The sequence below is a fragment of the Lupinus angustifolius genome, chromosome LG08 (assembly GCF_001865875.1).
Source record: "Lupinus angustifolius cultivar Tanjil chromosome LG08, LupAngTanjil_v1.0, whole genome shotgun sequence".
Lineage (NCBI taxonomy): Eukaryota > Viridiplantae > Streptophyta > Magnoliopsida > Fabales > Fabaceae > Lupinus > Lupinus angustifolius.
In genome coordinates this window covers 13,242,906-13,314,994 of record NC_032016.1, presented here as the reverse complement: position 1 = coordinate 13,314,994, position 72,089 = coordinate 13,242,906, and the positions used below count along the sequence as shown (strand labels likewise).

Here is a 72,089-nt window from a genome sequence, read left to right as displayed (position 1 = left end):
TAATATTTTTAATTTAAATATATTTTTTAACCAATCACAATTCATTATACATGGAATAACACATTATGCGTTAGAAGATATGCTCCAGACAATAAGCTCTATGACCTTTTCCACTCATTCATTAACTACACTTCAATTAAAAGCTTAAATGTGTTTTTATCCCAACAAATGTATCAAATTTTAATTTTAGTCCATGAACTTTTTTTGGTTTCTAGTTCTTACAAATCTTGAATATTTTACATTTGGTCATTATTGTTAGTTTTGGATGGACAATGTTGATATGACTAATGGATGTCTATGTGTCTGGTCATATCATTCATTTATCTTTGAGTAAATTGTACTAACATTCTCTGAGTTTTAGTGAAATTACACAAATTTTATTTTCATTTTTACACCTACAAAAAACCTCTGATTTTTATACGTACATCATACTGAGTACCCATGTATGAGAAATATTGATTTTGTAAATAAAAAAGGACGATAAGTGTAATTAAGTTAAACAAAATATGTATAATGTGAAAACAATTACCGAGTCAATACATTTTAATTATTTTTTTGTTATAATATATTACAAGGGTATTTAAACAATACATCATCAGAATTATTGATGCATTTTGTAATGAACCAAAATAATGAAAATGTATTGACTCATATACTATTTGTACTTACCTCCACAATATATCATATTTTATTTAACTTCACAACACTTAATATATTTTTATATGTTTTGTTTTTAATTCCTATAAATTAATATAGGTGTTTTTGTTACTAAAGTTTTAGCTAAACTCGAAGATTGGACAATTACCTTTAATCTATTTTTCCAAAACGAATTAAGATACATGTCTGATTTTTTTGTTCCATAATCAATTGCTGACTACATAAATGATTGAATGATTATGTATGTTGTTTAATCGATTAACTGATATAAAACTTCATAATTTTGTTTTTTTAGTTCCCTTTCCAATTCTTGATTTGTCTCATATTTCAATGAGTATTCATGAGGGATTATAGAGTTATTATAATCCATTACTAGTTTTACTTTCTGGGGTTCCTCGTTTCCTTATAAGAAATTAAGTAGAGTCTTAAGTACAACATGGTTACAAGTCTTAAACTATAGTATTAATTTGAGACATTCATTTTTAAAACTCAAGCTTAATACTTTAATGGGACCCATAGGAATTGGTTATCTACTCTGAGACATGTCAGTAGTGTATTTTTTCATTTTATTAAACTTTATACAATTTTATTAATTATGGAAGACTAAAAAGTAAACTTTATACAATTTTATTAATTATGGAAGATTGTTTGGAATAAAGTATAATGTCTTGAAAGTCTTAGTGAGTAGAAAATGATGTGGCAAAGTCATTATAGGTCTAAGAATGTGAATGACCTATAGAAAATTGAAGTATTCTTTTTTTTTTACTTCTACCAACTAACAAGTATTTTTTTGTTGGTTGAAATAGTTCTATATATTTTGTCATCTTAATTTTATAAAAAAGCAAGTGCTCTTCTGTTTGCATATTTACTCTTTTCATTAAAAAAAATGTGATAGAAATTTTGTTTGATTTTAGATATTATCATTTTTTAGTTTTAGAAAATTAAGGACATTGTATCTGGGAATTTTGAAGATGAAAATTTTAGCCTTTTATAAAATGCACACTTTGAACTTTGAAATTAAAGCGATGTTCTATTTTTTTTTATTTTACTTATTTTTTTAAAGTTGCCTTTGATTTGAGAAGGGTATAGAATAATGTTGTAAGGACCGGACTATTCAACCGGTCCAATTGCTGATCGGACTTAAAAACAAATTTACTTTTTAGTCTTAATCAAATGAGAGGAATGGTTGTACCACTTTCAACCAGGAAAATTCAGGCCTGGTCATGTTAAATCTGATTAAATTAGAATAAATTAGGAAGTGAAAGTTCACTTAAAATTTTAAAAAGTGAAACATTACTTTAATATTTGATTTTACTCCAGTCCAAAAAATGTGGAGATATATTACTTCAATAAAATTTTATTTAATTATATAAAAATTTGAATTTATATATAATGATTAGTTATATATGATATATCTTATTCAACTAGATAGTTTAACTAGTTAAATTTGATATAAGACATTTTCTAATTTAATGTCCGACTCGAGTTTCAAAAATATTTGCGGAAATAAATAAAGGAATTTTATAGTTGCACATGGTTCAAAAACTGAGGGGGTAAGGTAAAACAATCAGGTAAGATCTACCCTCTCCAGATTTTTACTTTTCTTCTAATAGTGGGGTTTTATACCAGTGAGAGTTGTTAGATTTTTAAACTTTTCTTCACCTAATGAAGTAGATCAAGATCGTGATCTCCAGTATTAGAAAGGATGATACATAGAAAATAAAGGCAAAAAAATAATATGATGTGACACTTTGTCATTTAAATATATTACAATGACACTTTTACCCTTAAGTGTAAAAAGGAAATGAAAAACTTGTTTATCTAGTACTAGAGATAAGTCTTTTCCGATGAAGCACATGTAAGAGAGAATATATGTTAGTGTGAAGAAAATCTTTCTCTAGACTTTGACATGATTTTGATGAAGACACCAACATCACATAAAGAAGAAAAAGAAGAATACTTATGAAGACAATGAAGATAAAATTTCAAGGAATTTAAAGTCTAAGTCTATAGCTACTTCTATCCTTATACTCAATAATAAACTTTATACAATTTTATTAATTATGGAAGACTAAAAAGTAAACTTTATACAATTTTATTAATTATGGAAGATTGTTTGGAATAAAGTATAATGTCTTGAAAGTCTTAGTGAGTAGAAAATGATGTGGCAAAGTCATTATAGGTCTAAGAATGTGAATGACCTATAGAAAATTGAAGTATTCTTTTTTTTTTACTTCTACCAACTAACAAGTATTTTTTTGTTGGTTGAAATAGTTCTATATATTTTGTCATCTTAATTTTATAAAAAAGCAAGTGCTCTTCTGTTTGCATATTTACTCTTTTCATTAAAAAAAATGTGATAGAAATTTTGTTTGATTTTAGATATTATCATTTTTTAGTTTTAGAAAATTAAGGACATTGTATCTGGGAATTTTGAAGATGAAAATTTTAGCCTTTTATAAAATGCACACTTTGAACTTTGAAATTAAAGCGATGTTCTATTTTTTTTTATTTTACTTATTTTTTTAAAGTTGCCTTTGATTTGAGAAGGGTATAGAATAATGTTGTAAGGACCGGACTATTCAACCGGTCCAATTGCTGATCGGACTTAAAAACAAATTTACTTTTTAGTCTTAATCAAATGAGAGGAATGGTTGTACCACTTTCAACCAGGAAAATTCAGGCCTGGTCATGTTAAATCTGATTAAATTAGAATAAATTAGGAAGTGAAAGTTCACTTAAAATTTTAAAAAGTGAAACATTACTTTAATATTTGATTTTACTCCAGTCCAAAAAATGTGGAGATATATTACTTCAATAAAATTTTATTTAATTATATAAAAATTTGAATTTATATATAATGATTAGTTATATATGATATATCTTATTCAACTAGATAGTTTAACTAGTTAAATTTGATATAAGACATTTTCTAATTTAATGTCCGACTCGAGTTTCAAAAATATTTGCGGAAATAAATAAAGGAATTTTATAGTTGCACATGGTTCAAAAACTGAGGGGGTAAGGTAAAACAATCAGGTAAGATCTACCCTCTCCAGATTTTTACTTTTCTTCTAATAGTGGGGTTTTATACCAGTGAGAGTTGTTAGATTTTTAAACTTTTCTTCACCTAATGAAGTAGATCAAGATCGTGATCTCCAGTATTAGAAAGGATGATACATAGAAAATAAAGGCAAAAAAATAATATGATGTGACACTTTGTCATTTAAATATATTACAATGACACTTTTACCCTTAAGTGTAAAAAGGAAATGAAAAACTTGTTTATCTAGTACTAGAGATAAGTCTTTTCCGATGAAGCACATGTAAGAGAGAATATATGTTAGTGTGAAGAAAATCTTTCTCTAGACTTTGACATGATTTTGATGAAGACACCAACATCACATAAAGAAGAAAAAGAAGAATACTTATGAAGACAATGAAGATAAAATTTCAAGGAATTTAAAGTCTAAGTCTATAGCTACTTCTATCCTTATACTCAATAATATACAATTAGTAGTAATGCTTAAAAATATTTTAAAAGAAAATTGAAAACTACAAGTATAAATGAAAACAATTTTCAAAATATTGTGTAACAAGTTACTGGATCTAAGTAACAAGTTATCAGAACTAAGTAACAGGTTAAATGAGTGAGAAACGAGTTACCCAACAAAAACTGAACATTGTAATCGATTACTCCCTTTGAGTAACCGATTACACGGTTATAGTATATGAGAGTAACCGGTTACACAATGTGGTAATCGATTACTCAGTTGGACATAATGTTTGGGTAACCTATTACGTTGATGTTATAATTGATTACTGAGAACTGTTACACCAGATTTTCATATTCAAACTAAACAACTTTCACCCCAAATGTAATAGTTTCATTCGAATCAACTCCTACCTTTTCATAGAGGTGTTATGACTGATCGGAAAGCCCATTTAAAGGCATTGAAACTCATAATTCAATGACACAACTCACATATACAATCTGAATTTTTCTGAAACACTTTTTCTGCACTTTCTACAACTTGTTCTTAACTTCCAGATTAAATTTTCTAAAGTTTCTTTAAGTGTGGTTGCAAAGATTTTCAAACCTTCTGAGCATTATAGCTAAGTGTATAAAAGAGTTAGCAGATTGCAAGAGAGCATAATATTCAATCTTGTAAAGGCAATCCTTGCCATTGTTAAAATTTTCTTCATTAAATTTGGTGAAATACTTTCTATCACAATGGTGTGATAAGAAATGGGATATAGTCACTTGGAAAGGTTGTCTTCCAAAGAGTAACATATGTATTAGAGAGTGAGTAAGGTACAAGGAAGTCTCGGGGTGAGAATTTGTAATTACTACTCTTAATATCTAGTGAGGAAATCTCTTGTGCTACAAGAGTACTAGATGTAACATTCAGTGGACAAAAATGTGAACCAATATAAAACTCTCTGAATACTCTCTTCTCCTTCATCTTCTTAAATTTACTTGATATTTTTTGTGCATAACTTTTCCGCTGCTACTAACTCTGAAATTTGCAGAAAAATCTATCATAGATTTAAGACAACTAATTCACTCACCTCTTAGTTATCATATCAATTTTATAGTTAGTTGTTAGAGTAATATATCCTTCTACAATATCTCCTACCTCAAAATTAAAATGCATACGTCATCATCAATAAATCAAATTACACTTTATAACACATGTTAGGAAAATTTATAAAATAATATATCATTTTTCTATATCTTATACCTCCAATTTCCATCAACATTCATCCCAACACCAACATCATAATCGTTCATCTCCAACAAAATCACCATTCATCCAAAAAAATGAATGTTATTTGGGAGTTTAGAGCATCTTAACCCTACAAATATATTATTGTCCTTGAAAATCTCCACAACTAATTTTGTAATTATTTATACTTTCTAGATAATTAAGCAATATTTTACTTTTTATTCTAATAGTATAACTCATAATTTGTCCTTAAAATTGTTAGAAATACTTTGTAATCCAAGTTATGTGTGAGTAATTGATAGATTGAGTTGTGTTTAACTAACACTTTCTATTTCTAGTAGGTTTTTAAATTTCTGTTAGTTAGTTAGTTGGAATACTTACTATAAATGACATGTAATCTTCTTCTTCAATAAGATGTATATTCATTGATCAAACACATTGCTTACTCTCTTCTCTTCATAATCTTTCATTATTTTCTTCTAAATCTAACATTTGGTATCAAGACCACGTTGCTATCATGGAATCACGTTTCCTCTTCACCTTGATCTAAACATCCTTCTTCTATTACGAGTGAGTAACTCGAGCATTCACTGCGTGTGAATCATCTCTGGAGAAATTGAAGCTGCTGATCTTGGAGTGAAAGGTGTGCAAAAGGGTGAGGAAGTGCGATTTGATCTGTGTCAAAGACATTTGAAAGACAATGGTTGGGAATAACAACAATCTTCCATCAATGAGCCTACCCGTTCTTACAGAGAAGAATTGGGATCGTTGGAACACACAAATGAAGGTGTTGTTCAACTTTCAAGAGGTGAACAAGGCTGTTGAGAATGGACTTGTTGCACCAGGTCCCGAAGCCACAGAGATTCAAAGAACCATGTTCAAAGAAGCAAAGAAAAAGAATAACAAGGCATTATTCTTGTTGCATCAGTGTGTTGATGACACACACTTTGAGAAGATTCAGAATGCCATAACAACTAAAGAAGCTTGGGATATCTTGATTCGAAGCCATTCTGGTGGAGACAAGATAAAGAAAGCGAAACTACAAACACTAAGAAGGAAATATGATCTAATACAAATGGAGGAGAATGATAAGGTTGGAGATTACTTCACAAAAGTGATTACAATCACTAATCAGATGAAAGGATGTGGAGAGGCAGCCACAGATCTCATGATCATAGAGAAAGTCATGAGATCCTTACCAAAAAAATTTGACTACATTGTAGTGGCAATAAAGGAGTCAAAACATGTTTCAATGATGAAGATTGAGGAACTTCAAAGCTCACTAGAAGCACATGAAATGAGGCTCATAGACAGAAATCCAATAAAAGTAGTGAATAGGCTTTAAAAGCAATTCACTTCAAGGAGAAAAGCAAAAAATGGAAGGGAAAGAAGAACATACCAGATTATGACTGGCCAGATCCTCCAGAAAAGAAAGAAGGGCAAAGAAAAATCCAGAAACAAAATAAGTATGATAAGAGGAATGTTGAGTGCTACAATTTCCACAACACATGACACTACTCCTATGAGTGCCCTACTGAGAAAGGAAAACAGAAGAATCTGGATGACAAAGAGGCATTCACAACACATGAAGATCTTGAAGTAGAACCATTGACTTTGATGGTTACAAATCCAGCAGAAGATGCTCACCTTGAGTCATGGTATCTTAACTCAGGGTGCTCAAATCATATGACAAGTCATAAAGAGTGGCTCATAGACTTTGACTCAAGCAGAAATAGCAAAGTCAAGTTTGTAGATGATAGCACCTTGAAGTAGAAGGAGCAGGTGATGTAGTGATTATGAGGAACAATGGATCCAAAGCTCTAATTTCTGATGTACTGTTTGTTCCTGGAATGAGGTACAACCTACTCAGCATTGGGCAACTTGTACAAAAGGGATTTACAACAGTGATGGGAAATGGCCAAGTCGAGGTGTTTGATGTTAAGAAAAGACTGATTCTTAGAAGTAAGCTAACCAAGAACAGAACTTTTCAAGTGAACATCAAGGCTGCTAATGCTCAATGCCTTACTACAATAGAAGCCAATGAAGAAAGTTGGATATGGCACTTAAGGTATGGTCATCTGAATTTCAAAAGCTTGTATCAACTTGGTTCCACTAATATGATTCATGGCATTCCTATAATAACACTTCCTAAAGATATATGTGAAGTCTGCTTGGCTGGTAAGCAAACTAGAAAGCCATTCCAATCTTACTCAAGCATGAGATCTAGAGGAGTATTGGAAGTAGTACACTCAGATGTGTGTGGACCATTTGAGTAACCAACATTGGCTAGAAACAGGTACTTCATTACCTTTGTTGATGAGTTTAGTAGGATGATATGGTTGTATGTGATGAAGTAGAAAAGTGAAGCCTTCGAATACTTTCTCAGATTCAAAGCATTAGTTGAGAGGGAAAGTGGAAAGAAGCTAAAAATTCTTAGAACAGATAGAGGAGGAGAATTTACATCTAACGCTTTTGAGCAACATTGTCAACACAATGGTATTAGACATGAAGTCACTGCTCCATACACCCCTCAACATAATGGACTTGCTGAAAGGAGAAATAGAACAATAATGGATATGGCAAGAAGCTTGATCAAGGAAAAAGGCTTACCACAAATATTCTGGGGTGAAGTTGTATCAACCTCAGTCTATATTCTAAACAGAAGTCCAACTAAGAAGCTAGAAGGAAAAGTTCATATGGAAGCCTGAAATGGAAAGAAACCAGGAGTAGGCCATCTGAAGGTGTTTGGGTCACTTGCATACAAGCATGTATCAGATCAAAGGAGAACTAAGCTTCAAGACAAAAGTTAAGAAATGGTATTCACTGGCTATCATTCTACAAGTGCCTACAAGCTCTATGATCCCATAAGAGACAAAGTACAAATCAGCAGAGATGTTATTGTGCTAGAACACGAAAACTGGAATTGGAAGGAGATGACAACCAATTTAAGAAAATCCATACTAGAGATCATTGATTTAGTGGAGAACTCAGAAGAAATTAGTGAATAAAAAAATGATGAACTAGTAGACCAAAGATCAAGAAGAGCAAGATCAATGCCTACCAGATTCAATGACTATGAAATGCACTATGATTATCAAATCAATGATGAAGGTGACTTAGTACATTTAGCACTAATGGTTAGAGCAAAACAAATCAATGAGATTAAAGCCCTTGAACACTCTGTATGGAAGGAAGCAATGGTTGAAGAACTCAAATCCATTGAGAAAAACAAGACCTAGAGCTTAGTTGATCTTCCAAAAGGAAAATACTAGATTGGAGTAAAATGGGTTTTCAAGCAGAAACTCAATCCCGATGGAACCATATCAAAGCATAAAGAAAGATTATTGGCAAATAGTTTTCTACAGAGAAAAGGTCTTGACTACTCAGAGGTGTTTTCTCTAGTGGCCAGGATTGAAACTATAAGGTTGGTAGTAGGAGTTGCCTGTGCAAAGAATTGGCCATTGTTCCAGCTAGATGTAAAGTCTGCGTTTCTTCATGGCCCCTTAGAAGAAGAGGTTTATGTACAACAACCTCCTGGAGTCATTGTGAGAGGAAAGAAGGATCAAGTCTATAAGCTAAAGAAGGCACTATATGGTTTGAAACAAGCTCCAAGGGCATGGAACAAAAGGATTGATTCATTCCTGTTTAAACTCAAATTTAAAAAATGTGAAGTAGAGTATGGAGTATATGTGAAGGACAATGGTGATGGAGACCTATTGATACTATGCTTATATGTTGATGATCTCCTTATCACTGGATCCAATCTGAAGAGAATTGAGGAGTTTAAAAGGATTATGGAATCAGAATTCGAAATGACAGATTTGGGCAAGTTAAGCTACTTCCTTGGGATGGAATTCTCCTACACTCATACTGGTCTATTAATGCACCAGAAAAGGTATGCTAGTGACTTGCTACAAAGGTTCAACATGGATGCTTGCAACTCAGTGACAAGTCCATTTGAAACAAATGTAAAGTTAACAAATGATGAAGATGATGAAGAAGTAGATGAGACCTTGTTCAAACAGATTGTTGGATCCCTGAGGTATTTGTGCAACAGCAGACCAGACATATCCTATGGTGTTGGACTTGTGAGTATGTTCATGTGCAGGCCAAGGAAATCTCATATGCTAGCTACTAAGACGATTCTGAGATATGTCAAAGGAAATAACATTTATGGCATTTTTAAACAACTGCAAGAGATGCTATTCTCAAAGTCCATAACCACACTCCATTTGTCCATAGAATTACCACAGATCATGTAACCTTCCTCCCCCAACTCTCCTTTTTTCTCAAATTAAAAACAAGTATTTCAAGGGAAATTAAAAAGTATTTGAAGATAATTATTGAGTGAGTAATGAGAAAAGGGAAGAATGGGTGATGGTGCTTCAAACAAATGCCACCATGGATAAACATGTTTTCAAAGTAAATAAGATACCGACTACACATGTTTTCAAACAAATACCACCATGAAAATGACTATTAAACATACAAATTTTGTTAGATGGTACATAATTTTCAGCTTTTATTTGGACTTAAGAACAGCCTAAATATATCATCAAACACATATGAAAAATTAAACTAATGATTTATTAATAAATATAATTTATAATAAAGTATTACAGCGTTATAATCCATACAGCCAACCTTACATAGTGAAATTAAGATTTGAATTTTAAACATATAAAATGGAAAAGTGAAAAGTGAACATTTTCGCAAAGAAAACACAAGAAAATCATTGTCACTGAAAGTAGGAAACTCTTTCATTTTCTTGATAAGACAAGCACAATTATTCTGAAACCATTATTAAGTGAAGTGATGATAGAGCACCATTTACTTTCTTAAGCTATAAGGAATGGCAGAACAGTCAGCATAAATGTCTCAACTGAGATCTTTTTACCTTCCGATAAAGGACACATTACTTTAAATTGTATTAGAATGAATTATAAAGAAATTAATCAACCTATTGTATAGGAAATACAAAGTCTTACTATAACTTTTAACTAACTAACTAAATTATTTTACGCATGTTTTAAGCATGAAAATTAAATTTAAAATGATCGTTTATTATGCAAGTTAAGTAAGTTTAAAGTTTAAACTAACTACTAGCCTAATACCATATTATTCCAAAAATACCAAAATATATTTCTACAAATTGCATTCCACAACTGTAATTGCAACCGCAACATTGTGATTTTCAGAGTCTTCGAGACAACATCACGACTGCAATTGAGGCCATAGGTACATTTTTCCACAATTACACTAACATAACTGCAACCCTAACGACAATCCCAATTTAAAACATTACATCTACCAAAAATGTTTCATTAAAGCTGAACCAATGGTTCATAAGGAGGAGTAAAACTAGGTTGATTATGTTTCATGAATCATCTAAATAAAAAAATAAATTTCACAAAAAGGAGCATGTTTCTCTCTTAAGTCTTAATAATCATATAGACACAAAGACATTGTATCTTGGAATTAAACAAACTTATCCATAACCTACGAAACACTATGTAACATGGTATGATACAGTCTCAAACTCTGTAACAGATAAGACTAGGAAGATAAGATATAATTTTAATTCAGATGCTGATAAAATCATAACTCAGTGATTTGTTAACTCACCTTAACAATAACACAACACCTGCATAAGCAAAACAAGGAAAAATGAATCAGTTTAAGAAACCATTTGGTACAGTATAAAAAATAGATAGTTACAAAAAAATGAAAGAGCAAACACTTATTCATTCCCACATGTTTTGACCTCATTACTTTGGTTCCTACAAAAAAAGGATCCAAAAAATGTATGTTAAATTAGTTATTTTTGGAGTCAAATTAATCTCTATAAGATATTGTAAAATATGTTAAAAATAACTAATTTCACTCGCATTTAAAAAATTTGAGATCATTTTAGGGTTTTCAAATTTTGAAAGACCAATATGATAAGGTCGAAAAAACATGAGGATGAAAATGAATATTTACACAAACCGAAAAACCATACTCAATGAAATAATCATATCCTATAGCCTTGCATCTTCCACCAGTTTTATCATATTTGGAGACAAGCAAATCCAACACAATAGGAGAAACAACATAACCCAAACTCATAAAAGCTTCTCTCAACTCATTTGAGTCAATTTTGCCATTCAAATCCTTATCAAATCTCTCAAAGGTTCCCTACAGAAATAATTGATATGTTAGAAGAATGTGTAGTTTGCCAAATTGAGAATTGAGAATAGAAAAAGGAACGAAACTAAGAAATAAAAAAGTACCCTCCAACTCTGAACATTATAATATAAAGATGTGAATTCCTTGGGTCCTGCATTAACAAATACAGAATTCAATTAGCAAAGATAAGAAAAACTCAATGAGAACTGCTAGTTAAAAGGGGAGCACATTTTTGTTCCATAAATTGTGTCCCTCCATGTACCACTTGTATATATATTTTTAATCAATTATAATAAGTGGCACATATAATCACACATTTTTTGGAAACAATTCGAGAAAAACCATTAATACTTCCTTGCATTTCAAATTTCAACCATGATTAGATACATTTTGTTCCAATTTTTGAAATAGCAACTTGAATGTTTTACTAAATATCTATAGCACAAACTGAATTAGTAATAAGTGGTTGTTGATTCTATTAAATGTATTTTAGTAATTAGTAAATGGTAGTCTTGTCTTTTGTATTTTCCTAGCTTCCTATATCTATTGGCCCTTTGGCCTTATCTCTATTATCAATTCCATATTGTATTCCTCTCCCTTCTCTCTTCCTATGCAGCTGATCTAACATGGTATCAAGAGCAAGGTTTGCTAAGGCCACAGCTCTCTCTTCTCTGTTCATGCCTCTAGGTTCCATCATCTTTTCTTCTTCATTGCAGTGGTAGATCAGCCTCCGCAGTTCGCAGATCGGAGATCACAGTTTCAGATTCGCAGTTCAGATTCGCAATTCAGATTCGCAGATCGCAGTTTTCGCTGAGCGAATTTGTCAGGTTTTATGTTTCTCTTTCTCTTTGAATTTCGATTTCCATGTTGTTGTGCTTGTTAGTTATGGTAACTGAAAGAGGTGATACTTTGCAATCCATTAGTGTGCAACTAAATGGATCATCCAATTATGCATATTGGAGTTATGTGATGAGAAATTTTCTGATTGGTAAACGTATGTGGGGATATGTTTCTGGAACTTTTGTTAAACCTACAAATAGTGCTACTGAAAATTATGCAAAGGAGTTAGAAAATTGGGAAGTGAACAACTCGAAAATTATTACTTGGATTAATAATTCTGTTTCGCAATCTATTGGTGTTCAACTTGCAAAATATGATTCAGCATCTCAGGTTTGGGAGCACCTTAAACGATTGTATATGCAGTCCAATTTTGCAAAACAATATCAGTTAGAGATTGATATTCGAGCTCTCCAACAACATAGCATGAGCATCCAAGAGTTTTATTCTGCTATGACTAATCTTTGGGACCAATTGGCACTCACTGAATCTGCAGAATTGCAAGCATTCACACCATACACTGATCGCCGGGAACAACAACGTTTAGTACAGTTTTTGATGGCTCTTCGGAATGATTTTGAAGGCCTCCGTGGTTCCATTTTGCATCTCACTCCTATGCCATTTGTTGATTATGTTGTTAATGAACTTTTAGCTGAAGAAGTTCGTTTGAAGTCCCACTCTGAAAAGGGAATTGTTGACAAAGGGATTCTGCCAAGCCCCTCTGTGTTTGCTGCTCCTGTTGTGAAAGGAAAATCTCAAGGCAGAGTCAATTATGATGAATGTAGCTTCTGTAAGGAAAAGGGTCATTGGAAGGCTCAATGTCCAAAATTATTGAAGAAGGAGCAACCTTATCAACCACCTCAGTGGCGTCCGCCTCAGTCGAAATACAGGAACTTTCAGCACACATCTCAATCTTCCAATGTTGCTGCTGCTACTGCTGTTTCTCCATCTGCCACCCCTGGGATGGTTCACTCTGGGTCTAACATGTCTGACCTGGTAGAACAATTTCAGAAGTTTCTTGCATCTCAGCCCAATGCTATGTCAGTCTCTCCTAATGTAGGTCTGTCTTCTGCTGGTTCATCAGGTATATCATCCTCCATATGGATCCTTGACTCTGGAGCGTCCCATCATATGTCATCTGACTTTAAATCTTTTACATCTGTACATAAGCCGTCCTGTGTATCTGTTATGACTGCTGATGGAACTCCTATGTTATTGGAAGGAGTTGGTTCTGTTTCTACACCTAAACTATCTCTCTCTGATGTTTATTATATACCTAACCTCACTTTAAGTCTTGCTTCTGTTAGTCAACTGTGTGATTCTGGTTTCTCAATCTTATTTTCCTCAACTCATTGTTATGTGCAGGATCCTCAATCGAAGAGGCTGATTGGGACAGGCCATAGACAGGGGGGGCTTTATATTTTGGATGAACTGAAGCTTCCACATGTTGCAGCTCCTACTGTTGATTTATCATCTTTCCGTTTGAATTTGTCTTCTTCTAAGTTTTATTTATGGCATTCTCGTCTGGGTCATGTATCTTCTCCTCGTTTGAAATACTTAACATCAACGGGAGTCTTAGGATCATTACAACCAAATAACATTTCTGACTGTTGTGGTTGTAAACTTGCCAAGTTTTCTGCTTTACCTTTTCCTAAGAGTGTTTCAATTTCTAAGGCACCTTTTGATTTGGTTCATTCTGATGTATGGGGTCCATCCCCAATTGCTACTAAAAGTGGATCAAAATATTATGTCTCTTTCATTGATGATTACACCCGTTATTGTTGGATTTTCCTTATGAAACATCATTCTGAACTCTTTGGTATTTATTGTCATTTTCGTGCTTTGGTTAATAATCAATATAACTCTGTTATTAAGTGCTTCCGTTGTGATTTAGGTGGTGAATACACCTCTAAGAAATTCTCTGAGTTACTTTCCTCTGATGGAACAGTTCACCAAGCCTCTTGTACTGACACCCCTGAACAAAATGGAGTTGCTGAAAGAAAGCATCGTCACATTCTTGAAACAGCTCGTTCTATGCTTCTGTCAGCATCGGCTCCTTCTGAGTTCTGGGGTGAGGCTGTCAAAACTGCGGTTCATGTCATTAACAGAATTCCTTCTTCTGTTACTTCAGGTTTGTCTCCTTTTGAAAGGTTGTATGGTCATCCTCCTGATTATTCATCATTGAGGGTTTTTGGTTCCACTTGTTTTGTTCTTCTTCCTCATGTTGAACGGAGTAAATTGACTCCTCGATCTGCCATATGTGTCTTTCTTGGTCATGGGGATGGTCAGAAAGGTTATCATTGTTATAATCCTTCTACTCGTAAATTGTATATTTCTCGTCATGTTGTTTTTCTTGAGCATTTGCCTTTTTATTCTATTCCATCTGACTCTCAAAACATTACCAGGTCTGATATCATTCATATTGATCCATTTGTTGCGGATATTGATGGTCCAAATGACTTTAATTTTGAGAATTTCAGGGATGAAGCTCCTCATACCCCCCCGCCTGCCCATGACCCTCTGCAGATTGGTGATCCTCAACCTCAACCACCTCATCTTCCTCGTCGTTATCCTCAACGTATCCATAAGTCCACTCAGCTCCCTGACTTTGTTTACAACATTTATTCTACTTCTTTTGCTTCTGCTTTGACCTCTCTCCACAGGTTATCTGAGCCATCCTCCTATCAAGAGGCTGTTCTTGATCCTCTTTGGCAGCAGGCTATGAACGATGAACTTTCTGCTTTGCACAAAACAGGTACTTGGACTATGGTGTCTCTACCACCAGACAAACGTGCTATAGGTTCTCGTTGGGTCTTTAAGATCAAGATCAAGTCTGATGGTTCTATTGAGCGTTACAAAGCTCGTCTTGTTGCCAAGGGATATGCTCAACAATATGGCATGGATTATGAAGAAACTTTTGCTCATGTTGCCAAGATGACAACCATTCGCACTCTTATTGATATTGCATCTGTTCGTCAATGGCATATCTCTCAGATGGATGTCAAAAATGCTTTTCTAAATGCTGATCTTCATGAAGAAATATATATGGTTCCTCCTCCTGGAGTTTCTCATAATCCGGGGGAAGTATGCAAGCTGCAAAAATCTCTCTATGGGCTCAAACAAGATCCTCGCGCTTGGTTTGAGAAATTCTCTATTGTGATAACTTCTCTTGGCTTCTCTTCAAGTCCACATGATTATGCTTTATTTGTCAGAAATACTCCTCATGGTTGCATTATCATCTCTTTATATGTCGATGATATGATCATTACTGGTGATGATGTTGATGGGATTACAAAGTTGAAGACGCAACTAGCAAAACAATTTGAGATGAAGGATTTAGGTACTCTTACATATTTCTTGGGAATTGAAGTAGCCTCATCTCCTAGGGGTTATCTTCTTTCCCAATCGAAATATATTGCTGATATTCTTGACCTGGTTAGTCTCTCTGACACTAAAGCTGTTGACAGTCCTCTTGAGACTAATGCTAGATATACATCTTCTGATGGTGTTCCTCTCTCTGAACCTACTCTATATCGCACTCTTGTTGGTAGTTTGGTGTATCTGACCATTACCAGACCCGATATTGCTTATGCAGTGCACATTGTTAGCCAGTTTGTGAGTTCTCCTACTACTGTTCATTGGGCAGCTGTTCTTCGGATCCTTCGTTATCTTCGAGGCACTCAGTTTCAGAGTCTTCTTTTCTCTTCAACTTCTTCCTTGACATTGTCTGCTTATTCAGATGCTGATTGGGCTGGGGATCCTACTGATCGCAAGTCTACTACAGGTTTCTGTATTAGTAAATGGTAGTCTTGTCTTTTGTATTTTCCTAGCTTCCTACATGTATTAGCCCTTTGGCCTTATCTCTATTATCAATTCCATATTGCATTCCTCTCCCTTCTCTCTTCTTCTTCTCATCTCCCTTTTCTCTTCCTATACAGCTGATCTAACAGGTTCAATAGCTCACCTATTACAATTCTCTGAGATATGATTATAAGCACTGAATATTGATACCAGCTATGTTTGGGTACTTTGTCAAATCAATTTTCATTGGTTTTATATGCAACTACACATGATAAAGATTTATATATAGTAATTGCATATTCCATTATTTATTTGCATTATTTTTATTTATAATAGCAATTAAAAATAAATGAGGGATAATATAATGACATTATAAAAATCTTTTGCATTATTAATATATACATTTTTTTCTCTTTTTTAATTGCTTAGAACTTATTCTAATCTAGATGTAGGGCAAATAACTTTCCAAAATAAATTAACATTACAACCAATTCAAATAAGTGAGTGAGACCCAATGATTTTTAAGAAACATCACTGGATAAATTGAATTTTAAATATAAAATATACATCATCCCAATTTGTATAAAAAAAGTCAATTCTAAATTAAAGTTATAGTAATAAATGTTCAATCAAACATTCAACATACTAACTCTTGAATATCTAAACTGATTTACAATTTCTAGTCTTTCCAATCACAAGATTAAGCTGAAATTTGGAACTCTAATAATGATATTGAGGAATTTAAATAAGTCTTGAGGATTATGTAATGATACAAGATTGAATATCACTAAAATGTGAGGTTATATTTATCTAGATCAGTGTTCAGTTATGATCAGTTGTATAATACATGATAAGGATGATCAACAATAGATTTGCATGTAAAAAACTTCATATTTTCCAAATTAGTATAGCAAATATTCAAACTTTAAACTTTGAAATTGTTTGTAACATGTTTAGCCATGATTATACATTTGCAATAACTGATTTCTATATTCAAAAAAAAAAATCTTTATTAATTTCTTATATTTGTTATAGTATAATTTAATTGATATAGTATCGATCTTGACATTTTATAGTGGCAGTACGAGAAAAACGTTTGGCTCCTATATGGAACTTTAATATCAAAGTTGGAACAAAATTTAGTATTTAAAATAAATTATGTGATAAAATAAAAATGAGTAAATATTGTATATCAAATATTTTAATTATGTAATATTTTATAATAAATCTCGAAGAAAAGACGTAGCATACTAATTGTGAGAATGCAAGATATATTTTCTTTTTGAACTAGATTATTGTATCTTATTAAGAACTCTAGTCCAATATAATTTTAAGATGTCATCTTTTTAATAAGTATTAAACAAACTAATATTTTTGTCTGTCAGACCCTTATTTCAATTATATATAAATTATAAGATTTTTTTGGTATTACCAAAAGTATTTCCTCACCTTTTGGTCAGGAATTTATCCTTTTCGGGGAGTGTAGTTGTCCCTCCTAACAAGTGTAAGAATTGAACATTTGATCTTTTGGTCGTTCTGAAGATCTAACAGATTTTATACCACTAAAACAACATCTTGTTGATATATAAGATAATATAAACAAATGACCATTCTAAGAATTGAGCAAATTTATGCATAGACTAATAATAATTGACACCATAAAAATATAAAAGAAATAAAAATAATAACATTCTTCTCCTATAAAGATAAATTTAGTTGTATATGTAAAAAAAATATTTGTGCTGCACACCCTTCCCCATTGACACTGAATCAATATATAGTTTAATTACTTAACTATGATGATCATTAATATTATTTTTTTAATTTTGATCATGGACTACAATTTCAATCTTCTTATATCTTTTAAAAATGTCGAATGAAAATAAGCTATTTGTTTTATTATAACAAGGGTTTGATTTTGATATTTTGAACACTCAATTTTATCCAATTCATATTTATTAAATAAAAATATATATTTAAAAATTATAAAAATAAGCATTTTTTAGATTGATTTAGAACTTAACTAGCAATTTTATAACGAGTCAATTATATAGATAAAAATCATAAAATAGAAAAGCTATTCATATTTTTACTATTTAGTTGGTGAAATATTTATAACTATTAAGGTTATTAAATAAAAAAACAACATTAAAAAAAGCATGTGAAAGGGTTGCAAAGAATACAACTTTGGAAAAAAGGAAAAGAGCACCAATTGATTGAGGCAAAAGGGGTTGAGACCAAACTTTTACTTTTCAACACCTTCCTATCACTCCATTGTCAATGAGACAACTAATATATAATAACAAACAAAACATAATATATAATATCATTTTTATCATTTTATTGTTATAAAATTAAATTTTTATTATTAAAAACATTAAGAGAAACAATCATTTACTTCTCTATTATGGAGATGTATATATATATATACACACTCCCTATTCCTTTCTTCTCATTTCTCACAAAGGAATACTGGAATGTGTCAGGAGGAGTATGTTGGATTGTTGGGGAATCTGAACAGGTAGCGCTAGTGGAAATTTCACCTAGCAAATGAATTATCTGTTTGGTATATATGTATTGTACACAATGTGTATCTTCGTTTTTCACTTACCCTTATCTCTATTATATCAAAAATTTGATCAAGAGGTGACCTATGCAATTATGGTTTGTGAATTGGAAAAGTGTGTTAAACTGTGAGGGAAGCTTGGAAGTTAGAACCTTTGACTTAGATTTGAGCAAGTGGATATGGCACAAATCCCTTGCAATACTTGACTTGTATATTACAAATAATATTTACTAATTTATTATAATTCAATTGATATATAGTTTAATTATTTAAGTAGGATAATTATTAATAACCATCGTTTTAATTTTAATTTTAGGTTACAATTTAAATGGCTTTACATGCTTCGAAAAATCCTTTCTTCTCACATGATTTTCAATAATGGCATGTTTTCATGTTCAATAAAAAGTTAACAAAACATTTTCAAAATTGCCAAATGAAAAAAATAAAATAAAATAAAACGTTTTCAAAACTTATCTGCCAACACAGTTTAACAAGGTCCCAGTCAAAGAATAAAGAGAAAAAACTCAAGGTTTCTCTCTAGTTTCATGTTCCATTTCACTTGGCAGTTTATTTTCTCAATTTTTACATAGCAGTTGTAACTGCCACTTAATCTTCCTCTTGTATGTAAATATTGTGAATGATTTATCTCTAAAGATGTCCTTTGGTTTAGTGGTTGCACCTTTAGGCATTGAACTTATGGTTATTGAAAGATATTGTGTTTGTGCAAAACATATCAGGGTTTCGAAAGTATCCTGGAGTGGATTCGCTGTTCATTCCATTTGCATCCAATATACTTAAATTAGTGGGGGCAAATCGAACCTAAAGGTTAGTGTGGTAACACACGCTTTGAAGATTTTTACGTGCATATCCATCAACTATTTGTTTGTTCAAGTGTTGCAGCATCTTTCCAATAATTCAGTTTTTTCACATTCAATCCTACAGCTCCATTGTTTTTGAATTTATGGGCAATGTAATCAAATCATTTGCTTAGGGTTTTGGAGAGGCTGTTGGCAAACTATTTAATTCTCCAGTTGAATTTCTTTCTGGAAAGTCTTGCAGGTAATAATTATTATTCTTATTAACTCATTACTCTTATTATGATTCTCCATAAGTTTTATTTAAATAGTGATATAACCGGACGACCTAGTGAGACTAAGGCTCGTTTGTTGTTGTGATATAACCATAATTACAGCACAATATTGTGATTTTCATGACCATAATTTTCTGTTAGTATTTTCTCGCAATTATCTACAATTATGAGATACACATGGTGTAATCACAAGCACATTGTTATTAGTATACTACCTAGTCTTTTAGATGTTTCTGATGTTGTAGTTGAATAATGCTATTTACACAACCATTAAAGTCTCTTCTCAATTATATACAGTTTTGACCGTGGTTATGAGTTTAAAATTATCAATTTTAATGTAGCTGTATAGGCATTATCATTTTGCTTATGCTTAAAGCTACGTTTTCCTTTTCCAACTTCCTGGTTTATATAAATGTTGTTTATGTTTCAGCTCAGTATGTGGACCAACATGGGATCTTGTGTGCTATATCGAAAATTTTTGTGTTGCCAATCTCTTCAAACTTGCCTTAGTACTTGTTCTAGTGTACATTGGTGAGTTCAACTCTTATGTAATTTGGTCACAATGCATTAGTTATTCCAGTTATATCTAGATTGCACTATTTTCTTAATGTATGTTCTGTTTTGTTGCAGTTCTGTTATTCTTGTATCTGTTACATAAATTAGGAATATTTGGATGTTTTGGCCGAACTGTTTGCAAATTGATATGGTCATGCTTCTCTTGTTGTTTCCACTCGTGTGAGTATTCATGCACTTTCTTGTGTGTCAAGTTACAAAGGGTTAAGAGGAAGAGAAGAAGGATCAGAATTCAAAAGCTTTACTCTACAACTGATGAGGATTACAGTGATGAAAGCCTTTCATACCATGTTCCAATATCTTCAGAAGAAATAAGCAGATCTTTTTCACGTAGGAGGGGTTACAAAAGTGCACACTTGAGGAAATCTTTGAGGCCTAGAAATTATCATGCTCGAGTTGAAATTAGTAGAAATCTTAGTCATAAAAATAAAAGGAATCATAGTCATAGTATTAGAGATACTAGTGACACTAGTGATGCCATTAAGTATGGCAATCATAGAAGCACAGTTCATGATATCAAGGTAGCTAGGACATCCAAGTTTGCAAGAAAAGGTGTTAATATTAGGACTAAAGTTCTCCAAAGACGGACATGGTAGAATATTTAAGAGGGTATGTATAAGAAACACTTTGTATTAATATTAATGCATGTTTGTGATTTATTAAGAGGAAAGAGAGAAACATATCTCTTATTTCCTTCTTATGATGTTTTGGGTATTTGTACGTCAAAATTTTTGTTTGTACGGTTTTGGTTTCTAAAAATTCGAAAGCCCCAAAATAATCTTAAAAATATTAAATGGGATCAAATTATTCAATTTTAATATTTGTATGATATCTAAAAGGAACTATTTTGACTCGCATTAGTGAACTTGAAATGCAAGAATTTCATCTCCAAAGAATTCTCTTAAACTATGGTTATACTCATCCCCTTAAATAGTAAATTGACCACTTTATTCTGTTCTCAATCCACCAATTGTATTGGAGAAACTTTTTTGTAACTATGATTTTATTCTAGAAATTAGCTTGCAAGAAGAAGAGGGAACATTGAAAACTCTAGCAACAATTGAAAGTGGAAGTGAAACTGATGAATATGTAAGTGAGTCCTCTTTTGATGATGCAAATGATGGTTTTTCAGAAAGCAATTATGATGTAATGGAAGAAGATGAGATTGACCCAGATGAATTATGTTATGAAGAGTTACTTGAGTTAGGAGAGTTTATAGGTAAATAGAATAAAGGTTTAACAAGAAATGAAATTTCTTCATGCTTATTATACCCTTATACTTTTCAATCTGCTGCAAGAAAAAGTGGAATAGAAAGGTGTGTGATTTGTGAGGTTGAGTATGAAGAAGGTGAAGCCCTTGTGGCACTTCAATTGAGCACCCTTACCATACAGATTGCATAATCAAGTGGCTTCAAATTAACAAGGTTTGTCCAATATGTAGCAATGAAGTTTCAGCTCCTAAGATGGCTTATAACAAGAATTCCTGATTATGCAGTTTGGATTGTAGAGTTGTTGTGTATGTACAAATTTACTGCAATCTGAATCTGATTGAAACTTTACAACTAATGTGACAGAACATCAAGTACACAACTGTTACCAATTACATGAAGAAGGAAGGTTCGTTGCTGTTTCTTTGGAGGCTGTTATGGTGCAACTTGCAAAAAGGTTATATCACAAACACTGTTAATTATTTAGTCTATATTAAAAACTAAATTGAGTGGTATAAGAGTGTTAAATATTCCACCAATGAAAAAGTTGATTGTTCCTTACTTTATTGGTGGAGCAGAAAAAGCTCTAATCATAACAAAGACAAAAACGGATTAAATCTGTAACTTGAAAAAGATAACTTGCATGCAATAGACGGCTGAAAATTTGAGAGTAATTAAAAAGTTGTTCTCCACAAAAAAGTTTTCATATGAAAATATGGTAAAACATTTTTATTCTTCTATATATAATGAAATAATATTTTTTTTTCATTTAAAATATAAATAAAGATAAATATTTGTCAAATTGAAACCTCTCTATTAATGGAGAGACAAGTACTAAAAAACAAGAGGAAAAAGTAACATAGTAAATCATTTTTATCCTTTGTAGTACAAATTTGTAATATAACTTAATTTTTTTAAATTCACGTTATTCCAATTTTTTCCATGATTTAGAAATTTAATGTAAGTTTATACCTTAGTTTTTAATGTCATAAGCTGAACTTTAATTCTTAATACTTGAACAATCACCCGAATTGCAATAATATTTCTTTAATGCAATTGCCCACATGCATCAATTATATAGTAAACATCTACATGGAGCTTAATTGGAACTCTTATCTCCATGAGGGAGCTCAATTGGAACTCTTAAAATTTTGCAATGGTACAATTTCCCCTCTCCCTCTCCTCATCAAAAATATCATCAGCATAAAGTTTTATAAAAACCATTTGGCAGACAAGATTAAATCTTTTTAAGAAAAAAAGCACTATCATTTTTTGAATTTGCCAAATCAACCACCCAAGTGTTCTGCATGTGGCTTTCCGAAATTACTTTAATATAACATAATTAGAATATGCTTTACCCACTCAAAAACACACTACAAATTACGAAAGTTCACCTATTCAACATGACATTTCTAATAAATCGTGCAACTACATTGTCAAACAATGTTTTTGGAACATACGTTGTCACAATGACGAATATGAGACTATGGGCGAGATATGCAACATACATTAAAAATTATAATAAATATCATTATATTTAAAGATAAAAACTTTAATGTCAAAATCATAAAATTTAAATATATTTAATTAAATAAATTACATATGTTATAATTGATCTTTAGTTGATTTATAATTTGAAATATTGAATAATCAATTGTAATATTTTTTTTATTTTTCACTTAATATAAATCATTTTATTCATTCATGCATCTCTCATTCTATTACATAATTTATTTTTCATTGAACATAAAATATCATGATAATCGGGCTCTTTTTACACTTCACCAATATGCACAACAAGTTGCATGGTTTGATCATATCTTACATGTCAACATGCAGGAGTGTTATTTTTCTTCACACTTTATATTAGTTCTTAATCTAATTCATGTGAAGGTTAGTTGTGAAAATTGCAACTAAAACCAGTGCGTGGAGTAGGATAAGAAATTATTGAAGCTTAATTTTATGACGGCAACTATCTTTCTTTCTATGTATATCCTTTAAAAATTGGTTCTGTTGTTTTGTCAACTTAATAAAACTGACGGCAAAAACGTCCTAATCTTGCCGCCCCTAGCGTGATCTTCTCTGTAGAAACAAATAAACAGAACTGTGTTCAATTCACGTAGACAATATTGACATTTAAATAAACTCAAAATAAGTGTGAGAAAACTTGAATTCTTGGGAAGATGCTGAGAACACTTGAATAAACAAATGGTTAATGGATATGCACGAAAAAACCTCCAAAACGTGTGTTATCATACTAACCTTTAGGTTCGATTCGCCCCCACCAATTTAAGTATATTGGATGCAAATGGAACGAACAGCGAATCCCTTGAGGATACTTTGGAAAACCTTGATATGTTTTGTACAAACACAACAAACGTATCTTTCAATAATAGTTTACAAACTTATGTTTTCTACACTTCTCTCATGCATTAGAGAAATAGAGGATGATTTTCTGGATGAGAAAATTCGGATCTTGATTATGTTTTCAAGTGTCTCTATTTATAGATAAGTTCATATCACTTGAGAGAAAGAAGTGCCTTTAGAGTTCTGTACGCGTTAACAAAATGTTATGTAGTGTAACGGTTCAATAAATAATTAAATAGGCATGATATCCTAGTGGCAACTACAATACTTGCTAAGATTTGTGCCCTTGGTTCAAATCCTAACAGGTTTTGTATAAGTATATGTTTACATGATTGAACCCATTTTTTTTTGCATTTCTACATAATCTTACTTTGGTTCAACCAAGATATAGTGAAGCTAATTACTAGATTTACTGTTCTTCACTCTTGGAACATAATGTGGTTTTAAGACGTTGGCCACTAATTGTAGAGTAGTTGAGAAAGTATGTCCTACAAAATAGAAAATAACTTTGTCATGTGACTTATGAAACATTAAAAATGTGTTATTAATATTGTACCATTTGTTAAAGTTGGGAACATGCAAACAATCAAATAGTAAAGAATAGAGACAAGAGAATAATACGAGATTTGATAACGAGGTTTGGCCAATTGTGCGTTAAGCGACTACCACTATATATTATCATAGAATAAGGATTAGTGTTTGACTATTCTTCTCTCCTTGTTACATTAGGTTTCATAACATAAATATATATAGCCTTCTATCACAACCTTTTTATATCAATCCAAGCTCATAACTTGTATTGTTGTTATCTAGAGATATGAGTCATTACACAACAAAGTCGTTAGACACTGATATAACAATATAACAATTCAACTACTGATTTACTAATAATATAACAATAATACATATATCATATCAATATTTTGATAAAAATGAAGTTATTTTAATTTTATATAGTTTTCAAACTTTTAAGAAAATCCACCAATATGATACAAACCAACTTTCACGGGTTTTTATGCACCGCTCCTATATCATACTAATGAAATTAGACCTCCAATACTGAAATGTAAGAGGAAGATGATATTTTAAAAAATTTAAATAAAAAATAAATGCAAATCTAAACCATTAAAAAATTGGTGTCATATATTATAGTTGAGGCCATTGCTGAATTCTGCAGTAGGAGAGAGGATTGCAAACCCTTATTAATATGAGGTCTAGTTTACAAGTGTGCTGATTGAGCTGACAAATATTTTTCGATACTCTTAACACTGAAAAGCACCCAATAGGCAAATACTTAATTATCCAATGCAGTGAGGAATGGCAACTGGTGTTGTACCAGTATTCTGCTAAGGACAAATGGGTGTTCCACTTGGTTGGGTGAGTTCCAGAGAAACACCGAAGATACGTCTGAAGGCACCGGTTAACCACCTCGGTCTGTCCAGCTGATTGAGGATGGTAAGCCGTACTATAGCATAATGAAGTTCCCAACACCCGAAACAGTTCCCTCCAAAGGGTACTAAAAAATAATTTGTCTCTATTAGATACTATTGTTTTTGGAACACCATCTAACCGACAGATCTCTTGCAGGAACCGACGTGCCAATATTTCAGCCGAAAACTTGGACGGCAAAGCAACAAAATGTGCATATTTCGTCAATCTATCAACAATAACCCAAATGACAGTATGACCATTGGAAGGAGATAAGTGGGTTATAAAATCCATATGACAAGTCCTCCAATACCTTCTCTGGTATTTTTAACGGCTGGAGTAAACCCTGACTCCTTTGTGGACTGTATTTGTTGTATTGACAGGTGACACATTGGCGGATAAACAGTTTGAGGTCCTTAGCCACGCCAGGCCAGTGGCACGATGCTGTGAGATGAGCTAAGGACGGTTTCCAACCCGAATTACCAACAGTGGGAGAGTCATGGAATTCCTTGATCAAGGTGCTTCTCAAGTCCTCAATGTCAGGTATGTAAATCTGATTGCGAAAGAACAATAGACCTTGTGAGTAATGGAAAGTGTTTTCACCCACATCATTGGACTGACAGTTTGCTAATAATTGTTTTCCAGCATAAGTTGCATAAAATGTTATCAATCTGTCTAGTATATGTGGAATGAGGGATGACAAGGCCGAGAAGATAGTTTATAGTCACTAAACTAATTTTTCAGGTCCTTCAAAGTTTTCCCTTTTTTATTATGATTTTAATGTGAATACTATACACCAACAATGCTCCCATAAGTGAACCTTGCAAAAATTAGGAGTACTACTTAAAAACATAAATTAACATTTTGATATTATTTGACATAATTTTTTGAAATATGTTGTTCGGAATAATATTCTACAATTATCTTTGACAATATTCTCATTTATAATTCTAACTTCAATTATCACCTACTACAATTAAGCATTATATTGGACCTACTTGTTTTTATCCAAATGTGTGTTTGGTGTTAATGTGATTAGTTACTTAGGTCACATTATTTTTGTCAGGGTAGTCAGACCAGATCCCAACAAGATCCAAGGAATGTTTGTTGGACCTCACCAGGTTTTATAGAAAGTTTGTGAAGAACTATGCCACACTCGCTACTCCTCTCACCGAACTATTGAAATTATAATGTTTTACATGGATTATTGAGCCACACACAGTGCCTTTACAATTTAAAAAAGAAGTTATGTCTACAACTCTAGTGCTCCTTCTCCCCAATTTCTCATAGCCATTTGATGTTGAAACTAACGCCTCAATCGTCACCATCAGTGTTGTACTCTCTCAGGGGGACATCCTTTGGCTTTCTTCAGTAAGAAGATGGCACCAAAGATGCAATATGCCTCAGGCTATGTCCGGAAGATGTTTGCGGTGACTAAATCTGTGAAAAATCAATATATACATAGACCAATAAAGGATCAAACACCTAATGACTGAGGGTTTCCATACACCAGAACAACAAATCGAGTGGTTGACACTTTGTCACAATGCCATTGTGATGACTCTGCCATTTGCTTTTCCATGTTCTCTTCCTTTCCACAAACTTTGGACAATCTGTACTCTTTTTATCAAACCTCGACAGGTCAAAAAGTTTAGAACAGAGATTCATATAAGTTCCATTTTCACATAGGTTGGTGTTCTATCAAAACACACTATTCATACATCATAGTGACAATCTCCAGCTCGTTTTGATGAAGGATTTCCAGGAATCACATATGGTCGGACATTCTAGTGGGAAACCCACCCTGTCCGGACTTAGAGCATCCTACTATTGGCTTGGGGTGTCGAAGGAAATCAAACAATTGGTCATGAGTGTGTAGTTTGCTAGTCCAACAAATTTCTTCCATAAAAATAACAAGGGTTATTAAAGCCACTAAAATCCCTAAAAGAGTATGGGAAGACGTATCTATAAACTTCATAACATGTTTACCTCTTTCTCAGGGACACACAATGATATGGGTTGTAGTAGACAGACTCAATAAGTATAGCCACTTCATTGAACTGTCGACTCGTTTCTCTATAGAAACATTGGCTTGCCATTTTCTAAACGACATTTTCAAACTTCACGGTGTTCCAAAGAGTATCATGTCGGATAGGGATCCCTTGTTCATTAGTGGGTTCTGGAAAAAAGATTTTTACTCACTTAGGCACCTCCTTATGTTACACCACTGCCTACCATCCTAAGTCCATAGTCAAATAGAAGTTGTAAATCGTGGACTTCAGACTTATCTATGTTGCTTCACTAGGGCCATCCGAACCGTTAGTTCTCTCATCTTCCTCTAGCTTAGTATTGGTACAACATTCCTCTCTTCATCTAACACCTTTTGAAGCACTCTATGACCGAGCACCACCTACTCTTCGTGACTACCTTCCAGGGTCCATTTCAAACTCACATATTTGTTATATCCAACAATCCAAATCTCAAATGTTAGTCACTTTGAAATAGAATCTCATCCATGCTCAACAACACATGAAGGCATAAGAAGATTCAAGGAGGAAAGACATTACCTTTGAATAATGTGAGTGGTTCATGCTTCGACTCTAGCCATATCGCCATAAAACTATGGACCCTTCAAGATGACACACCATAGTGGTAAGGTGGCTTACGAACTTGCAATCCAACCGATTTTCAATGTATCTCTACTAAGGCGATTCTAAGGTAACCCACATGACCAGACCATCGACCTCCCATCTGATGGGTTTCCTCGTGATGAATTGACAAAACAGCATCACGAACCGCCGATAGTGGACTCGCAACCACTAATAGAGGCTCAAGTCCAGAACCCTGAACATATTTTTGGTGGACCACAACATAGTGGTACACAAAATAATGAAAATAAGGAGAGGGATGAAGTCTCATTATCAATAGAATTTCCTTGGAAGGACCACAATATGGCCATATGAGAGAAACCAAAATCGTTAGAGGAGAAAGAAATGATTTCCAGAGAAAAACTTTTGGGAAATAAAAATCCGGTTGGGATTCTAAATGAGAGAGAAATAGAAGGCTTTTACTTATGATGTGGGAAATTGTAATGCAATTAAGACTTCAGTCCAGTCTTATCTTTGTGCATTCTTCTCACTTATTCAAGAATTGTTGGATTTGTGAGTTTCATCTCCACCTATGGATTCTCTACACACTTCTAGACTCTCATTAATTAGTTTTGTGTCTCAGGGAACTCCCAAGGGTCAAGCTCAATTTCTCTCACTAGATGCATCTAGATCGTCCATTCAACTTCCCATTTTGGTGCCAAGCTTGATCAATTCGTTCATTAATGCTAGTCGTCTTCCCACTCCACTATATGATTGTTTTATGTCAAACCCACGTGGCTTAAAGGGCACTGAAGATTCAACACAACTTGAGGACACGATGTCTCTTCTAGGCTTGGGTAATAATAGGAGCCCCAAATATATGAAAGCTGATAACACTATACAAAGGCCCATCCAAATTAAACAAAGACCCAAATGGTTTTCTAACTATGTGGTGGAACATTAAATAGTTTAATTTGTCTTTTAATTTCAAAATGAGTCTATGATGTTGAGCCTAATTCCAATTGTTTCTCAAGTGTCATATATTAAGAATTAGATTAAGAGAAAAGATGTTACATTGACCACAATCGTCTCTCAACCCGAAGTCAAAAGAATGATATGACACAAACGACAATATTTTTCTTAAACTCCTAAAAAATATTTAAAATAATCTACAAAATAATTAATTTTATATTTAATTTTTACTTAATTTTTATTTATTTAACTATCATTATTATTTTTTCCATTATTTAAGATAAAAAGTAAAACTTGTATTATCATGCATTAAGTAAAAAATATATAGTTATTATTTAAAAAGAAATAAAAAACAATTATACCAAAATAGAAAGGAAATAGAATGTGTGGCCACATGACATAACTGGAGTGGGTTTTGCTTTGCAACAACAATGAAATATGTGCAGGGCAAAAATGATTTGTGCACCATCTCCCAATGATTGCATATAAAGTTGCATGTCTACATTGAGTAAAGTTGTAAAACCATTAGTGACACGTGGCTCAAGATGGTGGGTGGCTTGGCATCAACGAATTAGTTTGTGATACACCAGCCTTATCTGATAGTTGAGGATAATGTCTGGTAGCGGGACAATACATGGCATCTTGTGGGAGAGACATGTGTCAGTGGTACGATGATAGTCTAGCGGCGCTTGGACAAGCATTGGAATCGAAGTTAGACAACTATCAGGGATAAGGAAACAATGTAAATTTCGTAGTTGATGGCAGAGAAAGCAAGATAGGGACAACTGAAAAGGAATAGAAATAAAGATAACATCTTTTAGGACTTTTTTATCTACAAAAATGAGGTAAATGAGAGATATTTATTACGGAAATTAGGATTTTGAGTTTATTTGACTAAAAAATACCAAAATGCTCGTATTCTTTTCATTAATGCCTTTAAGTGTAGAGTTACTAGAATACTACTATATTGTTTAGGAAATGACCTTTAATTCTAAAACTAACATACTACCCTTAGACTTTTTAGAAAATGCCTTTTAAGGTGGAAATGACTAAAAGATCTTTTGTATGTAAGATTACCAAAATGTCCCTAGATGATTGAAATCACTTTATCACCCTTATAAAAAATATAGAAAATGCCTAAAATAACCTTATTTGGGCAAAAATTCTTTGTTTTTTTATTATATAAAATCATGTAAATGACTAAAATATACCTTTTTAGGAAGGAAAAAAAACTTTAAATTTTTAGTTGTTTTTTAACTTACTGAAATGCCCTTAGTCTTTTTCTATTAATATAAAAATTGGTCGAAAAATTAGGTGTTTTCAAATATCTTATAACGATAGTTCAATTACTAAAACCTAACTTTCGTGATAAAGGGTCCCCAATTCAAGATAGGCAATTAAGGTTGATACATAAAATACGATATGCGAGCAGGGTGAAGTAACATAACCATAATGATTTTATATTTTCATGTGAAAATTATTTTAGTGGAACCAACGGTTTTAATCTCATGTTTTTCTTGATGATTAATAAAGAATTAAAATTTGGGACGTAAGACATATCAATAATTAATCTATGAGAAACATAATATTACTGTTATAACTCAAACTTAATTTTCGTTTACAAGAACATAATGTTGGTTAACAACAACTCTAACTTCACCTAGAGGGGAGTGAATAAGTGATTCAAATAACAATTAAACTCAATTCGAATTTCAAAAGATAATCTCAAAAACTATTGGTTTTAATCGATTAAATATTTTCTTAATCAATTAACAGAAAGTTGTATTAATCGATTAACAAAATGCTTAACCGATTAATCTACTATTTTTCTTGAAAATCTTTTGGTTTTCGATGCAGCAAGAAAGTAGTGATTAATCTAATCTAATATGCACTTATACAGATTACTGAAAGTGATTAACATAACATATTCACTTATGCAATGATCTCTATATGAATGTAATCAAATAAAGTGAAAATACGATAATAATTGCATGTAAGTAAAATAGTGGGGGTAGAAGAGAAGATAACACAACCGATTTATATTGGTTTGATTGTCAACCCACATGAAATTTATATTCAATCATCCCCTTCTGATCTTGAGAGATTTGTTTTACTAAGAAGAAATCAAATGTTTATACAAAATACTTCTTCCACCAATAATTCTCTTGGACCTAGATTCTAATAGCTCTTCACCACTTCTAACCAAGAATATCCAACAAGACCTTTTCTTTGACCATAACCGCAACCCATGATTTCTCTTAAATTTATCTCTTCCTCCAAGGTGATACCTCGCACCCCAAAAAGACAAATTTATAAATCGACCGTAAAAACGTGTACAAAGTTTATTGCACCTATAATGTGCTAATCATTAATATTCAGAACATAACTACCATTTGATGAATCTCACAATCTCATAGATGAATATGAATGATTATGAGTTACAAAAAGATAATCTTTGAAAATTCTCAATGTTTGAAAATAAACTCTTTCAAAAATTCACAAAGCTCTCTCTTTTATCGTGAAAGTTTCTTTCACTCTTTTCATAAAATCAATCTTGAAAAATGTGTATCAATCTTGAATCAAGTTTCTATATCACTTGTAGAATTCTTGTTGTTTTGCCTATGGGAAAGGATGATAAAATATCATTTAGTTTCAAAATATTCTGTTGCGAATAATTGATTAAATTACCACTTAGTCGATTAATGTTTCTTTAAAACTCCAAGATTCCAAAATAGAAACTCACTTAATCGATCAACCATGTCCTTAATCTATTAACATGTTTCTCATTTTCATAGACTTAATCGATTAATCAATGTCTTAATCGATTAACATTTTTATGAAAAGACTTAGTTAGTTTTGCATGAATCTCTAACATGAATGATTGATACATGATGCATGATTTTGAAAATGATATAAGTATTGATACCCAAAATTATTTATGCATACTAAATGCACTTACATCATGTTTTGTATGAAAATATCTTATGCAATATATTCATACTCTAATTATGTGAAATTTATCATAAGGTTCGTCTAACTTAGATTCTCCCCATTCAAAGCATCTTAGGACATAAAAATGAAAAGATTACTCTAACCTTGATGATCCTTTCTTGAAGCTAGAATATGAGTCTTTATGTTGTTGTAGTTATTTGTCCTTATCCAAAGTTTTTAAGCTTTTGTCTTCATCAAAATCATGTTCTTGTATGTTTACATTCACACATAAGTTATATGAGAAAAGTTCTCTTAACATATCCAATATCTATATTGTATGATATACATGTTTTTATGTGAAGTCAAACACATCATCTGATAAGCTCGTCTTAATGAGTTATCGCATTCAAAGACAATTGCTTGCATTGATATTGCATTCAGATATGTGCGAATAAAATCAAGTCTCCTACATCTGAGACAAAGCGTGTCCAAGTGATAATTGCATCCAATAACCTCAACGTCCAAAGATATTTACGGTACGAATTTGTATCATTTATACATGTCTACTCATCTAATTATTTGAACTTAAATATCCATTTTGCATATTTTATGTGATTATTACTAATTCAATTATTAGATACTTCATTTCTTGGTAAGAGAAACTTAATACTCTTAAAATATGATATGTTGTATTCTTTAACCAACTTGCACAAAAAAAATATAATTATGCACACATAGAAGAATAATCAGAACTATCTGAGGAAGTGCATGAAGTCTTATTAAATGTCTGAAGTTAATAATCAAGAAAAAAGATGTAAATTTATCAAGGAACAAGACTAAAACGAACCAATTGTATGCTTACATTCACACATAAGTTATATGAGAAAAGTTCTCTTAACATATCCAATATCTATATTGTATGATATACATGTTTTTATGTTAAGTCAAACACATCATCTGATAAGCTCATCATAATGAGTTATCGCATTCAAAGACAATTGCTTGCATTGATATTGCATTCAGATATGTGCGAATAAAATCAAGTCTCTTACATATAAGACAAAGCGTGTCCAAGTGATAATTGCATCCAATAACCTCAACGTCTAAAGATATTTATTGCACGAATTTGTATCATTTATACATGTCTACTCATCTAATTATTTGAACTTAAATATCCATTTTGCATATTTTATGTGATTATTACTAATTCAATTATTAGATACTTCATTTCTTGGTAAGAGAAACTTAATACTCTTAAAATATGATATGTTGTATTCTTTAACCAACTTGCACAAAGAAAAATATGATTATGCACACATAGAGGAATAATCAGAACTATCTGAGCAAGTGCATGAAGTCTTATTAAATGTCTGAAGTTAATAATCAAGAAAGAAGATATAAATATATCAAGGAACAAGACTAAAACGAACCAATGTATTTAATACTTACTCTAAAATGGATATTTTTGGAGATCATTAAAACATTCTATAAATTAGTTGAAGTTATCTATAAAAGGAAGAAGAGCCTAAGAAGATCAAAAAGTACATGCAAGAGAAAAGAGAAAATACATGTGCATAGAAAATTTGTAAAAATACTTTCTTGTATAGGAATTCTGCTTGTATAGAATTATAACTTAAGTTTATTGTAATATATTCTCAAGAGGCAAACTAAGTTAAGAGAGAGAGAAAAAATGTGAAAGTTTATTGTTATAAACCTTAATATACTTTTTCTTAGTCAATCTTAGACTCAATGATCTTGCCTAGTAAGTTGTTAAAGATCAATACACCTACTTTATTGAGTACAAAATGTTGTAGCGGTTTTGTAAGTTAAAAATATTTGTTTAACTTTAAAGCTTGGAGAAGTTGAGTCTATAAAGAATACTTAGTTGTTAGAGCCAGAAAAAACTTAGTGTAAGAAAAAAATACTTTTCTTTGAGAGGTGTTGAATATTTGTAAGTTATTTAGGAAATAATAAAAAACCTTTGTGGAGAAGGGATTGTACATAGTTGCTGAAATGAATCAATATAAAACTATTTAAGTTATTTTCTATATCCTTAAATTCTTTAAACTTTCGATTATTATAAATCATGATGACTTGAACTTGTTGTGTGTTAACATTTTGGAAACAATTTATATGTGTTATCAATGTATTACTGTTTGTGGAAAAAAAAATTAACAAGGAATAATCTTGAAAACTTCAAATACAATTAAACCCCAACTTTTGTGTTTGTTTGGCCAACTTTATGAAGGAATTGAACATCTTTAGGAAGTGGAGACAAAACTTTTGAATGGTTACTTCAAGTCTAAATGATGGAGGCTGGGGAACAAGTGACGACCTCTTGAAAAGGTTGGATTTGAACCTCAACCCAAACAAAGACATGCCTAGAGATATATGTCCTACCTTATCCGTCTCATCTTCTTTGTTACCGAAACCCAATGGATTCGGGTATGGTATTTTTATTTTCAACCCCGTTGAGTTTGAGTTCGGGTTTGAATTCGGATTTTGAATTTTGGGTTCAAGTTTGAGTATGTACAAACCCAACCCCAATCCACCCTATTGTCATTCCTAACTAAAGTTGAGTGGTTCGAATGTGTGAAACATATCCAAAGACTACCGATTTAGAAAACTAAGATAAGTTACATATATATATATATATATATATATATATATATGTTACTTATCTTAGTTTTCTAAATCGGTAGATAGATAAGAACAAATTTGTTTTCCTAAACTACACCAAAATAGGAATACGTATTAAGAATTGGACAACGGTTAACTTTTTCCCAATTTTGTTTTACATGATGACTGCATTACATTATTCAAACATAGATTTTGAAAACCAATTATCAATTAGTGTAAGTTGTACATATTTGTTAATCTTATATAAGACATGAGTTCAAGGTCTTGTGTATATAAAACTTTTTTTCAGGAGAACCATTCCCACTGTATCTTAAATATTATTGACTAAGATATAATTACTTAGGATGAGGATATACTGTTCCTAATCATATTCCCAACCAAACACAATGAAGTAAAATTGATAAAGTTATGAATAGTTAATTTTTTTTAACTGACGTGGGACAAGATTTGGGACAGGGTTTAGGATAGCAGATCCTACTTGACGATACCCACAACTAGTTTTTGCAAATAAAAAGATTTTCATTAAACCAATTAAATTCTCATTAATTATATATTTTCTTATAATTTTGAAATCATCTCTTCACACACAAAACTAAAGTTGTTCTGCTTACCACTCAAACAAACATGTGTTGATTCATTTTTATATAACACTAAGTCATAACCAAGGTTTTGAAAAAAGACATTAAATAGTTTCATTCTAATTTCTGATTTCATAATTTTATTTTATTTAAAGAAATATTTTCCCCTTCTTTCTCTCTTATATAAAATCGTTAGCCTCTTCATTACCGCGCTATCTCAACGTTCATCACCGTGACTAACAAAAAATAAACGAAACTCTTTCCCTAAGCGCACGCTAACAAAAATGACACTCACCCAGCGTACTTTAGCACACACCCATGGTTCCACACCGTCTACTTCCATTCCCTTTCTCCCTCAGCATAACTTATCCTACGCACCCTTTCGTTCCCTTCTTCTTATTCTCTTCATTATTACTTTCTCTCTCTCAAAATTCTTCGTACAATTAGGGTTTCTTCGCTCTTCGTTACTTTCACATTGCTCTCTCGTCACATCTCATGGATCATAGAGCGAAATCGAATCACTCGCTCTCTTATTCTAATCTCTTCAATCTTGAGGTTCGTCACATTCGATTTCTACGTTGTTTTTTGTTTTTGTGTTTTGTTTACTATAATTTTGTGTATTGGAGATTGCACGTTCAGATTTTAAGGTTTTTAATTATTTTATTTTATTTTATAAATCATATTTTCAGTGAATTACGGTTCTGTGTTTTTGTTTTTTATTTTGCAGTCTTTGATGAGTTTTCAACTTCCGCAACTTGATGGTGATTTTGACTGTTATGGGAATAGTAGCCAGGATGATGAAAGTAGAGATAACCAAGGTAGGCATTACTGCGTGTGTTTTGTTTAGACAATGTTTTAAATTGTGATCGTGGCGATTTAGCAAAATTGTGGAATACTGTGGAAAATGTGGTTGATTCGTGGCTACAATTGGGTCCCAATGTGGTTCCGGTGACTACCAAAACCTTGATTGCGGGCCCAGGATTAAAGAAAATTGTTTATACTTTGCTTTGTTTTTTTTTGTATTTTATGCTTGTGGAATGTGGCTCTATTTTAAGGGCCATTTTTAGGCTTAAAACTTATAAGGGATTCTACAAAACTGTTTTTTTTAAATATGAAAAAAGAGTTTCTCAAATTAGCTGAATTTCAGTTTTTATTCTGTCCCTTTTTTGTGGTTTCTGCCTTTTTGTAGTATCCCAATCAAATAAATGTGTTAGTGTGATAAGTTATTTTTAATGAAAATAATCACTTTTCTGTGTGAAAAAAAAGCTTAAAAAATGGTCACCGTTGTTTAGTATTTGGACGGTAAGTGACTTAGTTTTGGTTCAAGAGCTGTAACTTATATAATTGGACTCTGTATATTTTGTGATGTTTCTGTAAGTAGGTGGTGGGGCTATTGCAAATCACAGTAATGGGAGTGCACATGGGATGGATGTAAGCTTGTCGAAGAAGAGGGTGTGGTCTCAAAACAGTGACGATGATGAAAAGAACGATTTTGATGCGACATACACGACAGAGAAGCAATATCGATCAATGCTAGGAGAGCATGTCCAGAAATACAAGAGGCGGTTTATTGATACCTCCTCTAGTCCTGCTCAAAATCGGATTGCTGTTCCGGTTGTTAAAAGTAGCACAAGCTTTCAGGGTCGAAAGTTGGGCAATGATCACAGAGGAGTTTTGCATGCTGCAGAGACTACTTCTAAATGGCTATATGATTCCAACTCTCAGAAAAAAGGAAACTACCGCGATGCAGATTTCATGCTGCGATGTGGCACTGATAGGTTTGCCTTCCTTTTCTGTTATCTTGATAGCGTCAGGGGTTTTGAATAGTGAATAATCTTTTGTGTTGCAAATGACCGAACCTTTTGAAGCTTCCTGCAGGATTATGTATGAACCTGCTTCTTTGGACATTGGAGATGGGATCACTTACAGGATTCCTCCAATTTATGATAAGTTGGCTACAATGCTGAACCTTCCAAGTTTCTCTGATATCCATGTAGAGGAATTTTACTTAAATGGTACCTTGGATTTGGGGTCTTTGGCTGCAATAATGGCTGCTGATAAAAGGTCTGGGACTGGAAACCAAGCAGGCATGGGGGAACCCATACCCCAATATGAATCACTTCATGCACGATTAAAGGCCATGTCAGCTGCTAATTCACCTCATAAATTCAGTCTGAAAGTATCTGATGTCGGCTTGGGTTCCTCCATCCCGGAGGGGGCAGCTGGAAGCATAAGACGGTCTATTTTGTCTGAGGGTGGTGTATTGCAGGTTTATTATGTTAAGGTTTTGGAAAAAGGTGACACCTATGAGGTATGTATCAGTTAGAATATTATGACGGGAGATTTTTTTCTTTCATCTTTACTTTCTCCCCAATTCGTTTTTATTGATCTTTGAATTTTAACTGCACCAGATCATTGAGCGAAGCTTACCTAAGAAGCATAAGGTGACGAAAGACCCTGCTTTGATTGAGAAGGAGGAAATCGATACAATTCGAAAGGTTTGGATAAATATTGTAAGAAGAGACATACCAAAGCATCATAGGAATTTTACTACATTTCAACGAAAGCAGCTCATTGATGCCAAGAGGATCTCAGAGAATTGTCAAAGAGAGGCATGTGCTGCCCCCTGCCCCTACGTGTTTTCCCTGTGTTGTTTCACATTTGTTTTGGGTTTTATCTATCCATTCCAAAGCTTGTGATGGTTAGTTTTGTATTTTGGATTTTCTGTGTTATAACATATATGGGTCCATTTTTTTCTTCAGGTTAGGATGAAAGTTAGTAGATCACATAAATGGATTAGGGGGGCTAGCATTCGCACCCGCAAGATCGCCAGAGACATGTTGCTGTTCTGGAAACGAATAGATAAGGAGATGGTATGTTTTAATTCCATTCTACAGTTTCTTGATTTATTGGCTTTGCTGGTGGGTGCTTGTATCTTGTCGAGTGTGTCTATGTAATGGATTTTAATCTTGTCATATCCTGTATCAAGATTATTGAAGTGCTGTCGCAGGTTTTCTATATTTAGTGGAAAATGATTGATTTAGATGTATTGTGCATACATTAAACCTTTGAATTCAATGTATGTTGTAGAAGTTATTCAAATTAGGTGGTCTTTGTGATTCAGATGAGAGCTATTGGGATCTGTTTATTAGATATATGGCTCCTTGTTTTATCTGATGGGAAATGGGTGGTATTTTTGGGTAGACCTGCATATCCAATTATCTGTACTCAGCAGCTTTATCTTTGGAGTGTGGAAATTGTTACACAAGTATAAAGTACTTGTACATGATATTTTAGTTTCCTGTAAGTTTTCAATTCATACCTTTCAGGCTGAAGTGAGGAAAAGAGAGGAGAAAGAAGCTGCTGAAGCTTTGAGGCGGGAACAGGAGCTTCGAGAAGCTAAGAGGCAGCAGCAAAGACTTAATTTTCTCATACAACAAACTGAGCTATATGGCCACTTTATGCAAAACAAGTCAAACTTACTATCTTCAGAAGCACCTATGGCAGTTGAAAAAACAAATGATGAAGATGCACTCTTTGACTCTTCAGATACTGGGCCTAATGAAGATCCTGAAGAGGCTGAATTGAAGAAGGAAGCATTGAAGGCTGCTCAAGAAGCAGCCTCTAAGCAGAGAACCTTGACTAGTACTTTTGACAGTGAAAGCTTGAGGTTGCGCCAGGCTGGTGAATCTGATTCACTTCCACAGGAAGTTGCAGGAGCAACTAACATTGATTTACAAACTCCGTGAGCTCTCTCTCTCTTTTATTTGTTGGCAATGGATGCATGCGTCTACCCTACACAGACATGTATAAATTAGAGTGAGAGAATAAGCTATATTTTCGCAGTTCTTGAGTTTTTGTTTTGTCATATTGCAGCTCAACCATGCCAGCCACATCCACAGTTCAGACGCCAGAATTATTTAAAGGCCATCTAAAAGATTATCAGTTAAAAGGTCTTCAGTGGCTAGTTAATTGTTATGAGCAGGTTGTTAGCAATCCAACCAATTTCGTCATGAATTCATTCTCTCTTTTTTGATATTTAAATTTCAAGGCTTTTGCCTTTTGGTGTCTTTCAGGGTTTAAATGGTATACTTGCTGATGAGATGGGACTTGGAAAGACCATCCAGGCTATGGCCTTTTTAGCCCATTTAGCGGAGGTATATATATTCAAAATGGTATTTTTGTGCTTCTCCGTGACTTAAATTTAACTTGCTTGTCTCATTCAGGAGAAAAACATATGGGGGCCTTTTCTGGTTGTTGCACCTGCTTCTGTATTAAATAATTGGAATGAGGAACTTGAGCGTTTCTGCCCTGATCTTAAAAGGCTTCCTTATTGGGGAGGGATTTCAGAGCGGACAATACTTAGGAAAGGTATCAATCCAAAGGATCTTTATCGTAGATAATGTTAATTTCTGATACATTATCTTTTCCTTAAAAAATGTGGTTTAGCTTCCACTCTTGATATTTTAGTTTGGGAGAGTGGTCCTTTATAAATGTAAAGAAAAATGTTTCAATTTGATTTAATTATATGTTGGCAGGACAATTTTCTGTCTTATAATAAAAAATTGGCCCATAGCTTCTATATGTTTAAGAAAACAATTTGAAATGGTTCCAAACAGTTGGAACTCTTTTTTAAATGATAAATTATCCTCACTTTTCAATTTGTTTAAGAAAATTTTTTAGGTTTCTAAGAAAGTAAATAATGGTCACTAAATGTAGGAGTCACCTTTTATAATACTTATATGTTTAGTGGGTATTAATGCATTACTCATTCTGTTATTGTCATTTTGATTTCTAACCTTCAAAGCTCTTTGGAAGTGAGGCTAATACAATATTTTGATTCTGTCGTTACTGAAGTCTATTTTCAGTTCATCCTTTTTGTCTTTCTCATCCGTTTGATTATATGCTTACACTCCTCTCTTGTTTACCAGGGAAGCTAAATTCCATGTTCTCATCACAAACTATCAGCTATTAGTATCTGATGGGAAGTTTTTTCGCCGTGTGAAATGGCAGTACATGGTTTTAGATGAAGCCCAGGCAATCAAAAGTGCAAACAGGTTTTTGTTAAATGTCCAATAATGAATGCACAAATTAGCTATTGATCACTGTTCCTGGTCAATGTTTTTCTTATAACTATGTACTGTTTTTTCTTTATATAGTGCAACTTTTTTTATTGAGTTGTGTATAATTTTAAATTTAAATGTATTGTTAATTGTGTGGTTATTGTTATAGTTGAGTTTTATTATATTAACATCTTTGCTATCACTGCTCTAACAGTATAAGATGGAAGACTCTCCTCAGCTTTACTTGTCGGAATCGCCTACTTCTGACTGGTACACCTATTCAGAATAACATGGCTGAATTGTGGGCTCTGCTTCACTTTATTATGCCAACTTTATTTGACAATCATGAGCAGTTTAATGAGTGGTTCTCCAAAGGGTATGTTTTCCTCATTAATGACTGTTGGACATTTTAGCCATTTAACTACTGTCTAACAGCCTTGTATTTGTATGACCAATCACATGCCAGAATTGAAAACCATGCAGAGCATGGGGGTACTTTGAATGAGCACCAACTAAATAGATTGGTAAGTTTGCTTTTTGTGTTTGATATTCATAGCAAGCATACAGTTAAGATGTATTACCTTATTACAGTGATTTTTTTATATAAAAATAAAACAGTGGATTTATTAATCAGAAATTTGTTGGCGTAAATTATTTGGGCCTTTGTTGTGTTATCTGTTGTGGAATGAGGAGGGATCGCATCTGGTTTTGCAATAGGTCAAACTGTTGGTGGCATTCTTTCCTCCCCAAGAGGATTGCACATGTTTAACGTGTTTGAGGGTGCTTGTGTCTATGCCTGGTTGTAATATGGTACTACATTGTACTTCTAGTCTGTTTTTTCGTATATAAATAAATATGTAGATCTGCATCCACATTTTATAGGGTTTTACAAACATGTCATCCTCACAATGTTGTTCTTGCCTTTGTTGGACAGCAATTTTAAATATTTGTTACATTCATGTTTGCATAGTTATGTCTTGTGACTTCAGGGATGTGATGGTCGAAGTCACAACATGATGTGTTATAATATGACCCTTTGTTAATACCTGTTATAATTTTTATTCTGTAGAAAATTATGACTTACTATTTTTGTTTCTCTTCTAACAGCATTCAATTCTAAAGCCTTTCATGTTGCGACGTGTTAAAAAAGATGTAGTTTCTGAGCTGACTATGAAAACTGAGGTTATGGTGCATTGCAAGTTAAGCTCTCGACAGCAAGCTTTCTATCAAGCAATTAAGAACAAGATATCTCTTGCTGAGCTGTTTGACAGTAATCGCGGGCAGCTCAATGAGAAGAGAATTCTGAACTTAATGAACATTGTTATTCAACTGAGAAAGGTAGGTGGTCCATATGATCCATGCTTTTCTTTTATTTTAGTATTAGTGATATATAATAAAGCCATTAATGTATTTTCACCTAATGGCTTAAGCTTTTGGGGAGTTGCTTCACATGGTATTAAAGCCTCAAGACCACATGCCAAGGGTTCAATCTCTGCCACCCCCAATTCCTAATAAAAGTTAAATTTCAACACATGGTAAAGATGGGCCTATGCATTGTCCATGCTGATCAGAAATGGCTCTTATGTTAGCGGGTGTTAGAGACTTAGACTTGGTTCATGTCATGGTATTAGCTTGTGTAAAAGATTACGCTTAATAAATGTTGCTATTTGGAATATTGTAGGTCTGCAACCATCCGGATTTGTTTGAAAGGAGTGAAGGAAGCACATTCTTTTACTTTGGAGAGATTCCAAATTCCCTTCCACCTCCTCCATTTGGGGAGCTGGAGTACATATACTATCCTGGAGGTCACAACCCCGTATCATATGAGGTACTTTGTCACAACTTATGTATGGTATCATGAGTAAAAACATCCATTCTCAGTATTTTATCCTCCATTCCTATTTCTCATTCTTTTTTAATTAATATGCTCTTGATATGGTAACAAAAGTAAAATATTACATCATGTTAGGGTGCCATAAGGCTTAGGTTTTACATGATTCATAAAACCATGCAAGATATTGCAAGGGATTTTATGTAATCACAATTTAGACATGGCTGTGCCAACTTATTTCTGATTTGGTCTATAATTCCAACAAAAAAATCTAAATGTACAACTGAAACTATTGCTATAGTCAAAGCATCTGTGATCAAGGTTTTTGTTTTTGTTGAAATTGTCAAGTTTTTATCAGGAGCCAAGACCTTGGTGCAATCTTCTTACATGTCATTAGTATATGACATAGCAGATTGTATGCACACTGTTTAGAGGAATAGATTTAGATGATTCCTAAGTTGCAATGAGGCGATTCCTAAGTAGCATTAACTCACTAAGTATTTCCTAGAATGCGAACACGAATTTCAATTCAATTTTGATAGTTCTATCACTTGCAATTGTAGATTTAGATTATACAACACTGGCATTAGGTTGGTTATTTTATGGTTAGAAATGGGTTCATTGGCGAAGGGAAGCTGTTATGTGACTTTCAGAAGCTGTGTTATGACATTTGGTTTCTACCTTTTGGTAGATTGAAAATTGTGGAGCAATTGTGGGGTGTTTGACGCTTTAACTGTAACGTCATTTCCTATTTCCCCCTTTTGGCCAATTTATGAGACTTTCAGGAGCTGTTATGGAATATGGTTTCTACCTTTTGGTAGATAGTAAAATGTGCAAGAAATGTGGGGTTTTAACTGTCATGTCGTTTCATAATTTTCCTTTTTGGTCAATTTATTCCAGAAGGGAAATTATAACAAGAGAAGCAGGCATCCAAAGGATATGAAAGAGCAACCTCTGAATTGTAATGTTTTATTGGTATCAAACATTGACATTTGCAGTGGTTGGGTTATTAAGGTTATGAAGAATGAGGGATGAAGGACAAACATCATAGAGTCAATTAGTGCTATGCCACACTAAATTCTGATGATCTCTTCCGACTAAGCTTGAAATTGATCTTTCCTTTTATATGTATATGTTTTCAGGTGTCTCTACTTCATTGTGTTAACAAGTCCCTTTTTTTCTGATTGTTTTTTTATCCCCCTCAATTTTTGCAGATACCGAAACTTGTCTATCAAGAGATTATGCAAAGCTCCGAAACTCTCAGTTTAGCTGTTGGTCGTGGTGTCTACAGAGAATCTTTTCAAAAACACTTTAATATTTTTAGACCAGAAAATATTTATAGATCTATCTTCTCAGAAGATAGGGTTGTTAAAAGTGGAAATTTCGGTTTCACCCATTTGATTGATTTGTCTCCACAAGAGGTGGCATTTCTGGCCACATGTTCTTTCATGGAGCGACTATTATTTTCTATGATGAGATGTGAACAGAACTTCCTTGATGAAGTTTTAGACTTTCTTATGGACACCATAATAGATGATTCTGAATGTAGTTACCTGGAGAAAGGAAAAGTGAGAACTGTTACACGAATGTTGTTGGTGCCAACGAGATCTGAGAACAAGTTTCTTCAAAGAAGGTTTGCAACTGGGCCCACCCAAACTCCTTTTGAGGCCTTGATTGTCCCACATCTGGATAGGCTCTTATCTAATGCAAGGCTTCTTCAGAACGCATATACATATATCCCACCTACTAGAGCTCCCCCAGTATGTTATGTTTGTTTATCATCTAGCCCTCACTGCTCTTTGTCCTAAACAATTGTGTTTATGTTTGCCAAAATGATAATTAATTGTTGACTGTGTTGCTTCTTTTATTTTTACAGATTGGTCTTCACTGCTCAGATAGAAACTTATCCTATAAAATGATTGAAGAGTTACATGATCCTGGGTTAAGAGGTTGTTTGTGGGATTTGCTCGTACATCTAAATCTAATGGGCCAAGAATGCCTGATCGTCCTCCCCACCATTTAATTCAAGAGATCGATTCCGAATTACCCGTCTCACAGCCTGCACTTAAGCAAACACACAATATTTTTGGCTCTTCACCACCTATGCGGAGTTTTGATCCTGCAAAGTTGCTCACGGTATATGTTATTCCTTTTTCTCTGTCTTCTTTATTGATTAAAATACACCCTCAGTAGGCATTCTTCAACGATCATATTGATTTTGATTTTTTGTTATATAATTTAGGACTCTGGGAAGCTTCAAACACTTGATATATTATTGAAACGCTTACGAGCAGAAAATCACCGTGTTCTCTTATTTGCTCAGATGACTAAGATGCTGAATATTTTGGAGGTACTGTTGAACTTGTTACAATGTTAAACCTTTAGATATTGGTTATATAAAATACCTTTGGTTTTCTGTCGGCATATGTTCAAAGATGTAAGATATGGATGAATAAAGAAATAAAATTATTGCTATTACCAGAGCCCGTTGGTGTGAGTTAATTTTCCTTTAATGTAATGGTGACATGGAATTGGATTTTGGGAAGATATGTGGGCGCTGAGGCTATTTGGCTAAGGTCAATGATTTGAAAATGGAAACAATCCTACTATTTTGAAGATCTATTTACAGAAGCGGCATTGTTGCTGTACTTGTGTTGTTGGCTAACTTTCAACTTTGCTGGGTTTATTTTTACTGCTGAGTCCTGACAGGTGGTTTGATCTTGCAGGATTATATGAACTATAGAAAATATAAGTATTTTAGACTTGATGGGTCATCTACTATTCAGGACCGTAGAGACATGGTTAGAGACTTCCAGCATAGGTAATGTCTTCATTGTCTTGTGACGATACTCTACTTTAACATGACTCATTTCTTTATACAGTTATTTATGTTGTTTTTAATTTATTTGTTGCAGGAGTGATATTTTTGTGTTCTTACTGAGTACTAGAGCTGGTGGGTTGGGCATCAACTTAACAGCTGCTGACACAGTCATATTTTATGAAAGTGATTGGAATCCAACATTGGATCTACAAGCAATGGATAGAGCTCACCGTTTGGGTCAGACAAAAGATGTTAGTTACATATCTCTCACTCTCTGCACCTATCCATCTATTAATCATTCTATGAATTCCATGTAGAGTTGGCAATCAGATCTGGACTGGCTCAATCGGGTCAGGAAAAAAGTCCAATTATATTTGGGAAATGGTGGCCTATGCTTCAGTGGCCATGTTCTGCAACTGGCCCAATCAGACCAGACCAAAAAGCCCAGTTTTTTGGACTAAACTTCCCCTACCTTGGCCCGATTTTTAATGGGTATAAACAGGCTGACCCTTTTGTGGTTTGCCCTCATCACTTTCCCTTCTGTCTGAATCTATCACATTTTTATGTCACTCAAACACGTCACTCCCTTTTCAATTTCCAAGTGCATCACTTACTATTATAGTTCAAACTGATTTTATATGTATTTTGTAACATGTAGGTTACTGTTTACCGACTTATATGTAAAGAGACAGTTGAAGAGAAGATTCTTCTTAGAGCAAGCCAGAAAAGTACAGTACAGAACCTTGTTATGACGGGTGGCTCTGTTGGTGGTGATATTCTAGCTCCTGAGGATGTTGTGTCTTTGCTTCTTGATGATCCGCAATTGGAACAGAAATTAAAGGAAATCCCTCTCCAGGTTCGTTGCGAATCTCATTACCCATAGTTCATTATTAGAGTATTTTTAATATCCCTATGACCAACAGTGAATAAGAATAAGGCAAAACTATTAGATTTGTCCTTTATTTGTTGTTTTCAAGTTAGTCCTTGAAGTTTTTGTTCCAAATAGGTCATTTAAGTTATTTTCTGTTTTAAAATTGGCCCATTAACTTATTTTTTTTCTATCAGATTGGTTCTATAAGTTGCCTATTTGTTAGTTTTGTTGCTTACAATCCATTTTCTAATGGTACATTTTCAGAAAACTAATGGATTTTGTAGTTCTTTCATCAAAATTGTGAATTTTGGTTGAGAATTTAGAGTGTTCTGAGAAAAAAAGCTAAAGGACCGAATTGAAAAAAAAAATTAGAGGACCAATCTATTAATTTTTTGCCTAATAATAAGGAAGTTCCAAATCCTCAAACCAATATGAGAAGTATTCTAATTATGCTTTACTAAAAATTATTCTTCCAGGTAAAGGATAAGCAAAAGAGAAAACAATCTTTGAAGGGTATAAGGTTAAGTGAAGAAGGTGATGCATCTCTAGAAGATCTTACAAACTCTGAAGTCCAGGGCACTACAAATATTGATCTTCCCATGGAACCAGAGGAACCAAAGTCGAGTAATAAAAAGGTATTATTATACTTTTTGAAGTATTGTTGCCCCACACTTGAATCTCATTTCAACTGGTTGCATGATGAGAAACATACAAACTTTGTAGTTTCTTGTATGCAAGGAAAGGACGTATTGCTTGCTGAAAGTAAGAGAAAAAGAAGGACGGCAGTTAACTATTACTCATTTTCCCTTTTGTCCATGTCGTGAGATTGGACAAAATCTTGCATTAGCCCCCTGATTAATGCATAAAAAATATGTGGCTTAGATATTGGTTTGTAGAAAAAGATAGAGTGAGAAGTTTGTTGGTTCCTTTGACAGGTTTTTTTGGTCTGTAGAGTTAAAATATTAGTACAAGGAGATTTAGAAGCCGTAGTAGGTAGCATGGTGCATTTGGTTGGAGCGAAGTGCTTGCATCTGTAGCTTCTCTTACTCTCTTTGCCAATAACCTTGCTGTGTCTTGGCTTTTCTATTTTGGAGGATATCCTATTCCTATTTTCCCCCCCTCTCTTCTCTATATTAAAATTTCTAGAGAAATTTTCGGATTTTTGTCTGCAAGAACCTCGAATTTTATACATTGACAAGAATTGTAGTCCATTCAAGTAAACCTCAGCCAACCAACTTTAAGTTTTGAAATTATTTGCAAAACCTTGTCATACCATCTCTTTGTCATCTTTAAGCTATTCTGATTGGCATGATACTTTCGAATACACAGTTAATGGTTTACATATTTTAGCTGTTTGGTCAGAAACTTAATCACTGGACGTGTACATTTTGTTGGTTTTATGTGATATCATTTCTATGAATCTGAATTTTAGGTCTACTTTTTTTTGATGGAGGTCAATGTTGCAAGTTTGTCATGTTATTTTCATTTTTGATAACAATAATTTCTATTTGCAGAGAAAAGTTGCAGCCGATAAGCAAATTTCAAGATCAAAGAATTCTCAAAAAATGAATGAATTTGGCAATATGGCCATAGATGATGAATTGAATGATGTCTATCTAAATACTGATCCAGTGGACCATAAACCAAAGAGAGCCAAGAGGACAAAGAAGAATGTGAATGAAAAGTTTGTAGAGGTTTTTACTGGGACAGCTACCACATTCTCAGAGCAAACCCATTTTCCTCCTCATAAGAAATCTCAGTTCTGAAGATTCTAAAGCTGAAACAGGCCAACATACCTAAAGACATAGTGATTCCTCACAATAGTAGAATTTCTCAAATACTTGGGTATCACTATTCTATCAAACTTGTGAATCAACCTTTTTATATGTAGTTACCTTTTTTAGGATGAAAATGATTTGAGGAGGGGGAGCTGAGCTAATTAATTAGCCTCTGGTACAAATGTGTATTCGTATAGTTTGCTCAAAGGTAGAGTGTAACGGTTGGATCGGATCGATTTTACCAATCAAAATTTGTTGGGTTGAATTGATTTCGGTGTAAAAACTGAATCAATCCAACCCACATAATACATGGATTAGATCGGGTTCGATAGGTTTTGTATTTATTTAAAAAATTAAGTCTCAAAATATATTGTTGAGCCTTCATGCTTAACTTGGATAGTTTGACTCTCACATCCTCCATAGTATTATGGGTTTTAAAATAGGTTCAGTCCTTGTGATTCATTCCACAACACCTTCTCAATCAAACTATCAAAGGCTGGTAATGGTAAGTTGTACCAAAATGATAAAGCACCAGTAAAATTAAATAATTTTATCTATGGACACAGAAGTTACACAATAAACAATACTTTCTATCCTAGAGGCCGAAGTCCCTTACTATATACACAGTACAAAATGACTTGTTATACTAAATTTCCAATAATTCCTATAGAAAATATATGTGCAAGTTGAACTTCCAATTGCACATTTAATTACTGTATAACATGTCAAAATACATTAAAAAACCTATAATAGATAAGCATTTCATGAAATACATAGTTTCTTCTAACAGATCTGTCCCTACACACTTGTTCCCACAAATCTTCACATGACAGATTTGTATGTCACACATCTATTTATGAAATATGTTTGGTCCCACAGGGCTTTGTAACTCGCCTATAGGGGTGAATAGGTGATATGGTACATAATTATTGTTGCTCGATGAACAAACAAATTACACAAAATTATACATTGTTTAATCGATATAATCGATTAACTAAACACCTTAATCGATTATTTAGTTTTTGTTCTATGAAAACTGTTTTCTTTTGATATCCAAGATTACCAAGATTCTACTAAACTTATATTCAATCTTTTAAATGATTAAGAATAGTAAATGTACAATACAGAATATGCAATTTAACACTGAATGATATGCATGTCAAGTTGAGTAAATCATGTAATGCGGAAACATAAAAAGATAAGGGATAAGAAGAATGAGACACAACTTTTATTCTGGTTCGTTTGTGGGCTCATTTGCAAACTACATCTAGGCCTTCCCTTATGATCTTAGAAGATTTTTCTTCACTATGGAATATTTATGTATTCTTACAAACAAGCTTCTAATACAAGACGCAAGACGCTACTTTCTTGGAACCTATGAACTTGACAACCTTGGTTTGACCTCTCTATCTCGCCTACTAATATCTCATATCATTTCGCGATTAGGTCCCAACCTAGGTATCACCCAAAATCAAGACCTCTTGCTTCTCGTGAAGACAAACACCTAACAACAGCTAGGATTTTGCCCAAACTTGTTCTTTATCAATAGTGATACCAATCACACCAAGAAAATGTGTTATTGCCTTGTCTAGAATTCTTTCAAGTTATATGTGCACCTAAATGTGCAGATTAATTACTCTTCTAGAATCTAAAACACCTATGCAAATATCACAATTACAATACAGAAAACGTGAGATGCAATGTTTCTTTTTTACAAAAGATTTGACGATAAAGCTCAGTGGGTATCTTTCTAAAGATTCACCATTTTCTCTTTTTCAAAAGAAAATTTTGAAAATCTCTCTAAAGATATGAACGTGAAAGAACTTAAGATTTTCAGAACAATGTATAATCTGTTTTTCGTATATGTGTTCTAACTCTATGAATCAATGTTCTGGTATATTATGAAGCAATATGAAAAACTTGGATTAATATATTATTTTGTTTTCAGCTGCAGTTAATCGATTATCCCTTACACTTAATCGATTAACGGATTCTTGAAAATACCAGAAAACAGAAACAACAACAAACCTTAATCGATTAAACACATACTTAATCGATTAAGGGTTCTCAAGAAATCAATGTTTAATCGATTAAAATATCTCTTAATTGATTAATGATTTTCCAAAAAGATATTTTAATGATATATGAACCTCCTACATGATTTATAAAAGTATGATGCGTGACTTTGAACGATATATGATTTAAAACTCTTTTTAAATGCATCCAAAAACATATGATCATGTATGTATGCATGTGCATGTAAATCATGTATGTGTGTATGTAAGTCTCATTTTAGTTATGATTGATTTTAGGTTGTGAGACTTCCATTGGGGTTCATCCTAGCCTAGACTCTTACTAAGCAAACATCTTAAGACCTAATAAAGATATAAAATACTTAACCTCTAGATCTTTTGAATGATTTGCCTTGTATGAACTTGAGTTTTGACTATATTGTTGACTTTGTTGTTTGTTGATTTGCTCATCCCTTCTAGCTTGTCCTTTGATCATTAATCTTTGTTGTCGATCCTTGTCTTTATCAAACTCTGTCTTTCATCAACTTTTGTCTTCATCAAAATCTATGTGATGCATGCTTGCACACACAATCTGCTCATTCATGCATGCTTGCATCTCCAATCTTCCCATTTTTTATTATGGTACACACTTGTTGATACTTGTTGGATTTGACAATTCTTTGTTGGATATGCTTCATGGTAATCAACTGTTTCGAAATTTCCTTGTAAGTTGATGCGCATTTCTCCCACTTGCTCCCCCTCAATTTGAGCATCAGGTGATTTATCATTTTCTTTGCGGAAGCCTCAACTTTTCTTCTCTTGCAACTTCTGAAAAATATAAACAACAACTTTTCTCACCCTTTTGGCATGATCAAAAAGTAATGTCATATATGAAAGATTATTTCCAAAAGAAATGAAATAAAATGCAAATTCTACTGATTTTAATCAATTATAATAGTACTTAATCAATTATGTATGATTTAATTTTACACAGAATTGCATTTTATATGATAGTTAATCGATTATGGTATGCTCTTAATCGATTAACCCTACTGTTATGACAGAATATAGTACAGTGTTATGATAGAATACAATGCATATTACATGCTATTTTGCAGACTTATGTAACTTGATATTCACTTGTTTTATACACTTGTTTTATGAGAATTACACACAATAAGATCAATGCAACATATTTACAAATAACTAAGCATTCATTCATTCATTGATCAAATGATTACAAAAGTGAGATAACAAGTACATAATTCAAATGAAAGCACAAAAAATTAAAGCATGTCATGCGAGTACAATTCAAAGAAAAAAAAAACAAACTAGCAAGTTTAGAATTACAACGCAACAACCAAAAAACATGTAGACCATAAACTCCTAAAACAACATCTAACTAGGACATTCTGGACATCCTAAACTAGCTAGGAGGTGGTTGCGAAATCCACGGAAGGTTCTGAATAGAAAGTGAAGCTGCCCGAAGCGATTTTGATTCTCTTCATCTTGTCTCCAAAACTCCGCCATGAGCCTATCCTCCATGGATTGCATTCTCGAATCAATTTGCTCATTCCAGCATTGTTCCATGGCATCCAGTTGAGCCAAATCAAATGAAAGTTCTTGAGGCATACTAGAGCCCCATCATTTTGTTGCTCCTGGTCTTGATCAACACCTTCTTGCTCATTAGACATATCCAAATTCACAGTGGTTGTATAGTCCTCTTGTTACATCCATTCAACTCCATATTTATAAATGCTCATCTTGTGAATGAGATTCTCCTGGACCATGTGCTCTCTGGGATTTACAACAATTATCTCCACACTAGATGTGTCGATCCCAATATGGTCAATGACACGTGAGATAAAGATCCCTAATGCTAGCAGTCTTGAAGAAGACGATACAATACCATACATGACTTTCAAAATCTCGTCAAGCCAGCTTATCAGAATTCCTTCCTTAATGGCAAACATTAACTTCAAGTCATTCACAGTTGGTTGCGTGTGATTTTTGTTGTACTGAACCAAAATGTAAGTGATCAAGTAATGTAATAGCCTATTTTCCACAGTTAAAGAACTAACCTTTGTAAGCTCACCTTGGACAAAATAGTGAGGTCCCCTCAAGCATGACTTGTACATCTCTGTAGAGTCATACGCGCTCCATTTTTCATCATGATAATCTCCGAGGGAACCACCATCACATGTCAAGCCTCCAATAGCCATAAACAACACATCATTTAATAGTATCAGCTTCCCTTGCACCATACTTTAATATCCACCATCCTTGTAGTCAAAATTAGCATAGAATTCTCGAACTAGAGCGGGGTAAATGATGCCATTTAATTCCAAAAACTCTACAACCCCTTGTACCTCCAATTCGTGTCGGAATTGAAATCATTGCTCCACCATCCATGTCATGTCGGCATATCGGATCTAGGCTGGTTTTCGGCTTACAAACCTAGCCAACCTTTCTGCTTGAAGAGCGGGAGCATAGAATGAGCCTAAACCCATAGATGGATTCTGCCTAGTACTTGAAGAAGACACTGTAGCATTGAGATTTCTCGTTCGTCTAGGATGAGGAAGAGAATTGTGCATTCTGACGGTATATTTTACTCTCTTAGGTCACTCGTCACTCATTTTGGCAAAGATAAGAGATAGATAATCGATTAATAGGAAATAGAAATTAGGTTTAGAAAGGGGTAGTCTTAGGTTACTCAATTTCAACCGAATTGATGAGTTAGAGGATTAGAGGAGGAAAGTAACAAAGACTGGTTAGCTCTAATATGAGTTTGAGGATAAATTACAGGATCAATTTAGGACAAGAAAACAGATTATACGAGTAAAATTAAATAATTTTATCTATAAACACAAAAGTTACACAATAAACAATAAAAGATTTTCTATCCTAGAGGTCGATGTCCCTTACTATACACAGTACAACAATGACTTGTTATACAAGAGTTCCAATAATTCCTACATAAAATATATGTGCAAGTTGAACTTCCAATTGCACATTTAATTACTGTATAACATGTCAAAATACATTAAAAAAAACCTGTAATAGATAATCACTTTATGAAATACATAGTTTCTCCTAATTGATCTGTCCCTACACACTTGTTCCTACAAATCTTCACATGACAGATTTGTATGTTACACATCTATTTATGAAATAAACCTTTCGGATATGAGGTTCCTATAGGGTTATCTTCCATCAGCAAATAATTATGTAAATAATGAAAAAATAAGGGTAATTTAGAAATTTTAATTTAAAAAAAAAGACGTAGTGTTAAGTCAAACTTGAGGTGTTAAAAATTAAAGTGACATGTAGTTTTGAATTGGGTTCTGCAGTCATAATTACTATGCCAAATATCCCATGGAAAATGCGGTCTTGTATTGTTAAAATTACAGATTAATTGGATGTCAAAATTACTAGAGTGTATTGTTAGCCCAAATTCAATTATTATGGGTAGTATTGACAATTAGGATCGTCATATCTATATCCATGTAATGTCCATCTAAATTAGGATGGGCATGAGCATGCCCGCTTTAAAATATGACATGAAATATTATGCAATATCTGCCCTAAACATGAGAATGCTGAATTTGTTGGCCGCCCTAAACAAAACTAAAATATATATACAAATTTATATACACTTCATGCAAAATAAACAACATATATTCTACATAGGAAATATACAAATATATTTAACATAATAAACAATCATACAAATGGAACAATTCATACAAAACATAAATGCAATATATAACTCCAAATATGCATAGTACATAATTTATGTATAAAATACAAAAGAAATGGTACATAAGCATATATATGATATACAAAATACAAATACATATATATAATAAAAAAAGGATAATATTTTTTTACACTTTATATACAAATGCATATACAACAAATAAAACAAACTTTCTCACAGTTGACAAAATACATATACATTTGTATATTTTATCTACTAATGCTCGCAGACCACCCGTTTTGCCCATTGGAAATGCTCACGGACGAATAAGGCATGTTGGACTGACATTTTATTACGAATGGACACATTTTCCATGCTCTACTCACTCAATACGTGTGAGCGGGCGACTTTATGGGCTTTGCCAAAATTGCCAGTAATAATTGTGGGCGTTTTGTTATTAAATGCTAGATTTCAAGTTAGTTGTGTAGTTGGGGTGTCAATGAAGGAAGAGTTAGTTTAGTGTTGTAAGAATTAAAAGTTTGATTTTTAGGAGTAATACTTATTAGGGGATAGTTGTAGAGATGACAACATGGCAGAGCGGACATCGGTAGTGCATATTGTGCCCATAATCGCACTATTTGTGGGTACCTATGCATTTAGTGGATACCCAATGTATTTTCAATTTTTATATATTTTATAATGATCAGTATATAAAAATAATTATTACCGAAGAATATGATATAAATATAATAATTTTATGATTATAGTCCGTAACTAAAATTTATTATAAAATAAAAAAATATAATGTTGACTCTAATAATAATAATGTATAAAATACTTAATCAAAAAATATATGTGGTACCACAGGGCAGATATTATGCTACCCATTCCCAAACATAAACTACTTTTGCGGGTACCCATTAGGTATTTTGACGGGTACCCATGAGTCGAGTAACTTTGTCATCTCTAACACGCCATGTAAGAGATTAGTTAGAATGATTTATATCAACAAAAAAAGTTGGGGTGCTAATGGATTAGGACATATGGGTGTCTTCAATTACGTATCCAAATCACATATAAAATTTATCATATTTTTTACAAATATATTAATTAATATGTGTGAAGAATTGTTCAGTCTTAACAAAATCTAAATTATATATAAAATATCTATAATAGTAATATTGTACCGTAATAATAATTGAGATAAATGAGAGTATGAGACAACAAAATACTACGCCCATGTAGGGTTGACAAAAAGCTCGACCCGTGGGTACCTGTAGAAATACCCACAATAATAGCTTATGGGTGGGAGCAAATTTTTTGTTACCCGCCCAACGGGTACCTACAAATTTATATATTTAGTTTTAATTAAAGTTTTATATATACTTATTATATTTTGAGATTATATAGCATATACTTTATTATTATTTCATTATAAATTTCACTTATTTGACTATGATCATAAATTTATCATATTATTCATATAATAAGCGAATTTTTTGTTACCCGCCCAACGGGTACCTACAAATTTATATATTTAGTTTTAATTAAAGTTTTATATATACTTATTATATTTTGAGATTATATAGCATATACTTTATTATTATTTCATTATAAATTTCACTTATTTGACTATGATCATAAATTTATCATATTATTCATGTAATAATTATTTTTACCTATTGATTATTATAAAGTATATACATATATAATTATAATTAAAAACTTGTTGGGTACTCACTACCCATACGGGTAACCACGAATTTTGCGGGTTTGGGAACGGGAAACACTACCGGCGTCCGCTCATGCCCATTGTCATCCCTAAGCCCATGTGATATAAATGTGTATCGAGACTTTATGAGAGCAAATGTCTCCCACTTAAACTTACTTGATTTTATTTTTTTTGGGTACTATCCACCTTTTTGGGCAAGGGACTAATGTCTTTCGGGGTTCGTGACCACCTCTCTCAACAAGTTCGCTCCCAAGAATCGAACCTTTAACCTTAGAGATCTAGCGAAGCTTTACAACACTAGACCAATGCCTTGTTAGTTACTTGATTTTAATATTATTACAAGTGGTTTTTGTTTTTTAATATATTCATTGTATTTTTTTAATATTATAATTGATATCTCAATTAACATAACAATACTATATGCCTAGAAGATGTTAGTATAATTTTTAAGAAAAATGGCACAACAAATGTTTTTTATTGAGATTTAAATTTAAACCATTAATATTATGGAATGTTTTAGGTCAAACATTTTTATCCTCGCACAAATCCGGTTGGGAGAGACAAATAGCTTAAAATTATTACTATTTAAATCGAAAAATTAATATTATTTGAGTCAACCTATCATAACATGTAGTCCATAACACCCTTAATTTAAAAGTAATATTCATACTCTAATTTGATATACATAAATTATGAGGTACTAAAGAGTTCATCCTAATATAACATAATGTATGCATATGGGTAAGTCATATTTGAGAATCTCCATCTTCTCTATAGGGTTTGGTACGGGTAGAGATTGTGATATATGACGTTTAAAAATATTTAATGGTATAGGTTTTAAATAATTTTTAATTAAAGTGTTTTTCTAAAATTATCAAATTATTTCAGGCCCCACATTCCAGTACTTGACTGTTTAATACTAAAGAAGATATCAACCTTGAGAATACCAAATGTGGTAGCTTCATTGGTAGCCCAAATCCATTAGAGTTAAAATATTGACAGGTCAAAGATTATCATTGTTTGGGAGTTGGATAAAAAGAATGAGTAAGGTTGCTGAGAAAAACAAAGAATGGCGGAATCCGTAAAACCAAACAATCTTCAAAACACTTTAAAGCATTTCTACCAGAGCTTCAGAAGCAGAGTCTCAATTTTAATCATCATCTTCTTCTTCTTTTGTGTCTCAATTATTATTATTATCATTCTCTTTTCTTCATTCATATTAATATCAATGTAACCAAAAAACTACTTTTTTGAAAATGCCCTAAATAAATTGGTCATTATTTAGTTAGTTACATTCCTCTGACCCTACTAAGTAGAACCTTAGACCATCCTTTAATTTAACAAAGGATAGGTCAGTGCACCAGACTCGGTCTGAGGAGGAGGGTAGATGCATGTCATTTACTTGCGATTAGGGGTGAGTATCTGTTGGGCAAGGGACAGTTTGAGTCATTTTTTTGAAGTGGAACTCGACCCTAAACCTGAAGCTTTCCCAATCCCGACTGAGTCAGCTTTTGAAATTTGACATATGAGATGATATATGTATGTATATTGTTGATCATATATGAATGATGAAAAATTAGATAAACAATAATATTTTCGATTAAAGAGATGTCATTACTGTGTGCACAATTGAATAGAAATTGAACAAAAGCATATACAAACATGATGAATAAGTGATCATGAGCTAGGTTGGGTCATGTTTGTACCATAAATATTAACTGGGTCTAATTTTTTGAACCATACCCTATACCCAATGAGACCCAACCATATTCGAGCCTCAGTTATGATTGGGTTAAACTGGGTGAGCAGGTAAGGTCAGGTTCTCCTCACCTCTACTCGTGATAGGTTGTTTCCAGTATTTCAGCAGGTGATTATAATGCGTTGGTGTTGGTATAATCACACTTTAAGTTATTAAATAAAGAATATAACACAAGTATTGCAATATATTTTGCCACACATTTTTTTATTTTTGTTTTAGGTTGTTTCATTTGCATGTCTCCTTTCTTGTTGCTTGCATTTATTTAAGGATTTGCTTGGTTGAACTGAAAGTAGGAAGGTAGAAAATGTGTAACTAAAGTTATTTTATATATATATATGCTTGATACAAACAAAAATGTGGGACGATTGAAAGTGAAATGCAACTTATTTTTAATTCCCTCTCCCTCTTGTGCCTCCCAATAATCATGTCCTCATATCAAAATTAATATGTTGATCTAACTGTGTGACGTTATGGTGTCATTCGATCTATGTAACCGGCTCATTCGATCTATGTAACCGGCCCACCAAGTGGAATAAAAGACTTAGTTTTTGTACTTGTTGTAACTGTGTGACATTTCACAAAAATAACATGGTAGTCATGACCCAAACTTGAAGAAGAGGTAACCTAGTAACAACTTCTGTTTACTACTTTAGGAATAAATTGAAATTATTTGGTCCAACTTGTTTAATAATTAAAACCTTGCTACTTGCATAGTGTGTTACTGAGTTAAATTTGTGACTTGTTCTTGGATTCAATGTTAAATTCAGATACAATTACTATAGTGAGCTGGTTTTCTATTCTATTTCATTTCATTAATAAACTTCTAGTTCTTTATCTTTTCAAATTTTCAGTTGGCTCAGTTTTCTAGTAAAGTAGTAATCAGAATGCACTTGAGTCAGAGGGGAAGCTAGGGACAGTAGCTTGAGACATAAATAGGGTATCAAAATTAAGGGTCTGTTTGTAAGTTGAGTTTTGGAGAGGAAAGAACTCACAAATAGACTCTAAGTGTTCTAAGGATGAAACCTTTTATCTAGAATTTATCAGATTAAGGTAGGAAAATTCTTGGAATGGTATCCAGGAATGAAAAATATCAGTTCTGTTGTATATGGAAGAAATATATTATAATTGAATGGTGAGTAACAAGTAATCATTCTTCAAAGATATTTCTGATCTATATGGCATTTTTGTAGGAAGTGACCTAAATCTACAATAATTACCATCAGAAGCACATAAAATCTCCAAAACAATTCATACAAATAATTAACTCTGAACTGGTTTACCGGTCAATGTAAAACTATCCGTAGGATTTCCTTACCACCCAACATTCTATTTCCTTTGCTTTGGAGCAATTCACTTATATATTGTGCCGATATGGGATTGAGGTTCTGCTGTATGATATTACCATAGACTTGATGCACAACTAACTGCGTGAAATTTGGCTGAGTGTTGCCAGACATAGTGTTCTTGTTGGAATTTTATTTTGGGAGAACTTCAATTTCTTTTTGATAAAGGGAATTGCAATGGATTGAGGTTCTGCTATGAACTTACTTGATAATAGAGTTTAGTTAAAGTTTCTTTTGTATTTTGGTTAGAGTTTTATTAAAGCTTTGTGCATGTGTAAGTTACTAAAGGATTCTCTTACAACACTCTTACTAGCATATGTTTACTGTAGGAGCGTTTATCAAGACTTGAAGATGCCTTAATTAATAAAAAAAGGTATGCACTTAATCAACCAAACCAATAGTATTTGCAGATTCAAGTCTGTTCCCGAGGTTGTGGGCCTAAATTACGTATATATTAAACTTGCACAGATACCGGAAATGAGGAACACTTGAAAGTGGTTAATGATCTTCAGTCAAAGCTAAAAGACGCGACTGTAGATTTAATTTCAGAAAAGAGAAGATTTAATTTCAATCACTCAAGGACGTTGATCTGAAGTTAGAGCAAGTGGGTGTTACTGATTCTTCTTTCAATTCTTCTAGTATTATATAACTATAGTATATATGTGTGTGTATAGATTTATCATTAAAACCTTCAATAATAAGTATCCATTGTTAGAGCCTTTAATGTTAGAATTATGACACTAAAAGTTTCCCTACAATGTCGCTTGAGGTGAAAACGAGGTGTGTAGGTGGTGACACTGGCATTGCAGTATTCACCCAAGACTAATCAAAGGGCTAGTTTAGTATTGTTCAAGCTAACCCACATGGCAGTGGTATTGTAGAGCATGTTCAGGTGTTAGGACTTAGGATCCAACTGTAAGGTATGAGAAGAGTCATACACCGGAAGTACGAGATTCTGATATGAGTTTTATATAATCTTGGGCTCTCCAACCACATCGGCTAGATTTTGTGGTGTGGTCATACCAAGATTCATATCAGTAGCTCTTCCCTGTTTTGTGTACTCCATTTGAGGATAGTCGGATGGTTGTTCGGGATGATTTATGAAAAGTGATTGAAATTATTATGTGCCCTATTATGAACAATGGAATTTAAGAAAGAGTGTAAAATCTATGCACTATCAATATAAATATTTATATATAGTACTGTATCATCCACCGTTCATTTGGATTACTTTCTTACATTTTTTTTTTCATCTTTAAGAAATGCTATTTCATGGAAGGTAATGTCTAAATTCGGTATTTTGTCGTTTCTTGGCCTCAGGTTACTACAAGGGAGCAGGTGTAGGCCTTGAAATTGCAGGATTCGTGAGTTTATAGGCTAAGATAAACTGTTGCATGATTGTTATTATTTTAGTTTATTTTCTATTTTATTGGAAAACCAACCAATTCCATGAAGTGCATAATAGATATAGGATGTTCTTGGCAATGCTAATATGTTTGGCTTGCTGGTTTTACAACTCTAGAATTCAGATGTTTGTTTGCTTCATACATTAGCACAAAAATTTCTTCTAATTCTATACCCAAATGGTGTCAATTAAGAGTTGTTATTCTACATAACCATAAAGAATAAGTCAAGATCAAAACATTGGTTATTAGAAAAGATATCCAATTTCCATGTAGCATTGTCAACTCATTTTGGTTTGGCAAACTAATTTTTCTTGAGTAGCATTAACCTGTGTTCTCTTTTATTTATTTCAATTTTTTTATTGGAATGTATCTTTTTTGGGTTCATGTTATTCATAGATTAAGTGTTTTATACACAGTGTAGCTATGTCTCCTTTAAGGGTCTATTTGTGAGTTTGTTTTTGAAATGGAAGAACGAGAAAGGAAAAATTTGTTAGCCATGAAATATACTAGTGAGGTGGAGCCTTCTATTTCTTTATCCCCTTATAAAACCTAACTCACAAACAGATTTCACAGTTGTTTTCTATAGTTAACGAATAAGTAGAACCACCATTATCAAAGCCTTTTTATACTGCACAGAATTTTTTAGTAACTCAAAAAACTGATTTATTTTCGGTGTTTGGATTTATGACTTTTTAAAAGGGGATATTTACCATGCTTATCCCAAATTAATGATCACCTGATTGCTCATTGATATCAGAGAAGTTAATACAATTCAAAGTTGTTGGTGTTTATATATACTGATCAATCTCAAAATAAAATTTTGGATTCCATCAAATTAAGTTTGCTTCCAATGAATCTGGAAGTTATTTGTTATACATTTGATAATGGGAATGGTTAGTTATGATTTCTCTTTTGTATACTACAATTTAACCCTTCAATCCCACAATGAATATTGTCATTGTCTCCATCATATGGTGGGGTCACATATTGTCTCTCACCCACCAACAACCATCCTGTGTCTGTTGGCTCTTTCCTCATATCCTTACATTTTGTCCGGACCACAAATAGAACATATAGGTGATTTAAATTGTGATTTTTTTTGGTACTATCAAAGAATTGTGCTTATGTTATGTTTACTATGATCATAATGTTACTGTGAAGACTCCTGAAATAACAATATCTCTATATTACTTTCTACTTTAATTCTTAATTGAGAAAAAGATGTATGCACTAACAGTGTATCATCCATCATTGATACTTAATTTAATTATTGTTGATTTTTCAAAAAAAGTAATTCAAATGAAGGATGGATGATAGTGTGTATGTGTATAAATCTTTACATTTTCCGTGTACAAATTTTACACTCATTTGTAAAACTTAAGATACCGAAAAATCTACTTCTTTGTGAACTAAACATTTTTTGCATTCACTTCATTATTATGAAATTATGTGCCATGTACTATTCAGTGCCATCATTTGGTAAGACTAACCCAACGACCATATTATCTAGTGATATGAGCAATGAAAGAATCAATTTCCACACTAGAAACACCACCACCATTCATGGATTTATGAACTGCATCTTTCAGGTTCGTTACCCTCTGTCTCATCTCTTCACCTTCCTTTGTTTCCATCAACTTTCTCACAACTTTCTCAATATCTGATGCAGTCACCAACTCATTCCTTTGAGCCCAGTCCTTCACACCAAAACCAATCTTCAACACTTGTGTTATAAAAACACTATTCCATGGCTGGTCAGAATGTATAGGCCATGCTGCTATTGGCACACCCATGGTTATGCTCTCTATGCATGAGTTCCAACCACAATGACTCATAAACCCTCCAGTTGAAGGGTGACTTAGAATTTCCAATTGGGGTGCCCAATCTCTTATAACTAAACCCATACCTTCAACTCTCTCTTCAAATCCTTTTGGAAGCTCATGTCTTATAACATTATCTTCATTAAAGATGTCTCCTTTATCAGCATCTCTTATCACCCAGATGAACTTTTGCTTGCTTTGTTTTCGATTTCTTCCCCAGTCAAGGAGGTCGTCGACCCGAAAGACACATAAATAACAGAATTTGGCTCTTGTTTATCAAGCCAATTCATGCTAAAGTGCCTTCCTTTTAACCTTTCCTCCTCAATGGTTAAAGGGTTGAAAGGCCCTAGTGCCCAATTCTTCTTGCCAACACTAATATCTTCCATTAATTCCATATAAGGACCTTCAATTATCCTTGTTGTGTTGAAGATATTCCCATCATTGAACCTATGGAATTCATTTTGTGCATTGATGAAATCCATGAATTGGGTTGTGAAGCATCCTTCAAGAGATGGTAGTTCTGGTATAAGTACTGATTTTTCTAATGCAGGCTTTCCCATCTTATAATAATGAAACATAGAAGTAGTAAAAGCACATGTACTTTCAAAAACATAACTCTTAACATTTGTTATATTTTGAACATCTTGCACAACATATCCCATTAGGGAATCATAGATGACTACAACCTTTCTTGCTACACAAGAAAGGGATTGCACAAGTGTCGCTACGGGCTCGCGAAGATGCGATGAAGCATCGAAGGAAGGAGTAAGATGAGATGGGAATTTGGTTTCATCATTGGGATTGGGAGGAGGGGAAGCAAAATGAGGAACTTTGAAGCTATGAAAATGGATGTTTGAAATGGAATTTGGGTCCCAACCATGCACACGAATTTGAGCTTGAAGATTATGAGTAGGTGTGCTAACATAATGAACTGGTATATTATGTGACAAGATTAAGTGTGACAAGTGCATAAGTTGGTTCAAATGGCCTTGTGCTAGGAAAGGTATTAATACCACTAAGGTTTGATGAAAGTTGCTTTGGTCATTGGAAGCCATTGATGAACTTTGGTTCGTAGAAGCCATTAATGAAGTTATTGTGCTTAGGATATGAAGGTTTTAGTGCTTGGGATCTGTTATGGATTATCACTTATATAATAAGATTTTGGATTTGAATCTGTAATAATGTTGATTTTGTTCCAAAAAGTGGATTATTTTTGTGGGGAACATAAGTTTATTATATCAAAAAATATAAAAAATGTAACTAACCATGATTAAAAAATGTAGAAAGTTCAATATTTTTAAGAGTTTAATATCTATGTTTTTTTAATAGAAGAGTATTTTAATATTGTTAATTCATTATATTAATAAGGTTGGTTTAGTATTATAAGGTGTAGTTAGATTTTTAAAGAGACTAAAAAGTTTAAGAGGTTAATTCCTAATAATGACACTTATTGAGAGGACAATTAAACGCTCCAAAAAAATTGGTTTATTAAAGGAAAGGTATGATGTTATTCTTGATAGTATCAATCATCTCACATCTCTTATGGATTACTACTACTACTCTCTCCTTCTTTTAATTGATATAATATTTTGAATTTAAATTCTTAAGACCGTTGATTCTAATGCAAAACATGTTTATTATATAAAAGATACAAAAAAGTAAATAATAATTGGCCAGCTGTTACATCATCATTACAAAAAGTAAAGGTGTTCAACAAGCTCACATACTATGATATATCATTATTATTTTATCATTTTATTGGCCATCTGTATATTTTAGATATAGAAAAAAAATTATACTAATAATTTTTATATTGTCATTATATCATTTATCATTCATTTTCAATCACCAATAATTCTCTAATAAAAGTAATATAAATGAATAATAAATGATACACTAACTTTGTATAAATATTTTCACTATCATAAATATTACACTCTTATGTTAATAGTTTGATTGCTTACTGAACTTATAAACAAACTAGTTTATAAGAGTTTGGACTATTTTGGACTCTGAAAATTTCAATCAAATTATATTAAATTAGAATAACTTTTGAACGAAATAATTCAATTAAAAATTAAAAAACACAAAACAATATTTAATATTTTGATCATTCGAATCTAAAAAATACATTACTCTAATATAATTATATATAATTTTGTATTATATATAATGATTATTTATATATGACATTATCTAATATAATTAGAGAATTTTATTCAACCTAATATAAGATATATGCTAATTTGATATTTTAACTCAGAATTCATAACATTGGTTTATATCAGCTTAAAAATAAAAGTTTTATTATCAAGATACAATTAATAATAATTCAATAATGTAAAATTTTATTACTTTTAAAATTAACTATAAGCCATCCACATCACTTAAAGATTCAACAAACTCATCAAACTCTAACATATCAGTACTAAATTATAATTTAATTATGATTCAATTTCAAAATCTTCATATTTGCCCCTACAAGAATTAAGATATATCATACTTCTAAGACTTTGATAGATCAACATTACACTCATATTTCTCCTTTCAAATTTTATATATTCATTGATATAATATACATTCAATTTTATATTTTCAAATTTTATTAAAAAAGTTCTCTTTTTGCCTTAAAAAATACTCTATCTCGTATTATATCTACAGACTATTATTTCTTCTTAGTAAAAATCTTAAAAATGTAAACAAAGGAATTTACCATTAGTATTTTAGGCCTATACATTTTACACCCAGAGTTGCTATTGCTTCAGTCTATTACAAATAAATAAAAGAGAAAAATCTATGTACTAACAATGTGAGTTCTATACACTTTAAATTAAGAGACTAGTGTTAAAACTCACAACACATAAATGTCACACCACTATTTTACTCTGAAAGAGTTAAGACTCAATTGTATTTTTAAAATATTTATCATCTAGTATTCATAAATATTATTTAAAAAATTATTAGATTAATATTTTAAATTTGATTGTTTTCATTTCTAAGTATTACTTTTGATTTTATTATTTATTATAAAGCTAAGTTTATATTTTTATATATCTTATTTTATTATCGTGTCATTTATAGATTCCATTATTATTCATAAAATTAAGATTGAGATTATAACATTGTAACTTCATAAAGGTAAAAAGAATATAATGTTGGAATTCATTGTATCTCGAACCATGGTTGGTTCTACATTAAGTATATTTGATCCTTTATATTTTACATCTTATTTTTTTGATATGTCTATGTTTTTTTATCTTTGATCATAATTTCAGATATTAAATAAGACTTCATGCACTATTGAGATGAAATTGTGATTATTCAACTTTGTGCACACAATGGTCTTCTTCTACAGCAAGTTTATTCGAGAACAAAAATCTATCTTTCTAAGAATATTAATTAATTTTCTCTTATCAAGAAAATGAGTGTTTAATAATTCAAACATTAACCATGCATAATAAATATATGTTTAATAATTCAAAGATTAACCATTCTTAATAAATATACATTTATAAGTTAAAATTATTAGAAGTGTATGATATTGTATACATTATTTAAATGATACAATTAATATTATTAGAGACGTCATTAGACATAGTTTCACTTGAAACAGTTTATTTCAAACGTATGTGTACATATCACTTGTTATAATTGTCGATAGATATGATAACTCATTTATATGAGCTTAGTCATTGGATGCGTCTGGACTTAACGTCTAAAAACATATTTTTCTTTGGATAAAGTATTGGATGCATTTTGAAATTGTTTCTCTTACAACTTCCTTTTAGATATATAGTGATTGAACATGAGTTACATTAACATATTATGTATCCAAAATTTTGTTATTTGTTATCTATCAAAACATTGGGGAAATTAAAGATATTAACAAGTTAGTTCCACAAAAATATTTTTCACTTGGAAACTAAAACCACTTTAGTTCCAAGACCAGCAATAGAGAAAATTATGATTAGGGACAAACGGTTACTTGTATGGTTAATGTTTTGTAGGAAAAATCAACAACAAAAAGTTATTGTTTCTCATTGGTTGCTAAGTGAGTAGTAGATAGGTGTGGTGTGTTAGATTAATTTGAACGGAAGTATCTAATGTGATGGTGGTTGACAATTAATAGATTAAATTAGTAGAGATGTGTTAGTTAACTCCATCCTCGCTCACTTACTGGGTAGTTTCCATCAAAGTGAATGACTTATTTTTCTCCAATAACTCATCCTAAATCCTTCAATAAATAGAACACATATGCATTTGAAAAGTCATGTCATTGTTTGCTCTCTTATGAGTAGAAATACAAAGTGAGAATTAGAGAAACATAAGTGGTTGAGTAAAAAATGTGTAGTACTATATAGATAAGGTATAAAATTGTTTTTAATCATCAAACAATTCATAAAGGGAAGGCGGAGATGTGAGAACAAAGACAAGTAGAGAAGTGAAACAAAAATGGAACCATATATTTTTTTAATCTCTTCTTTTATCACATGTAAATGTTATAATATCAAGACCCTAATTAAAAGGTTCTTACGAACCATTAAAGACTCATAAAAAATATTATTATGTAAGGTAAGTTTAGGAACTCAATTGGAGATAAAAAACCTAAACCGAACAGGATAAGCCTAATGAAAAGAAGAACAAAAAAGACGTTGGTATGGTGGTATAAGATCTCGTTAGATTCCTAGAAAGACCAAAATGTCAAAAGTTCGATTCTATGAACAATATTTATTGGGAGAGACAATCACACACTCGAAAAGATATTAGTTCCTTATCCATTGGATGAGGAATACATTACCCAAAAAATGAATAGAAGAAGTGTGTGGTTTCTAATTTTGTTGGAGATTAGAAAGGGGGGCCTATTGTGGCTAAATCATTTGTGCCTTTAGAACACTAGTACAATCAATTTTTTTTGGTTACTACGAGGGTATTTTTTATCATTTTTGGGTACTACGAGGGTATTTTTTATCATTTTTTGGTAAGGAATCAATCTATTTTAAGGTGTGTGGTTATCCTTTCTAACAAGTGTTGCTCTATGAATTGAATTATTAACCTTTGATCATCCTAAAGATTTAGTAGAAACTTACACTATTAGACTAATATCTTGTTGGTGTATAGTCCATTTTAAGATAAGGTAGGAGTCGGAGGGAAATAAAATATTTGGGAAAAAAATTTAACAGATTTTATTTCAGTTTCTACATCAAAAATTCAAGGGACATAAGTTTATTTGATACGAAAAGGGCACCTTATAAGTTTTAAACGGAAAACTTCTAAATTTATCTACATAGTGAAAAAACAAATATCTACTCCACCTAATTTTATCCTAATATAAACACATTGACGATGTTAGAGTATTTTTTCGAACTCTTAATGATTCAAAACCACATTGATTAGACAAATATGCGGTCTAGAAAATAAATTTAAAAGCTGCTCTTAATATTCAATATTATCTAATTTTTTTAAGACGTCTCTATAATCTTATTCAGGTACACCATTTCAAAATGTACATTTTCGACAAATAAATAATGGAACTAGTAATTGAAAAGTAAAAACATACATATTGGTATATATTATTTATTAAATAACATTCTAAAACTAATAATAACTTTAGAAAATTATTCTGTCACTTTAGAAAAATTACACCAACTACGGTGACACATGCCTTATCGGGGTCTCCATAACTCTCAGAAATAAATTGTACCATAAAAAATTTAAAATTTCATAAGACATCCCTCTCAGAAATTAATTGTCCATAAAAAATTAATAGATTCATAAGAAATTCTTGGACATTCCTAAGAATATTTTATGTTGTAGACAGAGTCTGTCATTTAACATTGATTCACTATTAAAATTAATCTATTAATATGTTTTCAATTGGAATTGACAATAGAGGAAAAATAGCCGTTTTATTGATTAAGGATATTATATTTGGATTGGAGGAGAGCTACTTGAAATTACTTTTAATATAAAGGTGTTATTAACTAAGAGTATCGTGGTATGGGTCGGATGGAAACAAGTTAGATCGGACTTTATATTAAATAAGTTTGACTTATAAAATACATAATATCATTAGTCTAACCCATTTAAAATTATGATATGATAAAATCTTGTTTAAAATATATTTTATTATAAAGTATTTAAATAAATGGATCAGTTTGTCTATCTACCACAAATTTTATATTTTATATTCAGTTTTCTACATAAAATAAATTTTGTTATATAAAATAATATAAATATATAATGGAGTTAAGTAGGGTAACATTTTATGCATAATATGTTTTTTAGATTGCCTAATGTTTGGGCTATTATAGGTCAAGTAATATTTCCTTACAAAAATCTAATTTATTTCCACTTTTATCTATGAATAGAAAATTATTCCCTATGTGGTGATTGTTTTTCTAAACAAATATCCCTAATAAGAAACTATTCTTAACTTTTGATTTTATCTAGAGATTCAATAAACTCTAATACCGCATGATCAACTCATTGTTAGTCATACAAAGTATCTGATGTTAATAAAGTTTAGAACAAATAACATGCCAACTTTTTGGCATAATATATTTTTTAGATTGCCTAATGCTTTGGGTTATGCAGTTCCCTTACAACAACCTAATTTATTTCCACTCTTATCTATGAATAAGAAATTATTCTCTTTGTGTGTGATTGTTATTCTCAACAAGTATCACTAATAAGAAACATTTATTAACCTTTGTCCTTATCTAGAGATTCAATAGAGCCTTATACTGCTCGATCAACTCGTTGTCGGTCATATAAAGTATCATATGATAATAAAGTTTAGAAGAAATAATGTGCAATCTTTTAAGCATATACGTTGTTTAGATTATCTAATGATTGGACTATAATAGACCAAGTAATAGTTCCCTTACAATAACCTAATTTATTTCCACTCTTATCTATGAATAAGAAATTATTTTCTTTATGTGTGATTGTGTTTTCAACAAGTATCACTAATAAGAAATACATGTTAACCTCTGACTTTATCTAGGGATTAAATGAAACCTTATACTGCTACATCAACTCGTTGTTGGTCATTCAAAGTATGTAATGGTAATAATGTTTAGAACAAATAATATGCCAACCTTTTGGGCATAGTATGTTGTCTAGAATGCCTAATGTTTGGGCTATTATAGGCCAAGTAATAGTTCCCTTACAATGATATAATTTATTTATACTCTTATCTATGAATAAAAAAAAAATTCTCTATGTGTGTGATTGTTTTTGTAAACAAGTATCGCTAATAAGAAACGATTGCTAACTTTTGACCTCATCTTGGGATTCAATAGATCCTTATACTGCTTGATCAACTCTTTGTTGGTCATACAAAGCATCTAATGATAATAAAGTTTAGAAGAAATAATATGCCAACCTTTTAGGTATAATATATTGTCTATATTGGCTAATGTTTGGGATGTTATTATAGGCTAAGTAACAGTTTCCTTACAATGACCTAATTTACTTCCACTCTTATCTATGAATAAGAAATTATTCTTTTTGTATGTGTTATTATTTTTCTCAAAAAGTATCACTAATAAGAAATGCATGTTAACCTTTGGCCTTACCTGAGGATTTAATGTAACCTTACACCGCTCGATAATGATAATAAAGTTTAAAAGAAATAATGTGTCAACCTTTTAGGTATAATATGTTGTCTAGATTGTCTAATGCTTGGGCTAATATAGGCCATGTAATAGTTTCATTACAACAACCTAATTTATTTTCACTCTTTTCTATTAACAAGACATTATTATCGTTTTTCTTAAGTATCACTAATAAGAAATGTGTGTTAAGTTTTAGCCTTATAATGTTTGAGATGTTATTATAGGCTAAGTAACAGTTTCCTTACAATGACCTAATTTACTTCCACTCTTATCTATGAATAAGAAATTATTCTTTTTGTATGTGTTATTATTTTTCTCAAAAAGTATCATTAATAAGAAATGCATGTTAACCTTGGCCTTATCTGGGGATTTAATGGAACCTTATACCACTCGATCATCTCGTTGGTCACAAAATATCTAATGATAATAGAAATTTAGAATAAATAATATGCAACCTTTTAGGTATAATATGTTGTCTAGGTTACCCAATGCTTGGGCTATTATAGTCTTGAGTAATAGTTCTCTTAAACTAACCTAATTTATTTGCACTTATCTAAAAATGAGAAATTTTTCATAGTGTGTAATTATATTTCTCAACAGATATCACTAATAAGAAATAATAATATATTTCACCAACTTCATGATCAATTTCAATAGATAAATTAACCAACCGAACCACTATGATGGAAAAACAGTAAAAGAGACGTCATTTTGTTAAATAATTCTTTTATAAAATAACTTTTTAACAAATAAAAATCCCAAATTTAAATACAATATTTGATAAGTCACCATACTAGATTTAAAAATAAATATTTAAAGCTAGTACATAATTTGTGAATCATGAAAATATTGCGAATTCTTTCATAAGTTTGAGACTATATAGTTAAATAGGTTTTTCACAAAACATAAGTCAAGCTTGTTTGATAAATAGGTCAAACCTTTATAGGTTAGAATTAAGTTAGGGATAAGACAATTACACAATCAAATAATTAAATCTGAAGCAGTTAAATTCACTAGTTATATTTGTAATATATAATTGTAATGTAAAAAGAAGTTACACCTACAATTACTATTCCATTCAGGCCAAAAAAGCATTAAGGGCATTAAAAAAGAATTCAATTGATGAAGTTTGTTCACTGTTTTTATGACATTAACTCTTGAATGCTGCACCATAGTGCAATTTCTTACATTATAAATGGTGCCTCGCTCCCAACAAATGTACTTTGATTGGGAGGGTGAAAAAAAATGGTGCTTGACTGCATGAGAATTGATAGAAATAAACAAAGGATAAATACTTGATCATTTTTTTTCCAGGAAATTATTCCGACCACCCTCGAGGCTTGACTAAATTATATCTACCACCCTTCTTGATTCAAAAAATTATACTCACGTCGCTTAAAGGAGGTCGGTGTAATTACAATTACCTTCCGTCTGAGAGAGGTGAGTGTAATTTTTTAAAACAAAAGGGGAGGTAAATGTAATTACTGAAACCTCAGGCAAAGGAGGTTAGTGTAATTGACCCGTTTTTATAATCAGTTTAGTACATAAAAAACAATATGTTCCAATGAGATATAACCCGTTCAATGTGGATGGTAATATTTTGCTCTAAGGGCTGCAGAGATTCTTCAAATCCTCCTCCTTAGCATACCAATTTGGTATTATTTTTGAAACATGAGGATAAAGATCTTTGTAGGAGTTCCTAATTGTTCCTTCTGCAACTCCTGTGGCAAGTGATATATCTGCACTAGCACAACAAGTCAAATACATGATGCATGAATGAAATAACAAAGGAGATAGCATAATGGATGTAAGCATAGAAATTAAATTGGCTACATAAACTGGTCCTAAAGACAATTTTCACTAAGAATAAAATCCCTATGGTAAATACCTATTTTGGTCCCTCAAAGTTTTCATGTGTACCAGTCTAGTCCCTCAAAAATTGAAAACCCCAAAATGGCCATAAAAAATATCAAAGCCAAATTAGTCTTTTTAGCATGTTTTATGAGTAGGGACCATTTTGACTTACATTTGTGATCATTGAGTACTAATTTGAATATATTTTTTTCGGAGATCAAATTGGTATACGCGGAAATTTTTAAGGACTAAAGTTGGTATTCACTCAAATTCCTGAAGATGTGTGACAAACCTTTGAGAGGTTTTTTATCATCCGAAAGCTGAGTGATGATGTATATAACTGCTGCTGCAATTGATATGGGACTCCTCCTGGCAGATTCAAAATTTGTTATTAAGATTTTGATCATTCATCAGAATATAGTACTGTATATATCAGAAGATGATGTAAACTAAAGCAAGTTTGAGTAAATAAATATATATGCAGAGGACAATGCAATTATCTTTGTCCTTTAAATTCAAACCCATTTAACAGACTAAAAATATACAACCCTTAGTTTTGATTATAAAACCAAATTGAAGCTGATATCTCTGCTTCATTCTATGACTAACACATAACTTTTGCCAAGTTTACTCTTTGAAGCAACACTAAACTTTATTTAAATAAAAAAATTAACTGTGAACACTGGCATTTAGATTAGTATGAAAGTTTAATCAATATGACAAACTAGCCTTCAGCATTGAACATCTATTCCAGCCTCTTGGAAAATATTAGCTAAACTAAAATATACCTTATATCAAATTCTTCTGATTTCTGCACCGATTCCTGAGCAGCTTTAACAGCTTGATTATTCATACCAAGATTGGAACAGAATCGCCTCTAAAGTTTGAGATGAAAATCTTGTTAGTAACATCAATAAAATCTAGTAAAATTTTAAACGAATTAGCTTTACCAATAAAGTGATCAAAATAACATGATACATTTGAAGTAATAAAGAAAACTCACCATAAAGTCCCCAGCATGTATTGTTCCCATCTCCACAGACTGACCCTTCTCCAAACCCAATTGTTTCACGATGTATTCTTTTGCTCGGCCAATTTCCTTCTTTGTGGCCCCATTGGCGACAGAGCAAATTTCTAGTTGAAATCCATAAGTTCAGGGAAGCTAATTTATGAAAGGGAAGATAAATTGTGAAGCATCCACAATTTAAAAGAAACATATATGCTATACCCTTTACAGTGCGTGGCTTGTCTTCTTGTCGACAAGCAATGTAGAGACAAGCAGCCAATAAAGCATCCTGATTTCTTCCCCTACTAGACTTTTGATCTTCAACCCTCTTATATATCTC

The 72,089-nt window shown here is 32.3% G+C and overlaps 4 protein-coding genes, 1 long non-coding RNA gene and 3 pseudogenes across 5 annotated transcripts in view; 6 read left to right on the top strand and 2 right to left on the bottom strand.

The window, feature by feature from the left end:
- Positions 6,088–6,732, top strand: LOC109353910. Its single transcript, XM_019596268.1, has one exon. It carries the CDS (start codon positions 6,088–6,090, stop codon positions 6,730–6,732), a length of 645 nt encoding a protein of 214 aa, XP_019451813.1.
- Positions 12,441–13,859, top strand: LOC109353909. Its single transcript, XM_019596266.1, has 2 exons — positions 12,441–13,476; positions 13,758–13,859. Exons 1-2 carry the CDS (start codon positions 12,441–12,443, stop codon positions 13,793–13,795), a joined length of 1,074 nt encoding a protein of 357 aa, XP_019451811.1. The 3' UTR covers positions 13,796–13,859.
- LOC109353907 lies at positions 21,374–21,972 on the top strand (annotated as a pseudogene).
- On the top strand, positions 35,346–47,868 carry LOC109354819 (annotated as a pseudogene).
- LOC109353906 lies at positions 55,983–58,607 on the top strand (the record flags this gene model as incomplete). Its single annotated transcript, XM_019596265.1, has 5 exons — positions 55,983–56,083; positions 56,752–56,756; positions 57,736–57,751; positions 58,374–58,414; positions 58,511–58,607. Coding segments are annotated over exons 1-5 (231 nt in total), but the record flags the coding sequence as incomplete, so codon positions are not given.
- Positions 58,610–59,728, top strand: LOC109354820. Its single transcript, XR_002108608.1, has 2 exons — positions 58,610–58,648; positions 59,365–59,728. It is a non-coding gene; the product is annotated as an uncharacterized LOC109354820 (long non-coding RNA).
- Positions 60,854–62,421, bottom strand: LOC109353759 (annotated as a pseudogene).
- The window catches only part of LOC109354926 (transcription initiation factor IIB), a 25,118-nt gene continuing 23,011 nt past the window's right edge, over positions 69,983–72,089 (bottom strand). The window contains exons 4-8 of the mRNA XM_019597748.1: positions 71,972–72,089; positions 71,747–71,877; positions 71,532–71,620; positions 71,036–71,112; positions 69,983–70,628 (exon numbers count right to left, since the gene is read on the bottom strand). The exon at positions 71,972–72,089 is cut by the window's right edge and continues 12 nt beyond it. Of these exons, the coding sequence (XP_019453293.1) occupies positions 70,495–70,628; positions 71,036–71,112; positions 71,532–71,620; positions 71,747–71,877; positions 71,972–72,089 (549 nt within the window). The 3' untranslated portion in view covers positions 69,983–70,494. The remainder of the gene's footprint in view (positions 70,629–71,035; positions 71,113–71,531; positions 71,621–71,746; positions 71,878–71,971) is intronic.

What these genes read in the sequence shown, in the direction of transcription:
- LOC109353910 (XM_019596268.1), top strand. Translation starts at nt 6,088, where the DNA reads ATGGTTGGGAATAACAACAATCTTCCATCAATGAGCCTACCCGTTCTT.
- LOC109353909 (XM_019596266.1), top strand. Translation starts at nt 12,441, where the DNA reads ATGGTAACTGAAAGAGGTGATACTTTGCAATCCATTAGTGTGCAACTA. An exon ending in GTCTTCTGCTGGTTCATCAG is followed by an intron (nt 13,477 to 13,757) that starts GTATATCATCCT and finishes TGTTATGTGCAG; the next exon opens with GATCCTCAATCGAAGAGGCT.